Genomic DNA, 72,089 nt, shown 5'->3' on the forward strand with positions numbered 1-72,089 from the left:
CTCCAGTACATCATATGTCTCCTGTGTTTTTGTGAAGCTCTGCAGTTTTTCATTTTCACTGTGGGCCTCAGAGCACAGTAATACACGGCAGAGTCAGACAGCTCTGTCTGCTGTATTGTTAAAGGGATGCTTAGGAGGTTTTGTTGACAGTGGTGTTAAATAGCTGTTTGAATCTGGTGGCATTATCCTTGTAACCAAACACATCCCTTGAAGGATGTACCTTGGAAACTCATTTGGGTATTGTATGTACCAGACAAAGTCAGGATTATTGCTACTAGATCTGTAATGGCAGCCAAGTTCAATTGTTTGCCCCTCAGTATAATTCAGATTGTCGGGAGACTGATTCACCATGTCTTCAGCGATGCAACCTGAAAATAAAGAAAGATTCAAACATGGAGACAAATGAAATAAATCAATTATTAAACAAATAAATAAATACATGAAATATCTTACCAATCCAATGTACTGTAGTCACAATAAACAGAATATTACAGCCATTATATACAGCTGAACAGTGAATTCACCCTCCGGCAATGCTTAACAATGTTCTTTTTACAGAGGACTAAAACTCTTCAAGCCTCTTCCGAGTTTCCTCCTAGATGTGCCGGCATGTCACAGTACTTTCACAGTCAGTGCGCTTGTGACAATGTCACCCCCTGCAGGAAGATGTCAGACTATACTCAGGGATGGACATAATGGGGAATTGTCTTTTCTATTGTATTGTTCAATCAACCTTTATTTAATATAGCGTCTTTCACAAAGCAATTCCTCAAAGCGCTTCACATCACTAAAACAGAAAACACAAGCAGGAAATACAATAAATCACAGTAAATGAAAATACATGCGCAGGAGAATAAATGCACAAATAGATAAAACAGAAGGAAATAAAAGCAAGATCAATAAAACAAGAAGAATGCAATGAAATTAAATGCATAATAAGCAGATAAAAACATATAAATAAAAAAAACAAGATCAGTGACACAATAAAACCATAGACGATAAAAGAAAATCATTTTAAGATATAAAAAAAGATAGAGTCTTATTTTCGAAGCTGCAACAGTTGGTGCTTCCCTTACAGACATGGGCAAATCGTTCCATAATTTAGGGGCCCTGTAACTGAAAGCCCTGCCACCAATACTAGTTTTTAAAATATTTCTAAGATGAAAGAAGGATAATTTATTGTTGTATTTCTTCGTGTTCTAATAAAAAATGTTATCACTTTTTTTTTTTTTAAGTTGAATGATGTTTATTTAATCCACTAGGTGGCAGCAAAGCACCACTGTTTTTTCCTTCCACTCAAACAGAACTGAACAGGAAATCTCTGAAAGGATCTGTTTCAGAATTTCTAAATATGTTTTTGTCACAAAGAAGGCTGCAGTGGGTGACTTCAGACCAGGAACCTGGAAATAAACAACAGAGGTGGAGGTATGACACAGGCCCGGTTTTTGGGATGGAACCGCATTACAGTCTCATCTTTTGATTGGTCCATGTCTGTCACATGAATATGTCGTCACACGAGTGGAAAAGCTTGAAAGCATTTTTAACATTATGATCTCCCCTATCACAAGAGGATTGTAGAACCCTTAAAAGTAATAAGTCCCCAGGTAACGATGGGCTTACGTCTGAACTTTATAAAACATTTTCTAAAGAACTGGCTCCTTTCATTCACAAGCTATTTTTGGGGAGCAATGAGTTTGGTTGTCTTCCGGCCTCAATGACAGAAGGCTTAATTTAATCCCAAAACTGTCAAAAGATACTTTATTTTTAGATAATTGGTGTCCCATTTGTCTTTTGAATAACAACTATAAAATAATGGCTCTAATATTTGCAAAGAAAATTAAGAATGTTCTTAATAATATAATTGACGAATCACAATCTGGTTTTATGAAAAATAGACACATTGCAAAGAATTTTAGATTAGTATTCTATATTCTGGATTACTCTGCTCTTGTATCACTAGGCAGTCTTATTCTTTTCTTTCGATAAAGCTTTCGATACTCTTGAGCATCATTTTATTTTTAAAGCCCTTGATTTATTTGGTTTTGGTGAAGGCTTCATTAAAGCCATTCAAACCCTTTCTAGAAATGGTAATTGCTCCATCAAATTACAACATGGAACCACTCAACAATTCATTGTAAACAGGGGGGTTCCACTGGGCTGCCCTGTTTTCCATACTTGTTGTTATTAGTCATGCAACTATTAGCAATTCACATTATGAAAAGCCAAATAGAAGGAATCTCAATTGCTAATAAAATTATCTTTATTTGTCAATTAGTTGATGACACAACACTTTTCTTAAGAGACAAAATACAAGTGTCAAAAGCTATTGATGCAATACTCCTCTTTACAAAAGCTTCTGGTTTGTTCCTCAATATATAAACAAAAGTGAGCTCCTTCCTGTTAATAAATGTACTTATGGAGATTTATGGCATCCCAGTAAAAGAATGTAAAGTACCTGGGAATTAACATTAATAAAGACGAACTCTCAAGAATCTCCCTAAACTTTATCAGTGTACAACAAAAACTCAATTTATGGCTCCAAAGAAATTTATCATTGAGGGGAAGGTGTTTAGTGACTAAGGCGGATGCTTTATCCAGATTAATCTATGCGGCTCTATCACTTGATGTTTCTGATGAAATATGCAAAAAAATTGATGGAATATTATTTAATTTCCTTTGGTAAAACAAGACCCACTATATATATAAAAAAAAAAAATCTGATTTAATGAGTGATTATAAACCCGGGGGTCTAAACTTTTTAGACTTCTCCTCCCTAATCAAAACCTTTAAAATTAAGTGGATGAAACAATTTTTTAAGAATCCTGCCTCAATTTGGAACTTTATTCCTGCCCATGTCTTTAATAATTTAGGTGGCTTAAATTTCATACTCTTATGTAATTATGATATTAAGAAAATTCCTATAAAACTTTCATACTTCAAATTTCCATAAACAGATTATTTTATGCTGGTCTCTAATTTACAAACATAACTTCTCACCTCATAAATATTTCATTTGGAACAACAGAGATATTAGATACAAAAATAAGTCTTTATTTATTCCCAAATGGTTTGATAAGAATATACTCTTAGTTAGCCAAATTCTCAACGCTGCAGGCCAGCTTTTTATTATGCAGAGTTTCTATCTGAATTTACATTTCCTGTCACAGTTAAGGAATATGCTATTGTTTTTTATGTCATTTCCTGTGCTATGAGAATGCTTTTACAGAGTTCAACCAAAGGTGCTTCTTGTCCTTTGCCCTCTTTAGAACCAAATTATATATTTATAAGACATGATTACCTTCTTCATAACAAAAAGAATAACAATAAGGAGATCAGGTCTCTTATTCAAAGTGATAATATCTCTGTTGCCTCTGCTGTTGCATACTGGAATTGCATTTTTGTAGGTGTTAACTGGGAAGACTACTGGACTCTGTAATAAATATTTATTAACCAACAAGGTTAAGGAGATATGATATAGGATTATCCAAAAGTGTTACCCAGTTAAATACAACCTAAAAAATTAAAACCTGACATTGACCTTAACTGCTCCTTTTGTAAAATTTACTCTGAAACTATGACTAATTTAACAAATATTACAATCAGAGAGAAAGCGAGCGAGAGACCGGGCAGCCTATATTTAAAACTGTGATTACATTAGTTATAAACTAATGTATCCTGTAACAAAACTGCAATTACTGCAATATATATATATATATATATATATATATATATATATATATATATATATATATATATATATATATATATATATATATATATATATATATATTGTGACCAGAGACGTGGGCTGGTCACGAATGGTAAATATGTGGGCCATAGCATATTATGCTATACAGGACCAGGGCACTGGAAAGTGCCGGATTGAGCAGGGAAAGACTACATCTCCCAAGAGACAATGCGGGAGGTGTAGTTAATAGGGCCTACAAAAATGGCAGCCACCAAAGAAACTGCAAGGGCCAGGAGTACATGGGGTTTAATTGAAATATAAACCAGCACAGCTGCAGGTGTTTAAGAGGTATTAGTTTTGTAAGTGGCTGGGCTGGTTGACAATAAAAGCAAATTATCTCCTTTGTTCAGGGTCGAGCTGGGAGAGGCTTATGGTGGTTGCGGTTAGACTTTGTGGAGAAAGGAGAAGTTAAGGAAAAGACAAAAAGAAATACAGAGGAACAGATTTAAAACTGGTAAGTAGCTTAGCTACCCAGTGTATAAGATAGATACAAGAGAGAGAGAGAGAGAGTGAAGTCAGATCTCCTGACGGAGATAGATATTGTTTAGGTTTTGTTTTGTTTGGTACCGTGCTGTTTTATTTCATTTCTGTGGTCCTGTGATTCTATCTTACACCAAAAAAGACAGTAGAAACAGTCCTGCAAGTGGCAGACGTACCGGTGTGGTCACATATATATATATATATATATATATATATATATATATATATATATATATATATATATATATATATATATATATATATATATATGATATTAAAATACATCGCGCAAACGATTACTGATATATGCTATTTGAAAGAAAACAGTACACCACTACAGAAAAAAAAAAAATTCTTACATTCATGCATAACATGATAATTCATATAAAGTAATAAGCCATAGTTTGTTATATTAGTACAGGAAAATACCATATTATATTTTAAATGCAAGGTTATGGAAAGCAGATCTCTCGCTTTCTTTCTCTCTCTGATCGTAATCTTAAACATGTTTGCAAGCTTTTCCACTCGTGTGATGAAATGTTCATGTGACAGACATAGACCAATCAAAAAGTGAGACTGTTATGCGGTTCCATCCCAAAAACCAGGCCTGTGTCATACCTCTGGAGTTTGGAGAAGCTAAGCGAATGGTCTCGCTTAGCATTTAATAATGAATAGACAGACAAAAAATAGAAGGTTGTAAGACAAACAAGACACAGGACATGGCACTCATAGCCAAAACAAAAAAACAAACAAAACAGACAATACAGTCAAAACATGGTGAGCTTCTATTTTAACTATTATTATTATTATTATTACAATTACCTCTGTCTCCAATCCCGTTCTCCACTCATCGAACACACAACCCCGAGTGAGTGAAAACATGCTGCTTTTATGCAGCTGTACCGAGACTTGATGGCTAATCAATCATTCAATTGGAGTCGCGGTGCACCTGCACGTGAATTAATAAAATACAATTCACCATGCTCACATATTATTACATTTTACTTGCACATGAAGTGCTGTGCAATCCTTGTGCCTAAATACAAATATACATTTTAAACACTTGTGTTACACAAACCTGTTTATATCCCAAGTACCAATGACTATACACCAACATTAACACACAACAGATAACACAAAATGCACACAGGGGTGGGCACTTTGCACAAGGGGGGGTATATGTGGGCAAAGCACACATGGCCTCAATGGCCACCTCCCCCCTTAAAATCCCAGAAGTCTCGCTCAGTCCTGGGCCAAGAACAGGGACTTTAAGGGGTTGATGGGTGGCAATGTTGCCAGTAGCCAGGCTGCTACTGGCCATGCTGTCAGCAGATGTGCTGACAGTGGGGTGAATCTGTCCTCCCGCTGTACCACTGGCAGCGGAAATGCTACCAATGGTATGGCTGTAAGTAGACATGATGACAGCTCCCAGACTGACTCCTTCAGCCAGGGGAAGTCCAGCAGCGGAAAAGCTGCTGGGGTTGGTGGTCTCCAGACCTCCCCCAAGATCTCCGGCAGCGAAATTGCTGCGGGGGAAGGTGGTTTCCTGACCTCTCCCTCCTTCATAGCCGGCAGATCCCTCTGGGGGCACTCCAGTCCCACGAACTCCTGCCTACCCAGCAGAGGGAACCTACAGGAACTGCTGAATTTATCCTGAAATCACGTGAATTACTACAATTTAACACAAGTGGAGGCCACTTAACTTGGTGTCTGATTTTCATGGCGATTGGTTAGACCTGAGCTAATTTACATTTATCCAACCAAGCTATTTCTGTTTTTATTTTTAATTAATTTTCTACAAATTTCTAGAATATTTTTTCACTTCAAAGTTATGGGGTAGGATGTGCAGATAAATGAAAAAAAAAACTATTTTAATGCATTTTAATTCCAGGCTATAAGACAACAAAAGGTGAATATTTTGAAAGGAAGTGCAGACTTTCTATATGCACTGTATATATATATATATATATATATATATATATATATATATATATATATATATATGTGTGTGTGTGTGTGTGTGTGTGTGTGTGTGTGTGTGTGTGTGTCAGTAATACGTATTAGGGACAGTGGTGCTGGTTTGTATTCATTGTAATAATAATAATTATCAAGTAAAAAAAGTAAAAATACTGGAACATGTTAACCTTTATGTTCTAGTAAGAATGAGTGTTGAAATTTCTTAAAAGAGGTACCATTGAACAAGTAGATCTAGTTTAACAAACAACATGTCTTAAATGTAACCGCTACGTGACTGAGGTATTGCATCACCACGTTTAATGGCTTCTACGGACACCTTTATCATTAATCACAGTTTTAAGTCAATACCTTTCTTATGATATTCTGGACCAGTCCTGCTTGCAGATTTCCTTCAAATTGGACAGGCTGGTTGGAATGTGTTCTGCTACCTTTCTTTTTAAATCAATCCACAACATTTCAATAAAGTTAAGATCTGCAGACTGAGAAGGTCAATCCAGAACATATATCATCTTCTTCTTTAGAATGAGAAACATTGGCACATTCTTTCTCTCTCATCCTTTCCATTCTTTAAAGAGGTCATTTCAAACACTATCACCATCTGCTTTTCACACTCCCATTATTGCAGAGGTCACCGCTCAGTGTTTCAGAACATCACTGGGAGCTACAGAGAAACTGTTGTGTGAAAATGGGATTGAAAGAAGACAACATAATTCATTCTAAAGCTGCCAGACGCATAACAAGTAATTGTCTTTGTGTGAAAACATCATTTAAAATACAATACTTAGAACTAGGACCACATGTCAGGTAATGATTGAGTTGTAATGTTTGCTCTGGTTTCACACATTAATGGAGTCCCTATTCAAGCATGTATTCATTATATTTCTACAGTTCTTTGTGATTAACCAGACCCTGCTTTCTAATTTAATTTCTCTGAACACAGAAAACGTTTTCAAAGATTTCACAGAAGAAAAAGCATCAAAGTGCAAACAGTTTGCCTGCACTGAAACCACTTCCTTTATAATAGACTCATGCCAATGATAGTGTGTGGAAGCAGTTCAACATGAGTTTCTTTCATCTTTTACCAGGTCATGGGCCTGTGCCAGTTAGTGATGAGAGAGTTTTTGTACAGCGCCCCAATGAGTTTTCACACTGTGCTACCAACAGAGCACAGTGATAGATTGCTGTGTCGCTCAGAGCAAGTTTGGAAATGGTGATTGTAGTAGAAGAGCTGTCTGCTGTAGAAGTGAACCGGCTTTTGGCAAAGTCTGCAGTGTGGGAATAGCTACTCCATGAGCGGGCTCCTTTACGCAGTATGTATTCCGGGGCTCGGTTTGAGTTCTGTCGATACCAGAAGAGGTAAATGTTTTGGCTATCTGCAGTATAAGAGCAACTGAGCATTACTGACTCTCCTTCTGTACCAAAGACTGCTGCCTGCTGAGGACTGATGGAATCACCTCTTGTCAGGGCTGAACATTGAGGAAGAAAATGAAAATCAAAGATAGTCAATAATAAATAATAATATATTTAAACAGAGATACACTTGTCATTGAAGCCAACTCATAACCTCAAAAACAGTTCTTGTGAGACAATATTACTACCCGCTGGTCTAACACAGAACATATTGAAATACTAAAAGAGCCCTAATAAATTAAATGACAATCTTAAAGTAATAGCTGATGAAGGACAGACAGTAGTTAATAATAATAATAATACCTGGCAGTGTAATGAATGTAATGAAGAATCCTCTTAGTTTTGCCATTGTAGTTCACTGTTTGTATGAGGACAGGATTGAAGGTTACTATCTGTGTGAAGATGTTTATTCTGATGCTGGTGCCACTCTGTGCAGGTGGTTACTTGTGGTTTCAGACGTCACATATTTGTAAGCCAATGAGCAAATACTGGAATAAAAGATTTCAGTACAGCTGCTGTGTGTATCGGCTGCAGTCCATGTTGAGTCTCCAGTAAGGCAATGCTATAAGAATCTTGACTTTTACATCATCTGAAGTCATTTTCTTTCTGATCATCTTTTCTCTGTTTTTCTCATTCCTGGGAGACACGCCTCTTTCAGCCATTCCCTAAGAGTTCTGCTATAACATTATATAAAATCCTGAGCAGAGATAATATGCAGTCGAAGAAGCTCTCTGTCCTACCTGAAGATCCTGACTGTTACAAGGTGCTGTGTGGCAGCATAGTTGCTGGGTCTCACATTAACATCAATCAGTCTCCATGTTATTTGTAGAAGTAAACCATCATTGGCAAAGTCTTGATTATCAGCAGAGCTACTCCATGAGCAGGCTTCTTTAAACAGTATGTATTCTGGGGCTCGATTTGAGTTCTGTTGAATGCAGAAGCATTACTGACTCTCCTTCTTTACCAGAGACTGCTGTCTGCTGAGGACTGATGAAACCAGGCTTGCTGTGGCTGAAAATTGAGGATGCAATCGCATATAGAAATAATGCATCTTGCAATGATGAAATTAGCTGCAAGTATTTTAGACTCACACAAGATAAATGGATCAGTTGTGCTTCATACCAAGGATGGAGTTGATCCCTTTCATGACATGGGCTTTATTGAACAAACATTTGTACAGCTTGTCAACATCTCCTGCAGTTCCATAATAATTGCAATACTAATGTATTTAATCAATTCCACTTGCTGTTACAAGAATCACCACAAGCTGCTCAAATGCAGAGTCTGTGGAAATATACTTCAAAGGGAATTAGAATTGGAATAAGGAACTCTGAATTACTGCTGATTTCTTTAAAAACAGAATAGAAAGTTTTAGTCTCTATGTCTATCCACAATGCTACTCTGAATAATCTGGGTAGAGGTATTGTATGTCAAATATTTTGAACCAATCAGTAAACACCTTCATTAGCAGTTACTGTATGCAAGTCAAAGAGGTTTCTATTCTTCATTGAGTGGAGTCCTCCAGTCCACTTTCCCAGAACTCTAAAAACTAACTGCAGTCCTCCCCACATTATAATGTGCACCGCGGTTACCCTTCTAAACAGAAGAGCTGTCACTGGAAATACCATCAGCATTGCAATCACCAGCCTCTCAACACTCCAGGGTTTTTGTATGGGTTGGGTGCTGCTTTGTATCACTGTGCTGGTTCTATTGCACAGTAGTAGATGGCAGAATCAGACACTGAAGGCTATATTGTCAGGGTGCCAGTTTTAGATGAGGTGTCTACTGCTGGTTTATAGTTCCCTGAATCACCTCCATGTGTTCCTGATCTTGTGGCTTGATTTATGTATTGTAAACCCTGGTGAGGCTCTTGTTTGTACCAATGCATTGAATTAAAGCTGCTTGTTGTATATTTACAGTTTATATGGATTGAATCTCCTTCTGAAACTCGCTGTGAATCAGGGCTTTGAGTCACCTGCTCTTCACTGTGTGCACCTGAAACAAAACAATAGAAAATAATGAACACAGATAAATGAGAAACACACAAACAAACTAACAAGCAAGGTGTTGATCATGGCTCCTTCGAAGAACACACCTGATAGAATCAAACAAAGAATGAAACATCTCAGTCTTGTCATATTAGTCCTCTAGAGTACGTCCTGTGCATTTGAAGAAAGAAACAAAAGAGGCTGGATATGAAAGTTTGTCTTCATACTGAACCAGCCTATCCTTGAGATCACGTGAATGAATCCACAGTGAGGTTTGTCACAGCTTTTTTCTGTTCTTCCAAGTATATGTGCTGCAGAAACTTGAGGTAACAAAGCACCCCCCTTGTTCTAGATTCAGCTGTTTATTGTAGTGATAGGGAATCTATAATGTTTTTCAAATAAAATGGCTGATATTAAAATCAAGGACATTATTCTTCATGTCACGAGTATGAGATCATTCTCACAAGACCCTCGTTGTCACAACATAACAACACTCTCATGATTGGCTGTCTTTGCTCCAGTAAGCTTCATTATCACAAGGTTTCATTTACTTGAAGCTACAGTAATATGTTTAATAAATAATCATATTAAACCTATATATAATGTGTTGTTGATAAAGCTTGTATCATGTCTACTATTGGAAGAAATGTTTGTAATATTATTGAGATGAGACACACACATGGTAAGCACAGGCTCTGCAGCCCTGTATATTATGCACAGTGCAGTATATTCTAGATAGTAACTGGGGTTTGAAAACTCTTGATCATGTTTACAATACAAACTAAAAAGTAACATAAAGTCACGTGTGCTGCATACTGTGGATGAATCCTCTCACAAGCCAATGCCAGGAGGCAAGAGTGTGTAGAGTGCTGGAGAGCTTCTTTTTATTCACAATCATGGTGAATCGTCCCAAGGTTTCATTTGTATTGTAAGCAGACAATATTATGCCTGGGTTTGACCATGTGGCTGTTTATACCGCTGCATGCTCTGGTAGTTAGTAACACTGTTATTACAGTTCATTTCAATGGTCTCTCCTTCAGTTGAATAAACATGTGGAGTCGGATGAATCTGTGAATCTCCATAGACAACAGTAAGAAAAAAAAAGAGTAAAGAATTATTCTTGTGTTTCTCAATAATAATGATGTCTCTGTGCTAGCCTCCATTGAGACCATGTTTTCAATGGTGTATCTCCAGTGTGTTTGTGAACATCACTCACCCAGACTAAAGACAAGCAGAAGAAAAGATCCACACATGTTAATCATTCTTGAATTGCTCCATCCAGTGGTAGAAGTGCTTCTGATGGACAGCCTGAGCTGTGTGTAAAGCCATGCTCAATGTTACCTCAGAATGAGGCAGTGATTGGTTGATCTGTCTTAAGCACAGGGAACCATTGGTTTGGTGATATGAAAACCAACAACTCATCAATAGTTAGAACATGTACTGGTTTTATTGTTGTTGTTGTTTAAATAGAACATTGACACTCACTTCCTGTTGAAAGATTTTATCAAAATTTCCTCCAGCACAGGCATTATTAAATGAGTTCCTTGTAAAATATAAATGATGGTGAATGGCATAGTTACCCTTTTTCCCATTCAAATTGTTGTGCAGATATATTTGATCAGCTGCTCTACAATGAAGAAGAAAGAGAAGTGTTCTCTTGATAGAGTAAAGTGCACATGGTGCGCAGGGGAGAGGTTCAATCAGGGGAGGGCAGGCTTCAGTCCTGGCTGTGCCCAGTTGCTCATCTGGTCCAGGGATCCTACAGCGAGCACTGATGGGGCAGGGAGGTATAATCAGGAAGGACTTATTCACTTCATCTCATGACAGTGACTCTGCTGGTTTATGGACTCCCGCTGGGCTGGCCTTTGTATTCCAGAGTCTCACCAGCACAGAGCTCCTGGGTCTACAGAGGGGATGGCTGTGTGAGGAATCATACTGAGACTCTGAAGAAATACAAATAAATTCTGTGTGTAAACACTGCTATCTAGTGGTTCAAATTTGAGTGCATCATTACTGGTCTATGAGTGCAAATTGATATAAATTCATAAGCAAAGAGCCTAAATAGAAGAGGATATAATAGTGATTATTAGTATGATTGCTGGATTTTTGATATAATGTTGATATCATGTTGTATACAATGGATTGAGAAGACGTCAATAAGGTAATTCAGGCAAAATTATGATTGTGAGGGTTGCTTTACATTGGATTGAGAAGACGTCAATAAGGTAATATATATATATATATATTATAATATATATATATATATATATATATATATATATATATATTATATATATATTATTAATATATAAGCAACCCTGACTTTTATTCGTTGGGAGTGTAAAGTATTACAACGGACTTAAATCTATAGATAGATAGATAGATAGATAGATAGATAGATAGATAGATAGATAGATAGATAGATAGATAGATAGATAGATAGATAGATTTGAAACTAGATGCATTATATTGCAAATATTTACCTGTATTCACAATTATTTATATTTGGCTGCATACAGCACATACAGAGTTACATTCTGTGTGTCTGTGTCAGCTGGCAGTAGAGGGTGAGGTGAGTTTTTGTTCAGCTGTGCCGTGGTTCTGAAGCACTGTGAGGCTGCAGTGCACAGTGATATGTCGCCTCATCATCTGCTTCCAGTCTGGAGATTGTCAGGTTGGTAGATTCCTTATCAGCACTTGCTGAGTGTCTCTCTGTGAATAATCCACTCTCAGTCTTCACTGTTCTCGATGTTCCAGCTCCTCTCATCACCATGTATTGAGGAACCCTGTTAGGAAACTGTCTGTACCAGTATAAATATGGTCCATTTGAACTGGTAGAGTAAGTGCACTTCAGAGTTATTGAAGATCCTTCTTCATCAGAGACCTCTGAATGTTCTGATTGAATTGTGTTTCCAAGAATCAGCACTGAAAGAGACAAGAATACAATTCTATCATGGGCAAGTAGATTGTATGAATCCATCTGAGTGTGTCTTTAATGTCTGAGGTTGTTGTTTCTTTCTTTTTTGTTCTATACTTACATGGCAGACATGCTGCAGTTGCCCAGCAGTAGATTTGCCTTTTAAACATGCTGCTTGTCTTTTAATACTCAAGAGTAAGTCTCATCTGGTTAGTGCCGCTTGAAGGCTTCAGTGAAGCTCTTGAGCTGGAAGTGAATCTGAACTGCCAGTAACAGTGATGATGCTGCAGAACAAACATGCTCTGTGCTCACGTGCCGCTCTGAACATGTCACTCATTCAGCTCACATGATTGGAGGGGCAGGCAGGGGTTATGTGGTATAACCAGATAAAGACATAGATACCTGTTAATCAAGAATAGAAAGTAAGGATTGAGATTGTTTTATTCATATTCATTGAATTTATGGAAGCTTTCCAATCCCATTCAGTCCTAAACTAACAGAAAGCACACAAACATCGCTACCAGAGTGGGTTATAAAAGAGAAGGAAGGCCTGAGGGAACTAGCATCACCTAAAATGAACAAATCACCAGGGCCTGATGGAATTCATCCTGGAGTCCTCTGGGAAACCAGACAGTAGATCACTATGTCATATATTTAATAAATCACAGTAAGAAGGAACAAAGGAAGCATGTATAAGTCTAGTCGGGTATGTGTGTGCATGTGGAGAAGGGGGAGGGGGGGGGGCGTGGCATCATTTAAGTTGTCCAGTTTTCTTTTTATTCTGAATTGGCACTAAGGGTGATCTAAGGGTTAATTAAGAGTAATATTGTAAGTTAATTTAACCAATCATCAAGAGTAAAAAAGAACAGAGACAAAGGAGTTTCCGTTTTTAAATTACTCGTCATCACTCTCCCCACATCAAATAGCCTGCAGCTCATCAATGGCATTGTTGGTGTTGAGTTTAACTAGACTTGCACCCACAGCAAATATCATTAGAATTATTGCAGACATTTAGCAGATGTAGCTTATCCATGGTCATTGTTACAGCTTTTAAATACCTGCTCTAAAGACAATAGACTTAGAATTAAAAAATAACAGAGAGCCGTACAGTTACATATAAAACAAACATGACATACATTTTATATATTGCAATTGCACCATTTTGTAGACTTGCTTGCTTGAATTGTTTTCCATGTAAAGAAAGGGAAAGTTATTCAAGCACCTCTCGTCTATTACAGTTGAGCTCTTTGACAGTATCCTGTTTAACTGGGTGTGAACACTTCACTGTGTTTTTGTATTGAGGCACTCACAGTAGGCTGCACAACACAGTAATACATCACAGCATCTGCATCTCAGTGTTACTGATGTGAAGTTCAGTTGAGTGATTATCTCTGTAGAAAACCATTGAGAAACGTCCCTTAGGCTCAGCCGAAATGTACCCGTAAATCAGAACTTCAGGTGACTTACTGGGTCGCTGTAGATACCAGTACATATTCTGAAAGTTTTCATTGCTGTGGTTACATCTCAGGGGAGTCTTCTCTCCTGTGTATGAAAATATAGTGATGGGCTGATTGATTTCAGCAGCCTTTGTGTTACCTAGCAAGAGAAGCGTAGAATAAAATTAAAAAGAAAAAAAAACTGAAAACAGTTCAAAATGTCCCATATGATATACATAAAATACATATTATGGTATTCATAAAATACACCTACATATAAAACACACCAGCTGCATTATTGTCAAAAAGAACATTTGTACAGCTCTTGGTGACATTGCAGACATTCTTCAGTGTGTTGTCCTCTCTAATCTGCACACAGCTTTGTTTTTAAGCAGTGTTGATTCTCCTCTCTGAAGACAGCCTGTGATGAGACACAAACAAATAGACCACAGACCCAGGTGAGCATTATTATAAACCTCTCCAGCTGTGCAAATAGTGCTGTGGAATTACAGGAACACTGCCATCTAGTGTTATAATGGATTCATTGAATTTATCTTTTGAGATCCATGAACTTGCTTGTCTTTTGGTGTAACTCGCAGTTCTGTAAAGGTTTTAGTCCTTCACAAGACCAAAATGGCTTATAGCTTTGGGTTTCAATCCTGGTTCTGGGGACCCCATTTGTCTGCTGGTTTTTGTACCAACTGAGCTATCAATTACTTTATTGGATGCTCAATCAACTAACTATTTGACTTTTTAAATTGTTTTGCTTCTAAAAGTTGGAGATTTCAAATTCTTCATAACATTGTATATGTAACTTGAAATCTGAAAATATTTAAAATAATGACAACGCTCTGATCAGGCAAATTATTATGTTCAATGAAGTAATGAGAGCTCAGTTGAAACAAAAGCCAGCAGACACAGGGGTTCCCCAGGACCAGGAATGAGAATACAGAGTACAAGGCTCCTCTTCAGTGGGATGCTAGTCCATCACAGGCTACCCCCAGCCAATGTCAGTGATTTATACAGGTGGATTGAGCGCAGCACTCAGGGTGCACAACCTTGCTCAAGGATACAACTGTCTGCATTGGGGTCTTGAACCCATGACCCTGTGATAATGGGTCCACAGCCTGAACCACTACTCCTCTCTTTCCTGTGGTTTGGTATCAGCCTCACTAACACCTTTCAGAGACATTCAGCACTAGATTACTCAGTGAAAACTGCAGGTAAAGACAGATCCTCATTCAAGGTTAGTTCAATCTCCATCCATCCATCATTTACCATGTCATCCTTTACAGGGTCAGAGTGAGCCAGAGCCTAACCCAGCAGACACAGTACACAAGGCAGGATTACACCTTGGATGGAATGCCAGCCCATTGCTGGGCACCACACAGACAGGGCAATTTAGAGAGACCAATCAACCTGACCAGCACTTCCTTGGACTGTTGGAGGAAACCGGAGTACCTGGAGAAAACCCACGCAAATAGGGGGAGAACATGCAAACTCCAAACAGACCCCTAGACCAGATTTTGAACCCAGGACCCTGGTGCTATGGAGCAGCAGTGCTAAACACTATTTAGCACTGCCACACTGTGCCGCCCTAATTCAGTCTCAAACAATTAAAAAGAACACAACTCACATACAAAGGAATCTGGTAAACAACATTATATCACAGAGGTGTTCTCATAGCATTCTATTGTAATGGGGACCATTGCTTTCAATTGGATTGGAAATATTGTACTGACATTTACATTGAAGCATGTCTCAGATTTTTATGTATGAGTAATCTATAGATTACAAAAGTCAATTTGTAGTTTAGAAAAAAGTAAACTAAAATAAATAAAAAAAGGTTGTAGTTCAGATCGTGTTCAAGGGACCTATTCTTATGTTGTTTATGAGCTGGAAGAAGTGCTTAAACCAGGTGAGAATAGAGCCCGGAATTAATTACTGAGCACAACAGTGTTCAATAGTTCCTCACATATAGGGCACAGGGCGTAAAGTCGTGACAATGGGTTGCATTCATCAATGCGTAGGTTTTGCATTTTAGAACAGTGCAAGCGATTCATGAAATTTCTCGTCAATCGATTATCTCTGGGAAGGATTTGGGAAAACTCCTGTGAAAATGTGTCATGAAAAAGTTTCCATTAAAATGTACTAAACAATGATGAATCACAGCTGTACTAATTGGCAGAGTTAATGATATGTAAACTAAGAGAAATGTGGGGGGTTTTTAGCAATGAATTTGGAGTTTTGAATACCTTCTGTATTTCTTCTCAACTGACTTGATACTGCAGTCAAAAAATAAAAGAAGCCTTTGATGTATCAAAAACCTTGGGGGAAATCTGTAAGATCTCCTTAATAAAGAATGCTGTGAGTGACAGATTGGTGAATAGAGCTCACTGTGCTGGCCTGTGTGAGAGGTGCGGTGAGCAGGGTCCTGCTCAATCAAGGTATATGCTACATGCAATGCTCTTCCATTCAGCCATTTGTTCCATGTAATCTCTATGATATGGGTAAATAAAGGTTTGTATTGTCGATACTTGAATAATTTCAATGCAGATAAAGTTGACGCTGTCCGCGGTTCTGAATGTGTCAGATACCAAACGCAAATGAAAAGTGTCTCTCAGTTGAATGTATCCATTGCTTATTTGTTGTCATGCTATATTGACTGAGTTTATCAACCAGTTTACAGAACAATGTTTGCTGTTTAATGCGGGTAGTTTCTAAACAACATACACGACAGTGTACAGGGATTTTTTAAGCTTTTTTTTTTTTTTTTTTTTTTTTTTTTAAGACCGAGTTATTATATCTGCTTGGAAAATTTCTAATGAAAAACAAGAACCAAACAACAGATTCAGAGAAAAACAATCTCCTGGCTGCTATAGGAGATCATTGTACTAATTATACTCACAACACAATATTCACTCCACTTTTATTTATTGTGTTCGTCGATTTTAACCTCAAACCTTTGGTTGCACTGCAACTGAAAACAATGTGAAGAATGCATCTGTAGAAGAGAAAGTGTCGACCCGTCCCGTACACAAACCTGCAGCTCGCACAGCATCTATGTTTTCTATTACTTGTGATGGCTCTCGCAAGAAATGTATGTACAGGACTGTATTGTAACTTTAGCAGTGTAGTTCAGCACTGCGTCTCGTATCGAATCGTGAGGTCCTGAGGGGCAGGGCAGGGAGTACCGGACTGTATTGTAACTTTACCAGTGTAGTTCAGCGCTGTGTCTGTAATCGATGGCTGAAGGGCAGGGCAGGGAGTACCGGACTGTATTTTAACTTTACCAGTGTAGTTCAGCGCTGCCTCTCTTATCTAGGGCTGAGTGTTAAGCAGGACAATGATTATTTATTTATTTGTTCATTTATTTTAATAAGATCATAAAGGAAAGTGTCAAACCAAATGCACTTCTGATAAAAAAAAAAATAATCCCATACTTTATGTAATCATCCTAAACAGACATTTTAAATATTTTAATGAACCTCTAATATAACCTTTGAATATAACATATGCAAACGCTCCCCAGCGTGTATAAAATGAACACAAGGCAAAACTCCAACATATCCGTACCTGTGATTAAACGTGAATCGATTCCTTTTATATTGATACAAGCACGTCCTTATTCGACTTCATATTGAAGCGCAGGTATGTGCGCATTGTTTGGTTGTTCACTACATGATGTGTTTGTTGAGTTTCCTGTACAATATAATATTTATTATTGTAGGTTATATTGGTGTTTGCGAAAATCCATTTACTGTTGATAGCTCAGTAAACAAATAAATATAACATGTGGCTTGCTTTTCTGCTAGTCCCATCCATGCCTATTTTGCCGCTACCAGAGGGAATCGACGCTGTGTGTGTGTGTGTGTGGGGGGGGGGGGGGGGGGGGGGGGGGGGGTGTGGGTGTGTGTGTGTGTGCGGGTGTGTGTGTGTGATATGGCAGGACCAACAGCACACTGTAATATGGCTTGTAACTTCTAAACTACAACACTAGCAACAAGCTAAAAAAAAAAAAAATACAATTAATAAACAGTAATAAAAGCGTACATTTATCAAGAAATAAGACATTATTTTATTTAATTTAAGTTATTTTTATCAATATTCCCTGTTATTCGACTGCAGATTTAAACTCCTCTCTCTTAAGTACCTAATAATAACATACTGTACACACACATTGTAACTGATATGTTTAACCCGCACCAGCTGTTTTTCCAGTGAAGGAGTTAATTAGTGCGCTCTAAATGGGCTGTGTTATTGTAGAAGGCAGTAATGTAAAGACAGCACCGTGGTACTCAGCGCACACAAGTACAATGCAGAATCACACAGCTGCGTGTTCACGATTGTTAAACTAGTCATCTTCTGCGATGTGTCCAACTGACTGGAAAACCTGGCTTCAGTTTCATCTGATCGGAGTTCTTCAGCGTAACCTTTCAGGCGATGAAAAAGATATCGAGGAGAGCTGCTTGGAGTCTGCTTGTACCAGAACAGATACTCAGTGCTAGCGCTACTGCTCAGGGAGTAATTACACAATATCCTCACGTCGCTGCTAACTTTCGAGGTAATCGTGTCATTGAGTTGATTAATTTCATCTCCACGACTGCAGTCTGTAAATACAAACAAACAAACAATAATAATAATAATAATAATAATAATAATAATAATAATAATAATAATAATAATAATAATAATAATAATAATAATAATAATAATGCACAATTTAGTAACTGCAGCTGAATCCACGACTGTTATTACAATAAAATACATCTTTACCAAAGGTTAAATAGAAGACTGCAGTGAGGAGACCTGCATACAGCATGGTTATCGCTGTTCATTCAGTTTGAATGAGTTCTCTGTCTCTGTTCTGTTGGTTTCTGCTCAGTACTGAATGCCAGTCTGCAGCCGCACCTCTTAGCGGATCAGTGGGCGTTTCCTCCGTGTGTCGGGATGTTTCTCTGGTGTCCAATCAGAACCCATGAACCCGCGCTGCGCTCTGTCTTCTTCATTACGCAATGAAGCTTCAGAACAAGGTTCTTTCGAGTCATGAGTTGTGTTCCAATACTGTTTAACACAGACAGACAGATCCAAGCAGGGAGCGCATTAGGGTTCCACAGTAACACAGTGGTTTCTGTAGAGCGCTGGAAACGGTTTAAAAAAAACTAAATTCGGGAAAAAATAAGGTCCATATTTTCAAGTCATCTTCAGCACTCGCACTGTGTTCACTTTTTTTTTTTCTTTTTTATATTGACATTCCCAGTATCTCTTAATTTCTTTGATCCTCTGTACAGTGTATTCATTATCACATACATTGCCTGCCTGTACCTCAATACACAGGCTGCATTCACACAGATTGACCGGGGACCTTGCTGTTACTGAGACGGAAGAACACAATGTAACACCGCTTATCTGACATAATTTCTTCATTCTGTGAGCGGGGGTGTCATTCTCATACTGTTTTCATACAGGTAGTGTTGGAAAGCAGCTGCACCAGGAGATATGGCGAGTGGGAGCTGACTGTAAATGAGCGTTGAACACACGATTGTCCTACACCGCCCCCTGGTGGGATTCCCTTGAACTGTCGTTCAGACCTCAGGGTTAAACTGATCATTTCTACTTGGTGCGCGGGAAATGGCAGTGAGTAGGCGGGGCAGGAGAGTCAGAGGAGCGCTGCATTCTGGCACTGCATAGTTCAACTAGAATTATAAAGCTCTATTTCTTGTATTGGCTTTTCTTACTTAATATACATTTTTCATCATTATATATTTGTGTATAATTATAATAATACACGTAATGTGCAAATTAGTAGGCCATGTTTACAAATAAATCTTCAAACTTTAAATAAGGATATTAAGTTACCCATTCAGTTCAGAAGAGAGTGAGATATATGTGTTAATTGAGTGTCTATAACACTCATAGTAAAGATATTCATTGTAACGTTGAAAAGAACAGTTATCAGAAGTTAAAGAAATGCTTTAAACATCTCATTGTGTAACTGTGTTTCCTTTTTTACCAGCAGTGACATCCGCCAGACAGGCTGATAGTTTGCAGTGTGAAAGGAAACCCTTTAAACCTTTGTTTTATTTGATTTTATTTTTTGTCAGCAGTTACAATGGATGGAATTTTAATTAATGTAAATGTGTGCTGTTTGATTTGCATATTAAGAATTATGTTTAACTCAATGCTTTATTAATTTAGTAAAATAGCCTCTTTGTTTGATATGTTGTAAATACGCACCAGTGGTTCTATTCATATGAGGAACACGTTAGTAGCGACATGTTTGCATTACTTCATAGAATTCAATGAGAATAAAAAATGTCTCTTTGAGTATAGTGCAGTGGGGATAGTTACCAGCAGGTGCAGATTCATGTGTGCTGTTTGATGTAGTAGAGAGCAGGGGGATAGTTACCAGCAGGTACAGATTCATGTGTGCTGTATTCTCTAGCAGTTTATACACAGAACAAATGCTTCACTGCAATCTTCACCAGCGAGATTCACTCGGCAGGCAGCAGGCATTGTTTGAAGAGATACGGAGACTCTCACAGTGTGGGACTCAGAGCACAGAAGTACATAGCAGAGTCAGGCAGCAAAGCCACAGTGATATTCAGATGAAATGTCTTCTCTGTCTTGTCAGAAGATGCATAAAAACGATTTTGAAACCTTGGTGGAATGTCCTCCTTCTTAGAATATCTACTAAGAATGAGCTGTGGGGCTTGATTGGGGTCCTGAATGTACCAGAAGAGACCGGGAGCAGTGTTTGCTGCTTCATACGCGCACTGAATAATGGTGCTCTCACTCTGTTTAAGAACAATTGAATATGAAGGCTGAGTCACTGAGTCTGCTTGGGTCATTTTTAAAAGAAAAGACAGAATACAAAATTAATGATTATATGAGATTATGCTTAGAAACTGTTATAAAACATGACATGATTACATACGTATAGATAAAGTGAACTCCCTTCTATAGTGTCAATGATTTGAACTCACTTCACTTTTCCAATAACCATTTGCTACCAATTTCACTGTTTGCTGTTTAATATAAATCTCCGTTTCTGTTTGTCATTTATTACTAAATTCTGCGAATCTAAACTGCATTTAAGTTTAAGTCTTTAAAATAAGAAAGTCCCGTGTTTTTCTTGTACGATATCGTATAATAGACTGACACAAGTGTTTGACAAATTGCATAACCAGTATGTATACATGGACCTACTTATGCTGAAACAACAGCAGCACAGTAAGCCGAGTACGTTCCTGTTCCATTCTCAACACGACAAATCCACCTCTACTGTCTGGTGCAATCTGAAGCTGGAACTGTGAACCATGTGTTTCTATAGAGGCGATGTCATGGAAACCAGTGCCCCTCTCCTACAGGGTGTCGATGCTCTCCTCCATTGCCACTTGGTGGTTTTTCCGTTCATCTGTATCCAGATCTTGTTGAGCTGCACGTTGCAGTTCATATCGTGTACAGGCTGATCTTTAGGGGACCTATTATTATGTTATTTATGCGCTGGAAGAAGCTCTTAAACCAGATGAGAATAGAGCCCTGAATGAATTACTGAGCGCGTCATTGTTCAGTAATACCTCGCATATTCTGCACAGGGCGTGTTGAAGTGACAATGGGCTTCATTCAGTAATGTGTAGGTTATGAGATTTGGGGTGGGTGGGGTTCGTATTTTTTTCGAACCGTGCAAGCGATTCATAATGTTTCGTTTTTCAAAAACCGAGATTCATAAAGTCGTTTTCTCGGCAAACAATTATCTCTGGTAAGGGTTTTGGTGAGTTCGAAACTCCTGTGAAAGGATCACATGGAAAGGTTCCCTTCAAATGTAGTAAAACAAGCTGATGACTCACTTCTAGCTAATAAGCGGCAGCGTTAATGATGTGTAAACCAGAATTGAAAACCTTCTTTATTTCTTAACAGACTTGATATACAGTCAAAAATGTAAAAGAAGAGTTTTCTGTATCATAAACTTCCAGAAAATAGTTGTAAGCCCTCCATTAATAAGGATTGTTGAGACCGACACATTGATGAACAGGGCTCACTGTGCTGACCTGTGTGAGAGGTGCAGTGAGCAGGGTCCTGCTCAATCAAGGTACCTGCTACATGCAATGCTCGTCCATTCAGCCATTTGTTCAATTCAACTTCTGCGATACGGGTAAATAGGTGTTTGTTTTATCGATGCTTGATCAAATTCAATAAGGATAAAGGGCACTGTCCGCGGTCCTGAACTGGTCAGGTACGAAACGCAAATGGAAAATGTCTCTATGGATCTTTTTTTTGTTGTTTTCTTTTTTTTTTTTTTTTTTTTAAGACTGCGTTATTATGTCTGCTTGCGACATTTCTAATTAAATAAAAATAGCAGATTGAGAGGAACACAATCTCGTGGTTGCTATTGGAGACCCTTGTAATAATGATACCCAAAACAGAATATTCTTCGTCGATTTTAACCTCAAACCGCACTGTGTTGTAATTTTAACAGTGTAGAGGGCTGAGGGTTAAGCAGGATAGGGTTGATTTCTGTATTTATTCATTTATTTTAAAAAGAGCAGAAAGAAGGAGTAAGCCAAAGCAACTGCAATGTTGATAAAAGCACGCTGGAGAATTTTATGAAAATATCCCATAAATTTAAACTGACATTTGAAATATTTTTTCTGAGCCTAATATGTTTGTAAATAGAATCGGCTATTGAATAAAACACATGCAAAAGCCCCCCAGCGTGTATAAAATGAACAAAAAGCAAACCTCTTTGAATCCGACATATCCGTAACTGTGATTAAACGTGAATCGATTCCCTTGGTATTGATACAAGCACGTCCTTGTCCGCCTTCATATTGAAGCGCAGGTATGTGCGCATTGTTTGGTTGTTCACTAGATGATGTACTTGTTGAGTTTCCTGTACAATGTAATAAGTATTATTGTAGGTTAGATTTGTGTGTGTGAAAAACCATTTAATTTTGATAGCACAGTAAAGGAATGTAATATTTGACTCACCTTTCTGCCTGTCCCATCCATGCCTATTTTGCCGCTACGGGTTAAAGGGAATCGACACTAGCAACAGGCAAAAAATAAATACAATCAATCAATACAAATTAAATAAATGGTAATAAAAGCATACATTAAGAAATAAGACATTATTTTATTTAATTTAAGTTGTTATTATTATTATTATTATTATTTATTATTATTATTATTATTATTATTATTATTATTATTATTATTATTATTATTATTATCAATATTCCCAGTTATTCGACTGCTGATCTAAACTACTCACTCTCTTAATTACCGAGTAATAACATACTGTACACACACATTGTAACTGAGATGTTTAACCCGCAACAGAACAAATAAAACAGACGTGATGTTGTTTGTGTGTTTTTCCAGTGAAGGAATTCATTAGTGCGCTCTGAATGGGCTGTGTTATTGTAGAAGGCAGTAATGTAAAGACAGCACCGTGGTACTCAGCGCACACAGGTACACTGCAGAATCACACAGCTGTGTGTTCACGATTGTTAAACTAGTCATCTTCTGCGATGTGTCCAACTTACTGGAAAACCTGGCCTCAGTTTCATCTGATCGGAATTCATCAGTGGAACCTTTTATGCGATGAAGCAGATATCGAGGAGAGCTGCCTGGAGTCTGCTTGTACCAGAACAGATTTTCATTGCTAGCGCTACTGCTCAGGGAGTAATTACAGAATATCCTCACGTCGCTGCTAACTTTCGAGTTAATCGTGTCATTGAGTTGATTAATTTCATCACCACGACTGCAGTCTGTAAATACAAACAAACAAACAACAACGTAATAATAATAATAATAATAATAATAATAATAATAATAATAATAATAATAATAATAATAATAATTATTATGCACGATTTAGTAACTGCAGCTGAATCCACGAAACTGTTATTACAATAAAATACATCTTTACCAAAGGTTAGATAGAAGACTGCAGTGAGGAGACCTGCATACAGCATGGTTATCGCTGTTCATTCAGTTTGAATGAGTTCTATGTCTCTGTTCTGTTGGTTTCTGCTCAGTACTGAATGCCAGTCTGCAGCCGCACCTCTTAGCGGATCAGTGTGCGTTTCTTCCGTGTGTAGGGATGTTTCTCTGATGTCCAATCAGAACCCATGAACCCGGGCTGCGCTCTGTCTTCTTCATTACGCAGTGAAGCTCCAGAACGAGGTTCTTTCGTGTCATGAGTTGTGTTCCAATACTGTTTAACACAGACAGACAGATCCAAGCAGGGAGCGCATTGGGTTACACAGTAACACAGTAACACAGTGGATTCTGCAGAGCGCTGGGAATGGTCTAAAAAGAAACTACACTGGGGAAACAAAGGATCATATTTTCAAGTAACCTTAAGCACTCTCACTGTGTTCAGTTTTTTTAATTTTTTAATTTTTTAATTTTTTTATTTTTTTATTGACATGGCCCAATGTCTCTTAATGTATCTGATCCTCTGTACAGTGTATTCATTATCAACACACATTGCCTGCCTGTACCTCAATACACAGGCTGCATTCACACTGATTGTCCGAGGTCCTTGTTACTGAGACGGAAGAACACAATGTAACACCGCTTATCTGACATCATTTCTTCATGCTGTCAGCAGGGGTGTCATTCTCATACTGTTTTCATACAGGTAGAGTTGGAAAGCAGCTGCACCAGGAGACATGGCGAGTGGGAGCTGACTGTGAATGAGCATTGAACAAATTATTGTCCTACACCGCCCCCTGGTGGGATTCCCTTGAACTGTCGTACAGACCTCAGGGTTAAACTGATCGTTTCTACTTCGTGTGAGGGAAATGGCAGTGAGTGGGCGGGGCAGGAGAGTAAGAGCAGCGTTGCATTCTGGTAAGGCATAGTTCAACTAGAATTATAAATCTCTGTTATTTTGTGGGTTTTTCTTGCATAATATTATTTTTTCATCCTTCTTTATTTTTCTATAATTATAATAATACACGTTACGCGGTGTAGGACAATGTAGGGCGGCTGCAGCTTTCCAGGAGCCCGTCCTCCCAAATTACAGCAAGTCAGAGGTCCGCTACCAGATGCGCTCAGGAACGCAGCCCCTCCCATTCTAGGGTACGCCCCCGTAGGATGTCTAGGTGGTGGAACTAACTTCCAAGATGTCTCAGTTTATGGAGGTCATGATGGGACAGCAGTCCATCCTCATGTCCCTAGCTAATGTGGTGCCCTGAGCCCCAGAACAACCAACTGGGTCCGTCGCTAGCCAGCCAGTGGCTCCTTCACAACCTGCACTGGTCGTTCCCCTTCCACTGCAACCTCAAAAGGACTGGGATATTGATGCTGTTTCCAGAGACGCATCTGACATCCTGGAAAGGGACAGTATAGAGGCTGAGGTAGCCTCCCCACTCTCTGAGCACGACAATGAGCTTGAGGTGCTGGATACCGATGACCCTACATGGGCTGTGGTGGAGAGAGCAACCCGCCACTTGGGCATCGAATGGCCTAAGACAGAACTTCCCCGGCGATCACTGTTTGAGTCGCCTTCAGCCCAGTCCCATCAGTCCAGGATGCTCCCAGCATTCCCGGACTTTGTTAAGGAGGTGCAGTCTACTTGGGGGGCCCTGGCCTCTGCTCCTGCGACTTCTTGCAAGGCTTCGGCCTTTACTATGCAGGGCGCAAGTGAAGCTGGGTTAGCGTCCTTCCCACCGGTGGACGCTGCGTTCGCCGCGTTGGTGAAGACGCCAACATTATCGGGGCTTACAAAAAACCCTACATGCCCCAATAAGCAGTGCAGGATCACAGAGGTACACCTGAAGAAAGGGTACTCTGAGGCCACAGAGGCAGAGAGACTATCTAATGTAGCCAGCTTACAGACAGTCTACCAAGCGGCATTCATTAGAGACCTGCCTGAGTGCCCTTCTGCGGCCTTCAGAAGCAAGTTGGGCACGGTCAGTCAGCTCCTGGTGAAGCTGGCCAAGCTCAACGCGCAGGCTCAGGGCAGGAGCATCGTGTCTCTGGTGGTGGACAGAAGTCAGCTTTGGCTCTTGCAGACGAGAGTGCAGGAGCCTGACAAATAGATCCTGCTCTGTTGGACCAGGGGTTCTATTCCAAATACTTCCTGGTGCCCAAAAAGGATGGCGGGTTCTACCCTATTTTAGATCTGCGAGTACTGAACAAATACCTGCAGAGGTTATCGTTCAGGATGCTCACGCACAGGCACATCATCCAGTCAGTCCGACACGGCGACTGGTTAACCACCATGGACCTGACAGATGCGTACTTTCACGTTCCCATCTGCCCGGGTCACAGGAAGTATCTACGTTTCGCATTTCAGAGCAGGGTGTACGAGTTCTGTGTCCTCACATTCGGCCTGTCACAAGCTCCTCGAACCTTTTCCAAATGTATGGATGCCATTCTAGCTCCCTTGCCGGCTCAAGGTGTCCGACTGCTGAACTATCTGGAAGACTGGCTCATCTGCGCGCAGTCGAAGGAGCAGTTGGCACAGCACACAGTGATGGTTACAGACCATTTTCAGTGGCTAGATCTGAAGGTCAATTCAGACAATAGCCGCCTTGTGCCAAGCCAACAGAACGAATTCTTGGGTCTGCATCTGGACTCAGTGTCCATGGAAGCGACCCTGTTGACACAGAGAGTTGCCTCACTGAAGCAATGTCTCTCCCTGTTCAGGTTGAGAGAAACAATCAGCATGGAGCTGTGTCAGCTCATGCTGGGGCTAATGGCTGCCGCTTAGCAAGCCTTACCCTTGGGCTTATTACACCAGAGACCTCTACGGGCCTGGTTCAATGCTTCGTGATGCATCCGCAGAGAGACAAACACCACTGGTTGATGGTATCTCGAACCTGCTTAGGGAGCACTGCGCTGGTGGAAAGTTCCGTCAAACATCCGCCAGGGCATGCGCTTAGGTCCCATCTTCCGAAGGGAGGTTGTCATGACCGATGCTTCCAACCAAGGTTGGGGAGCAGTCTGGAAATGCTCAAGGATCCATGAAGTGTTATCAGGACCCTGGAGGTCAGCCCACATTAATGATCTGGAACTCAGAGCAGTGGACCTCGCACTTTGACACTTCTTGGCAGTGCTTCTAGGCAAGCACGTGTTAGTGCGGTTGGACAACACCACGGTTGTGGCGTATATCAACCGCCAGGGCAGCCTATGGTCCCCTCGCCTTCACTGGATGATAACACGGCTGTTACTATGGGCACAGCCGTGTTTGACCTCTTTGCGCGTGGTTCACCTACCGGGCAGAGTCAATTATGCAGCAGATCTCCTATCCAGAGGAAGCCCTCAGGTGGAAGGGCGTGTTTGGGAATGGTTCGGCATGATGCAAGTAGATCTCTTCGCTTCACGAGAGACCACGCACTGCCCCCTATGGTTCTCAGTGAGGGAACTCAACAGCCCCCTAGGAGTTGATGCACTGGCTCATGAATGGCCGCCAAGGCTCCTATATGCATTTCCACTGATTCCTTAGAGAAGGTCATGGTAGAACAAGCATCAGTGATCCTGGTCACTTCTCGGTGGCCTTGGAGGATATGGTTTCTGAGCCTGGTGCAGTTGCTGCATGGACAACCACGGGAGCTTCCCCTGCGAGCAGACCTATTATCCCAGGCCCAAGGACGGCTTTGGCATCCAAACCCCAAGAATAACCAGTTTATCATCATGGAGCCTTGACGTGCTGCTGGAAGCCCTTACCAAGGCACCATTCGAGCCTCTCCACACCATGGATATGAAGCTTGTGTCTTTTGTGCTATCAATGGTATTAGCCAAACGCATCAGCGAGTTACACGCGCTGTCAGTGCATTCATCTTCTAAGGTCTCCATGCACCCAAATCCAGCCTTTTTACCTAAGGTCATATCCCTGTTTCATTTGAAACAACCAGTCGAGTTGATGGTGTTCCATCCTCCTCCTTTTTCTTCCCCAGAGGAAGACCGGTTACACATGCTCTGCCCCGTGCGGGCATTCAGTTGGTATATTGACCTTACAATGACTGTGAGGCAAACAGAACAATTGTTCATATGCCATGGTTCTAAGACTTTGGGTCAGCCATTGTCTAAACAATGCCTTTCCCATTGGATAGTGGATGCTATTAAATTAGCTTATGAGTCTGCAGGCCTTCCACCACCAGGGCAGTTGAAGGCGCATTCCACTAGGGGTATGGCGACATCCTGGGCCCTCTTTAGAGGGGTGCCGGTGTCTGATATTTGCGCGGCAGCCAGTTGGGCTACACCGCATACTTTTATGAGGTTTTACTGGTTAAACGTACTGGATTCCTCTGCTCAACTATTTGTAGCATCTGTACTACACTCTATGGCACCTCAGGATGCCAATATGGTGTTGACTATTCCACATTAGGACAGGTGTCATTGCGAGCATAGATGCTGAGGCGCAGCTCCGCATATGCGTAGATGTATTGCCTATGCAGTTGCGTTATGATGTAAGTCTGTCCTACTGCCGAGAATCCTCCCTCGCGACGGCTTGGGTACACTGTTCCCATACCTTGATGGTTATTTTCGAATTGAAAGGGAACGATAGGTTGCGGATGCAACCCCGGTTCCCTGAAAGAGAAAATAACCATCAAGCCTCGAGGTCGCTCCGGAAGCCTTCATGGCCTGAAGAGCAAAAGAGGAAGAGAGTCTCCGCGCACTGCATATTGTAAGCTCCCAGGGGGGCGGGCTTACATGTCAGCTCACACACAGGCCTATCGGCAGCTTTGCTATAAAGCTCAGCCAATCCCTACTGCCTGACGGCAATATCCCATACCTTGATGGTTATTTTCTCCTTCAGGGAACAGGGGTTGCATCCGCAACCTATCGTTCTTCTTGTGTCATGACTTGTGTTCCATACTGTTTAACACAGATCGACAGATCCAACAGGGAGTGCATTAGGGTGTATTTAACATATTAAACTACATAAAGGATCACAATTGAAAAATTAACAATAATTCTCTTTTTTTTTCTTTTCTCATGAAAACATTGAGATCAAGTTTATTTTTGTCATGTAAATTTAAACGTTTGTTTGCACTGTTGTATTACTTAAACACATGAAGGTGGGAACACATGCAGGAGGTGGCAATGAGGTTATTGCGTGGCACTTGGTGCAGATTCTCTCGCTGTGGGCTGCAGTGCACAGAAATAAACTGAAGAGTTTGAAAGATCCACTGAACTGATGTTGAGATGAAATGTTTTTCCTGTCTTGTCGTGAGATGCAGAAAGACGCTTTTGCATCTTTGAAGGAAAGTCGCTGTCACTAAGAAAATCACTGTATATTGGTTGTGGAGTTGGGCTGCCAGTTTGAATGCACCAGAACATGAAAGCGTTTGTTGCAGTGTCCTTATAATAACAGGGTAAAGTCGCATTGTCCTCTTCTTTTACTGTGACGGAGGAAGCAGTTTGATTGACAGACTGCTCCTGTGTATTTTCTAAAGAAACAAAAAAGAGAAAGAAAAGAAAGAAGACAGAAAGAACAAAGCACGGTTATTAGTGTCATTATAAACACTGTGTTCAAGTATAGGCTACATTTAATAAATAAGCACACCGGTGAGTGAATTGAATTGATCATGAATACAATGATACCTATTAAACAGCACAGCGGTGTAATAATATGCACAAGCCAGTGCAGTCTTTGTTGTATTGTAGAAGAAAACACCGATCAATGTGTTAACGAGCCTCAGAATATTCTGGTTTTGTTACTTTGAACCAAAGTTCCCACCAAGAGGCAACGCCATCAGAAAGATGGCTGATTATGTATGTATGTATGTATGTATGTATGTATGTATGTATGTATGTATGTATGTATGTATGTATGCATGCATCAACTCCTTTCCCCAAGTTAAATGGCTTTCTGGGTTTTGTCCAACTTAAGATCTTAATAACCCAATTGAACAAATTACCCAACTGAACTAAGTTTTTTCCAATTGATCCATTTGAACACACTTTATCCCTGAAATACTTGCAATTGTCAACTGTAAAGCACATTGAACATAAACAAATAAAATGTCTAGCTGAGGAACATTTTGTAACAAAACATTTGATTTTCCATTATATCCTGAGTCTGCAGTTTACATTTAATATATGAATTAGTCAAGAAATAAGAAAGTTCTGTACCGGTAGTACGTGCATCTCGATGTTGGGTATCATATTTATTTACATCATCGAGTAAAATTTCAATTGTCTAGTCTACTTTTACAACAATTAATGTTTTATTTGTATCTTTGTCGGGTTTGGCACCAAGGCTTCGGTAAGAGTTTGTTGCGGGTGCAAACATTTCTACAACTTTTCTTTCTTAATCTTTGAACAATTATCAAATCATATAGAAGAAAAAACATGTATTATTATTATTATTATTATTATTATTATTATTATTATTATTATTATTATTATTATTATATATGTGTTGTATTCTATAGTGACTGATTTCTCATGGTATGACTTGTCTCCCTTCTCCTCTCTCAGCTTCTTGACTCGTTTTTTTTTTTTTTTTTTTTTTTTTTTTTTAGTTGCAATATGTACCATGGCAAATCCATGTGGAAACATAATTATGCAGAACATATTGAGAGTCGTTGGTAATTTCTGATCATTTTAACATTGTTTTTTGAATTTTTAACAAAATAACATGTTATACAAACAAGTGCCCACATTTTGTTCATGTTTTGATTTATGTATTTATTTATTTGCTAACAGAATGTATGTGTCAGTAAAGTCTAATGTCCAATTAAAGGGCTGTTGTCCTGTCATATGCAAATGCACCAGATCAAGGCTGTTCAGTTCTGTTAACTCCACTCTGTGTTTCTGTAAGGTCCTCTCACAGCTTTCAAACATTGTGCCTCCACTGCACAGTAATTGGTCACAGTCTTCTGCTTGTGAATTGCTCACAATAAAACCCCCAGAGCTCTTCACCTTCTCCAGCGACCCACTGAACTATGAGACTTTCACTGGGTCTGAAAACAAGATCATCACAATATCTGGGCTTTTGCTTGGCCTCTGTCTGTACCATTGAAGACTGCTGAAACCAGAAGCTGTGTAGTTGCAGTGAAGGGTTGCAGTGTCCCCTTCACTCACAGTCAGTGATGGTGGTGTCTGAGATATTTGATCCTGAGATCTCACACCTGCAGAAACAAGTTTAAAAAGAAGAGACAAGTTGAAGATTCAGCTGTGGAATCCCGGTACATTTTGTCTGGTTTCTTTCACATCTCATATGTCAGTAGTATAATAATATTGGTAATGACGTATTACACGCATATTACTTTTATATCAGAATTGAGCAGCATTTCCACATAATGACAAGTCCTAAATACAAATGTACAGAACCTGGTACAGGGGAAATGGACAGTAATAAATCCTCAGATTCTCACAGTGTAAATAAACCAGTGTGTTTATCAGTAGGTATAAGAATCCAGACTCTGTGCTCATGATGGGAACAGATTAAAGCAGCTGTGAAGCAGCTTCTTATTGTGCCAGTGCAGTACAGTAACCCCTCCCACCAGTGTGGAGTGAAGATTCAGAGCTGTGTTTCCCTGCATTATTTACAAATTAATTACTATTTCAATGTGAACTTTAACTCATTGACGTTAAAACAACTGTTTACACATCGCTTTGTGGTGACTGGCAGACAGGAGGATCAAATCTATCATCAGGTTATACTTGATTGATTTTAAAACATATTTAATATTTAACATTCTTTAATATGAGATTAATTTGTTTGTTTAATGATATGATCATTTTGTAATGAGGTCTGTGGTTTCAAATTCATAAGCAACTAAAAAAACAACAACAACAACAACAACAACAACAACAACAAAATAATAATAATAATAATAATAATAATAATAATAATAATAATAATAATAATAAATAAAATAATAATAATAATAATAATAATATAATAATATCAGTAGTTTTCAACCTTTTTAACCCAATGACCCATCTGCAAATGTAAAAAAAAGATAGAATGCAACCCATTTTAACTTTGACTAATGATAAAATGTTACTTCAGAAGTCTTTCATTCTGTTGAATGTGACTCGAAGTCTGTACAGCAGACTAAAGGGAACATGAATAATAATAACAGCGCTGTGGCTCAGAGCAACAAGGATTAGTGCAGAAGTTACTCCTAATGCAGGGTCTGGGGATGCCATGAAATGTTATCATTATATGGTAATAATAATTGTTAAATGTAATCTTCTCAACGGCCAAATTGTAGTGGCCCAACTGAGCATCCCTCACTACCCACTGGTTGAAAACCATTGAAATAAATAAATGCTGAATTTAATAATAAAAAAGGAATAGTAAGCAATAGGAGAAATGACTGGTACCAGCATCTGTATAAGAGGGAAATAGGGCCATTATCTGGATGAAGGACTGCAGGCCTGTTGTATGAGAACTCTTTACAAATATGTGCTTTGTGATTTGTGATTTGCTTTCATATTACAGTATGCTGCAGCCACTTTGCAAATCTAGAAATATTCTGTGCATTGATAAAGAAACAAAAGGCAAAAGAAAACCAGCAATATGCAAATTTTCAAAGAAAGCATTTAAATATAAAAACTAAAGCTCAATTATTGCTCCTTATTAGAACAGCAATGAGAGAAGTATAACCCTGAAGAAAGCCTGCTTCCTCTGTCACTGTACCCCAAAACATCCCCATAGACTAGAAACTAATCTGAAGAAATACAGAGCAGCATAAACACAGAGATAGAGAGCAGCAGAAAACACAGGACATGAGGCAATAATAATACATTTAATCATACAACATCCAGGACTCGTGACTGACTCCACTCCACTCCAGGTTTGAGGACTCGACTACAACTCAAGTTATTAGCAGGGGTTCGAATTTCAAGTTATTTTTTTTTCTGAACTCTGGTGAATGTTTTTTAAAAATCAGATGGAAATGATTATATAATGAAAAAATCATGTGAAATCGGATTATTTTTAAATATATAATTAAGAACAAATATTTGGGTAGAATTGGGTAAAAATGTAATTACCATCACTGGCAACAGCTCTTTCTGTATGCATTGGAGGCATTGTGGTCCAGTGATTAAAGTCCAGGGCTTGTAAATAGAAGGTCACCTGTTCAAATCCCACCTCTGCCACTGACTGACTTGCTGTGTGACCCTCAGCAAGTCACTTTGCCTCTTTGTGCTCCATCCTGCAGATTAAATGTTAAATCAATTTTCTATTGTAAGTGACTGCATATAATGCACAGTTCACAGCCAACCTCTTTAAAGTGCTTTTGTGATGGTGGTCTACTATGAAAGTTGCTATATAAAGATGATTGCATTAAATCATAGAGTGTTGCACATGTGTTTATTCATATACAGGCCTTCCTATTCGGGGAGTTTTCAGGTTTAACCCGAATGCAGAAATAAGCTATTGAGGGGAGAAATTGGGTTTAATCGGGTAAAACCCTAAAATCAGAACCCCTAGTTATTAGTTATATATTTGTAAACACATGATCCAGTACATCATATGTCTCCTGTGTTTTTGTGGAGCTCTGCAGTTGTTCATTGTCACTGTGGGCCTCAGTGCACAGTAATACACGGCAGAGTCAGACAGCTCTGTCTGCTGTATTGTTAAAGGGATGCTTTAGGAGGTTTTGTTGACAGTGGTGTTAAATAGCTGTTTGAATCTGGCGGCATTATCCTTGTAACCAAACACATCCCTTGAAGCATGTACCTTGGAAACTCATTTGGGTATTGTATGTACCAGACAAAGTCAGGAGAATTGCTACTAGATCTGTAATGACAGCCAAGTTCAATTGTTTGCCCCTCCGTAACATTCAGATTGTCGGGAGACTGATTCACCATGTCTTCAGCGATGCAACCTGAAAATAAAAAAAAGATTCAAACATGGACACAAATGAAATAAATCAATTATTAAACAAATAAATAAATACATGAAATATCTTACCAATCCAATGTACTGCAGTCACAATAAACAGAATATTGCAAGCCATTATATACAGCTGAACAGTGAATTCACCCTCCGGCAATGCTTAACAATGTTCTTTTTACAGAGGACTGAAACTCTTCAAGCCTCTCCCGAGTCTCCTCCCAGATGTGCCGGCGTGTCACAGTACTTTCACAGTCAATTCGCTTGTGACAATGTCGCCCCCTACAGGAAGATGTCAGACTATACACGGGAAAGGAGATGAAAGGAATTTTATTTTATATTGTATTGTTCAATCAATCAAGCTTTATTTAATATAGCGCCTTTCACAAAGCAATGCCTCAAAGCGCTTCACATGACTAAAACAGAAAACACAAGCAGGAAAGACAATAAATCACAGTAAATGAAAATACATGCGCAGGAGAATAAATGCATAAATAGATAAAACAGAAGGAAATAAAAGCAAGATCAATAAAACAAGAAGAATGCAATGAAATTAAATGCAAATAATGTAATGCCCTGTAACTGAAAGCTCTTCCACCAATACTAGATTTTAAAATTTTCTAAGATGAAAGAAGGATAATTTATTGTTGTATTGCTTCGTGTTCTAATAAAAATGTTATCACTTTTTTTTTTTTTTTTAAGTTAAATGATGTTTATTTAATCCACTAGGTGGCAGCAAAGCACCACCATTGTTTCCTTCCACTGAAATAGAACTGAACAGGAGATCTCTGAAAGGATCTGTTTCAGAATTTCTAAATATGTTTTTGTCACAAAGACGGCTGCAGTGGGTGACGTCAGACCAGAAACCAGGAACCAGGAAATAAACAACAGAGGTGGAGTTTGGTGAAGCTGAGCAAATGGTCTCGCTCAGCATTTAATAATAAATAGACAGACAAAAAAATAAAAGGCTGTACAGACAAACAAGACACAGGACACGGCACTCATAGCCAAAACAAAAAGACAAACAAAACGGACTATACAGACAAAACACAGTGAGTATCTATTTTAACTATTATTATTATTATTATTATTATTATTATTATTATTATTACAATTACCTTAGTCTCCAATCCCACTCTCCACTCACCGAAAACACAACCCTGAGTCAGTGAAAACATGCTGCTTTTATGCAGCTGTACCGAGACTCGATTGCTAATCAATCATTCAATTGGAGTCGCGGTGCAACTGCATGTGAATTAATAAAGTGCAATTCTCCATGCTCACATATTATTACATTTTATTTGCACGTGAAGTGCTTTGCAATCCTCGTGCCTAAATACAAATATACAATTTAAACACTTGTGTTACACAGACCTGTTTATATCCCATGTACCAATGACTATACACCAACATTAACGCACAACATACAACACAAAATACACACAGGGGTGAGGCTCTTTGCCACATATACCCCTGTGATGGAAACATGAGTTCTGGTGATGAATCTTCCTCCCGACCTGTGAGGGCGCTAAAGAACAAGAGAAGTATCTGGAAGGGCTGGCCTGACAGTTCGTTTCCGGGTCAGGGAAGTGGGTCAGCCTGGAAAGAAGCGCGACTCTGTTGTAAGACCGTATTGATTTGAAAGGTAAACGAGAGGCAGCTGCAAGTAATAAGGCAGCTGCAACCGTTTACCTAGATATCATGCGGGATTACATATAGGGGCCAGGGTAACGCTGATCTTTTCCTTCGTTTGGGTAACGTGAGGAGAGAAGGACTGAGAGAGGAGCTCTCAGAGTGTATTGCGTGTTGTGTGTTGTATTTGTTTATAATTGTCTGTCTTTTTCGCACCACTAGACAGTTAACACACACCTCCAGAGCTGTCGCCACGTAAAGCACTATCAGGAGCATCACTGCACAGAGCACCTGCACGTTTGAATATCACCCAGGACTGGTGACCGTGCCTTTGTTTGTGTGTGAGACTGTACTGTGTTCGCCATCCCCGCACTTTACACATTGTTGTGTACGGCCGGGGATTTATTATTTGACAGTCGCCAGACCTGGAAACAGCACAAATAAACACTTGTTCACTGAATCACTGTTGTGTGTTCATCACTCCTGCATCGCATCTCCGCTACTCCTGTTCCCCTTACCAACCACTTTGCCACATGTGGTGTTAACGGTGGGATTATGGATCGCAACACACTGGCGGAGCTGCTGTGGGTCGGGATATTGTCAGACCCTGCCCTTCACAGTCACCAACCTCTCCCTCCCTCTCCTCCAACACCACCACCACCCTCGTTCCTGGCACCCAGACCTCCCAGACCGCCGACCCCGTTGGGCCCCCTTGCCTCCCCCCCATGGAGACCGAGGTTTGCCCCCAGCTGGGGTAGAGGTGTTGCCCCTGCCCCGTTGCCCTACCAGCAGCGGGACAGATATGTAACCTATGCGCACTCTGTCCCCCCTCTCTGTTTCAGATGCAACCAGCCGGGACACCGTGCCAGGTCCTGCCCCGCTGCCATGGAGTGTGACGTGGCAACGTGCAATTGGGCATCTGAAACAGGTAAGCACGGGGAAAAAGGTCGGGAGGGGCCCTGTCTGATTGACGTTGTTTTGGGAAATGTGAAAACCCACGCGTTAGTGGACACAGGGTGTGAGCAAACCTTGATTAGGACAGCTCTCTTGGGCGGTGTGTCGTGGCGGCCACAAGGTCAGGTGGCCATCTCCTGTATCCATGGAGACACGGCAACATACCCCACATTAAAAGTATACTTATCGGTAGGACCGATAAAACGTCACCTCGTAGTCAGGGTGGCGGAAAGGTTGCCACACCCAGTTATTCTGGGCCGAGACTGGCCAAACTTTAAATAATTAATGCAAATAATGGCAGTCTCAGCCACACACGTAAACGTGGCAGAAAACATTTTCATCGTGAAATGTTTTCCCCTCTTTTCCGTCCTAGAAAAACAAATAAGGAGAGACGGATCGTGAAATTGGAGGTAGCGTCTTTGAGACACGGCTGGGGTCTGGTGGGAGAGTGCTGTAATGGTAACAAACGCAGTCAAAGGGAGTGGGAACGCAGTCTGACCGAGAGAGCGAGGTTACTGGACCGACTAGGGCAGAGGCTAGTCCAGCCCCTCTCGATGTACCGGACCTGTGGTACTCAAGCGCGGACATAGTGTGGGGCCAACATAACGACCCATCACTAGTGCACGCCTGGGGGCAGGTCTGGTCCATGGACGGAAAGGATGTTGATGGCGATGGGGCGCTAGGATATCCACATTTCAGTATCAAGGGGCGATTACTGTATAGGGTAAACCTAGCTGCGGGCACAGGACAGCCTGTAACACAATTATTGGTTCCCCCATCTTGTCGGACAGAGGTCATGAGGTTGGCGCATGATATCCCTTTTGCGGAGCACCTCGGAGCCGAGAAGACGAGGGAACGGATATTGGCTCGATTCTATTGGCTCGGTCTTCATACTGATGTGTCGAGATATGTAGCCACATGCCCAGACTGCCAGCGAGTAGCGCCGGGTCGAGTGCGCCCCGCCCCTTTGGTCCCACTGCCCATTATTTCCACTCCTTTTGAGCGCATTGCAATGGACATACTGGGCCCTTTGCTACCTTCTGACTCCGGGTACACGCATATATTAGTAGTGGTGGATTACGCAACGCGATACCCGGAGGCAGTTCCATTGAGGTCCACTAGTGCAGCTGCAATAGCCACCGAGTTAGCACAGATTATGGCTAGAGTAGGGATCCCCAAGGAGATTTTGACTGATCACGGAACCAATTTTTTGTCCAATACGATACAGCAGGTGTACAAAATATTGAAAATACGTCCCATCAGGACATCCGTTTATCATCCACAATCGGACGGTTTGGTTGAACGCTTTAATCAGACTTTAAAGTCGATGCTGAGGCAATTCGTAACACAGGAGCAGAAGCATTGGGCATCGCTTCTTCCCTACCTACTTTTTGCAGTAAGAGAAGTGCCACAGAGTTCAACGGGGTTCTCCCCCTTTGAGCTCCTGTACAGCCAGCAGCCTCACGGCATTCTCGACCTGCTGAGAGAGGGGTGGGAGGAGCACAAAGGCTTGTCTAAAAATGTAGTGAAGTATGTGCTCCTACTACGAGATCGCCTGGATTTGGTCGGTCGTTTGGCCCAAGACAACCTCAGATCGGCTCAGCACCGACAACAGCAGCATTACAACAAAAATGCACGGATTCGAACCTTTCAACCAGGGGACAAGGTAATGCTGCTACTTCCCTCATCTGAATCGAAACTGTGTGCTAAATGGCAGGGGCCGTATGAGGTGATTCGGGCTATAGGGAAAGTAAATTATGAAATTAGACAGCCCGATCGCCGGAATGAACGTGAAATTTACCATGTTAATTTGTTAAAGCCCTGGCAGGCAAGGGAGGTCTTATTTATAGCCCCAGGCAATATGGAGGATGATTTAGGTCCCTGTCCAGAGACCCCGAGCACCAGAGCGATTGCAATGGGGGAACAATTGGCTCCGGATCAGCAAAGAGAGCTGCGTAAGCTTATTAGGAGTTCAGCGATGTTTTTTCTGATGTGCCCGGCAGGACAAACTTAGTTGAATATGACATGATCTCTCCACCAGGTGTCACAGTGCGAGAGAGACTGTACCATATCCCCGAAAGTCGACGAAGTGGCGTTCACAAAGAGGTATGGGATATGCTCGAGCTTGGGGTGATTTAACCTTCCAGGAGCGAGTGGTGCAGTCCGATCGTCATAGTGGCTAAGAAAGACGGCACCAACCGCTTCTGCGTGGATTTCAGAAAGGTGAACGCTATTGCTAAGTTCGATGCATATCCCATGCCTCGGGTCGACAAACTTTTAGACAGACTGGGAAAAGCAAGGTTTATTTCCACTGTGGACCTGACGAAAGGATACTGGCAAATCCCTTTAACCCGCAGCTCCAGAGAGAAAACCGCATTTTCAACACCAGAAGGGCTGCTCCACTTTAAAACCATGCCGTTTGGGCTACATGGTGCGCCCGCTGCCTTTCAGAGACTGATGGACCAGGTTTTACGCCCACATCATGAATATGCAGCAGCATATATTGATGACGTGGTGATATACAGCTCCAGCTGGAGAGAGCATTTGGCTAGGGTTGCAGCCGTTCTTCAGTCTCTAGGGCAGCCTGGCTGACAGCTAACTTGAGAAAATGTGCGTTTGCCAAAACAGCGACTCAATAGGGATTGGGATTTTTAATGGGGAATGGAAGGGTGAAACCTGTAGTCACCAAAATCCAGGCTTTGGTTGATGCAGCGATCCCCAGAACCAAGACTCAGGTGAGGTCACTACTGGGCTTAGCCAGTTATTAACGCCTCTTCATCCCCGAGTACGCCACAGTGGTTAACCCGTTAGTCGACCTCACAAAAAAGAGTGCTCCAAATTTAATTAAATGGTCAGCTGAGTGTCAGGGCGTTTGATACTATTAAGCATACACTTTGCCAGGCCCCCACTCTTATTACTCCAGATTTCACCAAGAGATTCATCCTCCACACCGACGCATCGGATGTAGGTTTGGGTGCAGTCTTGTCCCAAAAAGTAGCTGGAGTAGAGCACCCGATATTGTAACTAAGTAAAAAAATGTTACCTCGGGAACATAACTATTCCGTAGTCGAAAAAGAGTGTTTGGCCATTAAATGGGCTACTCACTCTTTATGATACTACCTGCTGGGACACTCATTTGATCTGGTCACAGACCACGCCCCACTCAAGTGGTTAAGCACAATGAAGGACAGCAATGCCCGGATAACTCGGTGGTATCTGGCATTGCAGCCCTTCATGTACCACATGGTACACCGTGCGGGGAAAGACCACCAAAATGCGGATTATTTTTCCCAGGAGGGGGGAGTAATGGGGAAGGTAGATTTAGCCGAGTGTTCCTTTGGCTCTACTCTGAGCGGTGGGATATGTGATGGAAACATGAGTTCTGGTGATGAATCTTCCTCCCAACCTGTGAGGGTGCTAAAGAACGAGAGGAGAAGTATCTGGAAGGGGTGGCCTGACAGTTCGTTTCCGGATCAGGGAAGTGGGTCAAAAGAAGCGCGACTCTGTTGTAAGACCATATTGATTTGAAAGGTAAACGAGAGGCAACTGCAAGTAATAACGCAGCTGCAACCGTTTACCTAGATATCATGCGGGATTACATATAGGGGCCAGGGTAACGCTGATCTTTTCCTTTGTTTGGGTAACGTGAGGAGAGAAGAACTGAGAGAGGAGCTCTCAGAGTGTATTGCGTGTTGTTTGTTGTCTTTGTTTGTTTATAATTGTCTGTCTTTTTCGCACCACTAGACAGTTAACACACACCTCCGGAGCTGTCGCCACGTAAAGCACTATCCGGAGCACCACTGCACAGAGCACTTGCACGTTTGAATATCACCCAGGACTGGTGACCATGCCTTTGTTTGTGTGTGAGACTGTACTGTGTTCGCCATCCCCGCGCTTTACACATTGTTGTGTACGGCCGGGGATTTATTATTTGACAGTCGCCAGACCTGGAAACAGCACAAATAAACACTTGTTCACTGAATCACTGTTGTCTGTTCATCACTCCTGCATCGCATTTCTGCTACACCTGTTCCCCTTACCAACCACTTTGCCACAACCCCCCTTGTGCAAAGCACAAAGCCTCAGTGGCCACCTCCCCCCTTAAAATCCCAGAAGTCTCGCTCAGTCCTGGGCCAAGAACAGACATTAAGGGGTTGATGGGCAGCAATGTTACCAGTAGCCAGGCTGTTACTGGCCATGCTGTCAGCAGACGTGCTGACAGTGGGGCGAATCTCTCCTCTCGTTGTACCACTGGCAGCGGAAATGCTGCCAATGTTATGGCTGTCAGTACACATGCTGACAGTTGCCAGACTGACTCCTTCAGCCAGGGCAAGTCCAGCAGCGGAAAAGCTGCTGGGGTTGGTGGTCTCGAGACCTCCCCCAAGATCTCCGGCAGCAAAACTGCTGCGGGGGAAGGTGGTTTCCTGACCTCTCCTTCCTTCATAGCCAGCAGCTCCCTCTGGGGGGACTCCAGTCCCCAGAACTCCTGCAGCGAATTGCTGCATTGAAAGGTGATCTCCTGACCTATCCTCCCTTTTTCATAGCCGGAAGTTCCCTTTGGTGGGACTCCAGCCACACTGACCCCTTCGACCAAGCAGAGCTGATGGCGACCCCAGGCGAAGCAGAGCCGGCAGTCCCAGGAGATGTGGAGCGGCAGGCAACCCCAGGGGATGCAGAGTGGCAGGCAGCCCCAGGCGATGTGGCAGGGCAGGCAACCCAAGGCAATGCGGCGAGACAGGCAACCCCAGGTGATGCCAGGCAGGCATCCTTGGGCGAAGCGAGGCAGGGAATCAGAACAAGCTGGGGTGCAGGTGTTGGCCCTCTTCTCGGCCACTGCAGCTGGGCGGTTCTTCCCCGTGCTTCCCTCAGCAGCCTATGCAAGGACTGCTGAGGACCACCAGCATCTATTCCTGGTCCTTCTGATGAAGGGAAAGGCAGCTCCTGCTCCTCTCCCCCTGATGGTGATGGAGGCAAAGGTAGCTCCAGCTCCTCTCCTCGTATTGTGGGGGAGGTGATACCAGCAGACATTCATCCTCTGCCATGGCCATGACAGGGTCATGATCTGGTGGTCCTCCATCCACACCTTCATTGACCTGGCTGTGTGGCATGGAGCATTGTCACTGCTGGAAAAACCAATCCTCAGATTTGGGGAACATTGTCAGAGCAGAAGGAAACAAGTTTTCTTCCAGGACAACCTTGTACTTGGCTTGATTCATGCCAAAGCTGCCCGATTCCAGCCTTGCTGAAGCACCCCCAGATCATCACCGATCCTCCACCACATTTCACAGTGGGTGCAAGACACTGTGGCTTGTAGGCCTCTCCAGGTCTCCGTCTAACCATTAGACGACCAGGTGTTGGGCAAAGCTGAAAATTGGACTCATCTGGGGGTGCTTCAGCAAGGCTGGAATCGGGCAGATTTATCTTTGTGAAGGGCGCATGAATCAAGCCAAGTACATGTTTGTCCTGGAAGAAAACTTGCTTCCTTCTGCTCTGACAATGTCCCCCAATTGGTTTTTCCAGCAGGACAATGCTCCGTGTGTGTGTGTGTGTGTGTGTGTGTGTGACACTAATATGTATTAGGGGCAATGGTGCCATTTTGTATTCATTGTAATAATAATAATTATCAATCATCCACATATTCTATACATTTGTAGACCTAGGTATTGGCAGCCTATACCTGCAATAAGTAAAAACACTGGAACATGTTAACCTTTAGGTTCTAGTAAGAATGAGTGTTGAAATAGCTTAGAAGAGGTACCATTGAACAAGTAGAGCTAGTTTAACAAACAATATGTCTTAAATGTAACCGCTCTGTGACTGAGGTATTGCATCACCACGTTTAATGCCTGCTATGGACACCTTTACCATTAATCACAGCTTTAAGTCAATTTGGGTCATTTTTACCAGGTATTCAAACCTTTCTTATGATATTCTAGACCAGTCCTGCTTGCAGATTTCCTACAGATTGGACAGGTTGGTTGGATTATGTTCTGCTACCTTTCTTTTTAAATCAGCCCACAGCATTTCAATAAAGTTAAGATCTGCAGACTGAGAAGGTCAATCCAGAACATACATCACCTTCTTCTTTAGAATGAGAAACATTGACACATTCTTTGTCTCTCATCCTTTCCATTCTTTAAAGAGGTCATTTCAAACACTATCACCATCTGCTTTTCACACTCCCATTATTGCAGAGGTCACCGCTCAGTGTTTCATAGCATCACTGGGAGTAACACAGAAACTGTTGTGTGAAAATGGGATTGAAAGAAGACAACATAATTCATTCTAAAGCTGCCAGACGCATAACAAGTAATTGTCTTTGTGTGAAAACATCATTTAAACTACAATACTTAGAACTAGGACTACATGTCAGGTAATGATTGAGTTGTAATGTTTGCTCTGGTTTCACTCATTAAGGGAGTCCCTGTTCGAGCATGTATTCATTATATTTTTGCAGTTCATTGTGGTTAACCAGACCCTGCCTTCTAATTTCATTTCTCTGAACACAGAACATGTTTTCAAAGATTTCACAGAAGGAAAAGCATCAAAGTGCAAACAGTTTGCATGCACTGAAACCACTTCCTTTATAATGGACTCATGCCAATGATAGTGTGTGGAAGCAGTTCAACACAACTTTCTTTCATTTTTTACCAGGTCATGGGCCTGTGCCAGTTAATGCTGACAGAGTTTTTGTACAGTGTCCCAATGAGTTTTCACACTGTGCTATCCTCAGAGCACAGTGATAGATTGCTGTGTCGCTCAGAGCAAGTTTGGAAATGGTGATTGTAGTAGAAGAGCTGTCTGCTGTAGAAGTGAACCGGCTTTTGGCAAAGTCTGCAGTGTGGGAATAGCTACTCCTTGATCTGGCTCCTTTCTGCAGTATGTATTCCAGAGCTTGGTTTGAGTTCTGCCGATACCAGTAGAGGTAAATGTTTTGGCTATCTGCAGTATAAGAGCAGCTGAGCGTTACTGACTCTCCTTCTGTACCAGAGACTGCTGCCTGCTGAGGACTGATGGAATCACCTCTTGTCAGGGCTGAACATTGAGGAAGAAAATTAAAATAAAAGATAGTCAATAATAAATAATAATATATTTAAACAGAGATACACTTGTCATTGAAGCCAATTCATAACCTCAAAAACAGTTCCTGTGAGACAATATTACTATCTGCTGGTCTGACACAGAACATATTGAAATACTAAAAGGGCCCTAATAAATGAAATGACAATCATAAAGTAATAGCTGATGAAGGACAGACAGTAGATAATAATAATAATACCTGGCAGTGTAATGAATGTAATGAAGAATCCTCTTAGTTTTGCCATTGTAGTTCAGTGTTTGTATGAGGACAGGATTGAAGGTTACTATCTGTGTGAAGATGTTTATTCTGATGCTGGTGCCACTGTGCAGGTGGTTACTTGTGGTTTCAGACGTCGCATATTTGTAAGCCAATGAGCAAACTCTTGAATAAAAGATTTCAATGCAGCTGCTGTGTGTATCGGCTGCAGTCCATGTTGAGTCTCCAGTAAGGCAATGCTATAAGAACCTTGACTTTTACATCATCTGAAGTCATTTTCTTTCTGATCATCTTTTCTCTGTGTTTCTCATTCCTGGGAGACACTCCTCCTTTAGCCCTTCCCTGAGAGTTCTGCTATAACATTGTATCAAATCCTGTGCAGAGATAATAGGCAATCGAAGAAGCTCTCTGTCCTACTCAAAGATCCTGACTGTTACAAGGTGCTGAGTGGCAGCATTATTGCTGGTCTCACATTAACATCAATCAGTCTCCATGTTATTTGTAGAAGTAAACCATCATTGGCAAAGTCTTGATTATCAGCAGAGCTACTCCATGAGCAGGCTCCTTTAAACAGTGTCTATTCTGGGGCTTGATGTGAGGTCTGTTGAATCCAGAAGCTTTATTGACTCTCCTTCTTTACCAGAGACTGCTGTCTGCTGAGGACTGATGAATCCAGGCTTGCTGTGGCTGAACATTGAGGAAACAATCGCATATAGAAATAATGCTTCTTGTAATGCTGAAATTAGCTGCCAGTATTTTAGACTCATGCAATGATAAATGTATCAGTTGTGCTTCATACCAAAGATGGAGTTGATCCCTTTCATGACATGGGCTTCATTGAGCAAACATGTGTACAGCTCATCAGTATCTCATGCAGTTCTATAATAATTGCAATACTAATGTATTGAATCAATTCCACTTGCTGTTACAAGAATCACAACGAGCTGCTCTAATGCAAAGTCTGTGGAAATCTACTTCAAAGGGAATTGGAATTGGAATAAGGAACTCTGAATTAGTGTTGATTTCTTTAAGAACAGAATAGAAAGTTTCAGTCTCTGTGTCTATCCACAATGCTACTCTGAATAATCTGGTTAGAGGTATTGTATGGCAAATATTTTTAACCAATCAGCAAACACCTTCATTAGCAGTTACTGTATTCAAGTCAAAGAGGTTTCAATTTTTCACTGAGTGCAGTCCTTCAGCCCACTATCCCAGAACTCTAAAAACTAACTGCAGTCCTCCCCACAGTATAATGTGCACAGCGGTTACCCTTCTACACAGAAGAGCTGTCACTGGAAATACCATCAGCATTGTAATCACCAGCCTCTCTACACTCCAGGGCTTTTGTATGGGTCGGGTGCTGCTTTGTAACACTGAGCTGGTTCTATTGCACAGTAGTAGATGGCAGGATCAGACACTGAAGGCTGTATTGTCAGGGAGCCAGTTTTAGATGAGGTGTATACTTCTGGTTTATATTTCCCTGAATCACCTCCATGTGTTCCTGATCTTGTGGCTTGATTTATGTATTGTAAACCCTGGTGAGGATCTTGTTTGTACCAATGCATTGAATAAAAGCTGCTTGTTGAATATTGACAGTTTATATGGATTGAGTCTCCTTCTGAAACTCGCTGTGAATCAGGGCTTTGAGTCACCTGCTCTTCACTGTGTGCACCTGTAACAAAACAATAGAAAATAATGAACACAGATAAATGAGAAACACACAAACAAACTAACAAGCAAGGTGTTGATCATGGCTCCTTGGAAGAACAAACCTGATAGAATCAAACAAAGAATGAAACATCTCAGTCTTGTCATATTAGTCCTCTAGAGTACATCCTGTGCATTTGAAGAAAGAAACAAAAGAGGATGGATATGAAAGTTTGTCTTCATACTGAACCAGCCTATCCTTGAGATCACGTGAATGAATCCACAGTGAGGTTTGTCACAGCTTTTTTCTGTTCTTCCAAGTATATGTGCTGCAGAAACTTGAGGTAACAAAGCACCCCCCTTGTTCTAGATTCAGCTGTTTATTGTAGTGATAGGGAATCTATAATGTTTTTCAAATAAAATGAATGATATTAAAATCAAGGACATTATTCTTCATGTCACGAGTATGAGATCATTCTCACAAGACCCTCGTTGTCACAGCATAACAACACTCTCATGATTGGCTGTCTTTGCTCCAGTAAGCTTCATTATCACAAGGTTTCATTTACTTGCAGCTACAGTAATATGTTTAATAAATAAGCATCTTAAACCTATATATAATGTGTTGTTGATAAAGCTTGTATCATGTCTACTATTGGAAGAAATGTTTGTAATATTATTGAGATGAGACACACACATGGTAAGCACAGGCTCTGCAGCCCTGTATATTATGCACAGTGCAGTCTATTCTAGATGGTAACTGGGGTTTGAAAACTCTAGATCATGTTTACAATACAAATTAAAAAGTAACATAATGTCACGTGTGCTGCATACTGTGGATGAATCCTCTCTCACAAGCCAATGCCAGGAGGCAAGGTTGCAGTTATAGCCATGGGGTTTGTGAGTTTAGACACAAGCAAGTTAGTGTCGTGTAAGTGCTGTGCTTTTACAATGTCTTGTAGTTGAAAGATGAGTGTAATCCTGTCTCCACTTCTTCTCTCACTGTGCTCTCACTGCACAATAATACACAGCTTCACCATCCAGCAGCTCAACAGCACTGATGGTTAGAGTGGTGGAGAGCTTCTCTTTATTCACAGTCATGGTGAATCATCCCGAGGTTTCATGTGTATTGTAAGCAGACAGTATTATGCCTGGGATTTGACCATGTGGCTGTTTATTGTCGCAAGTAACGTTGAATCAGCTAGGCTGGTCAGTAAAACTGAATCCCTTTGCATGGAGAATCTCAGTAGCTAAGGCTCATGGTTCATCAACTGATTTAGATTCAATTGTATTGTGTCTGCCAACTGATGATGTGAGTAAATAATAAATAATTCTAATTAAAACTATTACCACTTAAACTTAGTGAAGCTAATTGACTGCATGAGACAATCTTTTGTCAAATACTCTGTTAGACATTGGTATATGGAATTAAAACTGACTTATTAACAAAATGATGGAACAACATGAGGTTAAAAGAAACACATACCTTTAATTTAATAAAACATAATCAATTAGAAGATAATGTCACTGTGGAAGGGGTGTGGGTAATTCACTGACAAGGAGACAGACAGGTGTATTTGGGAAACACCACACAGGTGCCCAGTTTTATTTTAGGCCGGCTCTTTTTCTTTCCTTGTATTTTTTTTTTTCTCTCCGGTAGAGGGCACTGTTGACCGTGGGCTGCCTATCAACGATGATAGACAGCACCACGGAAATACCACAGCTGGTACACGACCTGCAAATGCACTCGCAGGTGCTCAAAGAAATAATAATGAAAACAGAAGGCGAAAAGAACAAGGGAAAAATAAAACAGTAATAAAACTACAAATAAAAGGTGCTGCACTCGGCAGCGTTATCCCGGTCGCCGCTACCCGCACGACCCGGATCACCGTCCTACTCTCTCGGCTATCTCGCCTGCTCTTTCACAATACGCCGGGGTCTGCCCAAGGGTTCCCCGCTCTCTCTCTCTGTCTCGCTGATTCCCGGTCCTGAATCAAAGTGTCCGCACCCTTAGCGCGTCTAAGTGGGCAGACCTGAGGAAACAACAGAGCGTTATTTTATAGGACCGACAATCACCCAAGACCCGCCTCTCGGCCATTCAGAGAGGGGGAAAGTCCACACTCACACTTTCCCACCTCCCCGTGTCACTGCCATGACTCACAGGCGGTTGTTGGGCGACTGCCGCCCTCTTCCTGCAGCCCGTGAACACGCCAGCAGAGTCAGCACAGATCTCTCCCTGTTACAGTCACATATTAAGAACATCTCTCATATATAACACATATAAAAAATAGTGTTTTGCATGCACATATAACAGTAGTGTTTTTATATTATATTATAAACCAAGATCCTGGGAACATTGGTTAACTTAACTTTTCAGATAAAGGAGGGGCTCGGAGGAAAACAAGGAATGAGATCATAAGAGTTGAAACAAATGTGAAGTTTTGAATTTATTTGAGTACAAGACACCTATTAATTCTGAAAAGTTAGTCCGGATCTTTTGAAAAACTATTATTTGTAAAATGGATAAGAACTGTCTCACTGATTAATGATTGGATTTAATTGAGGCGTCCCATGTATTCCAATGGGACGAAAAACCTATATAACTCCTAGGTAAATTACAATGGATTACCACACTTATCACAGACAGGGTAAGGTGGTCCATCTTCTGCAAACCAAAACACAACTGAGCTGAATGAACTCAGTTTAATTCCCTGGTGAAGACAGTCCTATTCTTTTATGATCTATATTCAAGTGTAAGCATTAATCAATTATTATTTTATTTCACATGTATTGCATGCATTGTTATGAGGGACTCACGCTATGTTATAGAAATAAGAGAGTGATTTGTTGAATGTGCTGAAATAGACCATTGGGTACTTTAAGTGACATGTTCTTGGCCTGCTTGTTGGCCTTGAATACATACATATATATTGTATTAAAGTGTTAACGTTGATATCTGTTAAGACTCTGGACTGCCCAGTGCGTCTGTCAGCTGGGGATACGAAGTAGCCTGTAACTACTCTATCCAATATTTAACCGTTAATAAACCGAAGGAGTACTGATCATACTCTGATTCGTAAAAAACTTTAAATACATGAGTCTGTCAATTTCTTGGGTTATATTAGTCATCTGGATATATTGCGGGTCCAGTGCGGAACAATACCCCACTAGGAGTAATATCATCTCTGTCCTCCTAATGTCTCCCCTGAGATAAGAGTATATGCTGAGCGATATGGAAAGAGTACGTAAAGAAATCTGAACCCACTGATTTTGTGACATTATATTACTGCATGCTCTGGTAGTTAGTAACACTGTGATTACAGTTCATTTCAATGGTCTTTCCTTAAATTGAATAAACATGTGGAGTCTGATGAATCTTTGAATCTCCATAGACTAGCTCCATACTGTGCTAGCCCCCATTGAGACCATGTTTTCAATGGTGTATCTCCACTGTGTTTGTGAATATCACTCACCCAGACTAAAGACAAGCAGAAGAAAAGATCCCCACATGTTAATCATTCTTGAATTGTTCCATCCAGTGGTAGAAGTGCTTCTGACAGTCAGACAGCCTGAGCTGTGTGTAAAGCCATGCACAATGTCACCTCAGAATGAGGCAGTGATTGGTTGATCTGTCTGAAGCACAGGGAACCACTGGTTTGATGATATGAAAACTAACAATTCATCATCAATAGTTAGAACATATATAGGTTTTATTGTTGTTGTTGTTTAAATAGATCATTGACACTCACTTCCTGTTGAAAGGTTTTATCAAAGTTTCCTCTAGTACCAATATTATTAAATGAGTTCTGTGTAAAATGTAAATGATGGTGTATGGCTCATAGTTACCCCTTTTCCCAATCATATTGTGGTGTGGATATATTTGATCAGCTGCTCTAAAATGAAGAAGAAAGAGAAGTGTTCTCTTGATAGAGTACAGTGCACATAGTGCTCAGGGGAGAGGTTCAGTCAGGGCAGGGCAAGTTTGAGTCCTGGCTGTGCCCAGTTGCTCGTCTGGTCCAGGGATCCTACAGGGAGCACTGATGGGGCAGGGAGGTATAATCAGGAAGGACTTATTCACTTCATCTTATGAGAGTGACTCTGCTGGTTTATGGACTCCCACTGAGCTGGCCTTTGTACTCCAGAGTTTCACCAGCAAAGAGCTCCTGGGTCTACAGAAGGGGTGGTTGTGTGTGGAATCATACTGAGACTCTGAAGAAATACAAATAAAGTCTGTGTGCAAACACTGCCATCTAGTGGTTCAAATTTGAGCGCATCATTACTGGTCTATGAGTGCAAATTTATATAAATTAATATGCAAAGAGCCTAAATAGATACAATAAAGATTATTAGTATGTTTGCTTGATATTTAGTGGGAAAATAAGAAATTAACTAACTTTTGATATCATGTTGTATACAATGGATTGAGAAGACATCAATAAGGTAATTCAGGTAACATTATGAATTGTGAGGGTTGCTTTAATTCACTCAGTTTTTATTTTATATATATATAAACAAAATGTGTTATATTGCAAATATTTACCTGTATTCACAATTACTTATATTTGGCTGCATACAGCACATACAGAGATACATTCTGTGTGTCTGTTTAAGCTGGCAGTAGAGGGTGAGGTGGTGAGTTTTTGTTCAGCTGTGCCGTGGTTCTGAAGCACTGTGAGGCTGCAGTGCACAGTGATACGTTGCTGCATCGCCTGCTTCCAGTCTGGAGATTGTCAGGTTGGTAGATTCCTTATCAGCATTTGCTGAGTGTCTCTCTGTGAATAATCCACTCTCAGTCTTCACTGTTCTCGATGTTCCAGCTCCTCTCATCACCAGGTATTGAGGAGCCCTGTTAGGAAACTGTCTGTACCAGTATAAATATGATCCTGTATCACTGGTTGAGTAAGTGCACTTCAGAGTTATTGATGATCCTTCTTCATCAGAGACCTCTGAATGTTCTGATTGAATTGTGTTTCCAAGAATCAGCACTGAAAGAGACAAGAATACAATTCTATTATGGCAAGTAGATTGTATGCATCCATCTGAGTGTGTCTTTAATGTTTGAGGTTGTTGTTTCTTTCTTCTTGTTCTATACTTACATGGCAGACATGCTGCAGTTGCCCAGCAGTAGATTTGCCTTTTAAACATGCTGCTTGTCTTTTAATACTCAAGAGTAAGTCTCATCTGGTTAGTGCCACTCGAAGGCTTCAGTGAAGCTCCTGTGCTGGAAGTGACTCTGAACTGCCAGTAACAGTGACAATGCTGCAGAACAAACATGCTCTGTGCTCAGGTGCGGCTCTGAACATGTCACTCATTCAGCTCACATGATTGGAGGGGCAGGCAGGGGTTATGTGGTATAACCAGATAAAGACAAAGATACCTGTTAATCAAGAATAGAAAGTAAGTATTGAGATTGCATTATTCATATTCATTTGTATTTATGGAAGCTTTCCAATCCCATTCAGTCCTAAACTAACAAAAAACACACAAACATCGCTACCAGAGTGGGTTATAAAAGAGAAGGAAGTATTGAGGGAACTAGCATCACCTAAAATGAATAAATCACTGGGGCCTGATAGAATTCATCCTGGAGTCCTCTGGGAAACCAGACAGTAGATCATTATGTCATATATTTAATAAATCACAGTAAGAAGGAACAAAGGAAGCATGTATAAGTCTAGTCGGGTAAGGCACGGCCTTTTTTGGTTTTGTTTGTTTGTTTACTATGCTATGTATGTGTGTGCATGTGGAGGGGGGGGGGGGGGGGGGGGGGGGGGGGGGGGGGGGGGGGGGGGGGCGTGTTTAAGTTGTCCCGTTTTCATTTTATTCTGAATTGGCACTAAGGGTGATCTAAGGGTTAATTAAGAGTATTATTGTAAGTTAATTTAACCAATCATCAAGAGTAAAAAAAAGAACAGAGACAAAGGAGTTTACGTTTTTAAATTACTCGTCATCACTCTCCCCACATCAAATAGCCTGCAGCTCATCAATGGCATTGCTGGTGTTGAGTTTAACTAGACTTGCACCCACAGCAAATATCATTAGAATTATTGCAGACATTTAGCAGATGCAGCTTATCCAAGGTCATTGTTACAGCTTTTAAATACCTGCTCTAAAGACAATAGACTTAGAATTAAAAAATAACAGAGAGCCGTACAGTTACATATAAAACAATCATGACATACATTTTATATATTGCAATTGCACCATCTTGTAGACTTGCTTGCTTGAATTGTTTTCCATGTAAAGAAAGGGAAAGCTATTCAAGCACCTCTCTTCTAATACAGATGAGCTCTTTGACAGTATCCTGTTTAACTGGGTGTGAACACTTCACTGTGTTTTTTTATTGAGGCACTCACAGTCTTCTCCACTATGGGCTCCACAGCACAGTAATACATCACAGCATCAGCCATCTTAGTGTTACTGATGTGAAGTTCAGTTGAGTGATTATCTCTGTAGAAAACCATTGAGAAATGTCCCTTAGGCTCAGCGAAATGTACCCGTAAATCAGAACTTCAGGTGCCTTACTGGGTCTCTGTAGATACCAGTACATATTCTGAAAGTTTTCAATGCTGTGGTTACATCTCAGGGCAGTCTTCTCTCCTGTGTATGAAAATATAGTGATGGGCTGATCGATTTCAGCAGCCTTTGTGTTACCTAGCAAGAGAAGCATAGAATAAAATTTAAAAAAAAAATGAAAACAGTTCAAAATGTCCCATATGGTATACATAAAATACATAGTATGGTATTCATAAAATACACCTACATATAAAACACACCAGCTGCATTATTGTCGCAAAGAACATTTGTACAGCTCTTGGTGACATTGCAGGCATTCTTCAATATGCCTCCTCTCTAATCTGCACACAGCTTTGTTTTTAAGCAGTGTTGATTCTCCTCTCTGAAGACAGCCTGTGATGAGACACAAACACATAGACCACAGACCCAGGTGAGCATTATAAACCTCTCCAGCTGTGCAACTAGTGCTGTTGAATTACAGGAACACTGCCATCTAGTGTTAGAATGGATTCATTGAATTTATCTTTTCAGATCCATGAACTTGCTTGTCTTTTGGTGTAACTCGCGGTTCTATAAAAGTTTTAGTCCTTCACAAGACCAAAGTGGCTTATAGCTTTGGGTTTCAATCCTGGATCTGGGGACCCCCTTTGTCTGCTGGTTTTTGTTCCAACTGAGCTCTCAATGACTTTATTAGACGCTCAATCAACTAACTATTTGACTTTTTAAATTGTTTTGCTTCTAAAAGTTGGAGATTTTAAATTCCTCATAACATTGTATATGAAACTTGAAATCTGAAAATCTTTAAAATAATTACAACGCTCTGATCAGGCAAATTATTATGTTCAATGAAGTAATGAGAGTTCAGCTGGAACAAAAGCCAGCAGACACAGGGGGTCCACAGGACCAGGATTGAGAATCACTGGCTTATAAGATGGGAGAGTACAAGGCTCCTCTTCAGTGGGATGCTAGTCCATCACAGGATACCCCCAGCCAATGTCAGTGATTTATACAGGTGGATTGAGTGCAGCACTCAGGGTACACAACCTTGCTCAAGCATACAACTGTCTGCATTGTCTATATTGGGGACTTGAACCCATGACCCTGTGATAACACTATGTAACACAATTTTTGTTCCTGGGTAGTAAGTGTTATTTCCTAATTGCTTATGCCTCAAAAGTATAGAAAATGGCTATTATTCCCCACAAACTTTGCTTTTGTGACCAGGACAGTGATATTTTGAAACTGATCTATTTCCAATGAGAAAACGGGCGAATTTGTGTCTTTTCATTCACATAAAGTCAGAAAAAAACAACATATGAATCCAAATTAACATGTATTATACTAAAGTAATACAAAAATGACTACAAAAGATTTAGAAGTGAGTAGTTTTTCGAGATTTACGATTGTACTGTAAATCACTTTCACGAATCAGCCCCCAAATGTAGTCTCCCATCATGTTCTCGTTATACTGTCCTTGGTAGCGGCTTTCAAAGTCCAGTATTTCTTGATGGAGCGCTCGCCTTGCTCCTCTGAGTTCGCTCCCATGTTCTCCTTGATTTTATCAAGATGAGCATCAAGGATATGGACTTTGAGGGACATCCTACAGCCCATTGTGCCGTAGTTCTTCACCAGAGTCTCAACCAGCTCCACATAGTTTTCGGCCTTGTGATTGCCCAGGAAGCCCCGAACCACTGCGACAAAGCTGTTCCAAGCCGCTTTCTCCTTACTAGTGAGCTTCTTGGGGAATTCATTGCACTCCAGGATCTTCTTTATCTGTGGTCCGACGAAGACATCGGCTTTGACCTTTGCCTCAGACAGCTTAGGGAAGAAGTCTTGAAGGTACTTGAAGGCTGCCGACTCCTTATCTAGAGCTCTGACAAATTGTTTCATAAGGCCCAATTTGATGTGCAGTGGTGGCATCAGCACCTTCCGGTGGTCCACCAGTGGCTCCCACTTGACGTTGTTTCTCCCCACAGAGAACTCGGTCCGCTGTGGCCAGTCCTGCCTGTGGTAGTGCGCCTTGGTGTCCCTGCTGTCCCAAAGGCAAAGATAGCAGGGAAACTTGGTAAAACCACCTTGGAGACCCATCAGGAATACCACCATTTTGAAGTCTCCTATGACCTCCCAGCCGTACTCATCAGCGTCCAGCAAGGTCTTGATGCTGTTGTAATCCTCTTTGAGGTGCACCGAGTGAGCCAGGGGAAGAGACGGGTACTTGTTACCATTATGGAGCAGCATGGCTTTGAGGCTCCTGGATGAGCTGTCAGTGAAGAGGCGCCACTCATTCTGGTTACAGGCAATTCCGATTACCTCGAACAGACTGGTCACATTGTGGCAGAAGCAGAGCCCATCTTGACGGGTGAAGAAGCTGGAAAAAGGTTGGTGACGCTTCCTCTGATCTGCAACTTGCACACTTTCATCCAACAAGTTCCACTGCTTGAACCTAGACGTCAAAAGCTCGGCATTGGACTTGGTGAGACCAAGATCTCTAATCAAGTCGTTGAGGTCTTTTTGGTTGGGTTAGTATAGGTTTCTCTCCTCAGCTCCACCTCTGAAATTGTCATCTGGATCTACAACATCTTCCTCGCTCTCTGACTTGCTGCTCTCTTCTAAAGACAGCTGCTCTCTCTCCGAAGGAGTGGGTACGGGGAGCTCATGGCAGTGTGACACCGGGGAGATGGATGAAGGAAGGTCCGGATACATGATAGCAGGTGCATTCTTGCCAGTCCGATGTTTGGAAGGGTCCACCTTGCAGAAGTAGCAGTTGCTTGAGTGGTCAGTGGGTTCCCGCCAAATTCTTGGGCTAGCGAACTTCATGGCTCTCTTTTCCCCTCTGTACCATCCTACAAAAAACGATTTATTTCACCCATGACTAATGTGTAAGAGATTCTCGCAACATTTTTCATATATGATATATTTTTTCAATAACATTGAAAATTGTAAAACATTTTAAAATTAAAAACTTTTACTTTTACCTTTGAACCCAGGACCCTGGTGCTGTGGGGCAGCAGTGCTAAACACTATGCCACTGTGCCACCCTAATTCAGTCTCTGACAATTAAAAAGAACACAACTCACATACAAAGGAATCTGGTAAACAACATTATATCACAGAGGTGTTCTCATAGCATTCTATTGTAATGGGGACCATTGCTTTCAATTTGATTGGAAATATTGTACTGACATTTACATTGAAGCATGTCTCAGGTTTTTATGTATGAGTAATCTATAGATTATAAAAGTCAATTTGTAGTTTAGAAAAAAGTAAACTAAAATAAATACATTTAAAATAAATTTTTAAAAAAAGTTGGGTGTTTAAGGGACCTATTCTTATGTTGTTTATGAGCTGGAAGAAGCGTTTAAACCAGGTGAGAATAGAGCCCGGAATTAATTACGGAGCGCAACAGTGTTCAATAGTACCTCGCATATACTGCACAGGGCGTGAAGTCGTGACAATGGGTTGCATTCATCAATGTGTAGGTTTTGCGTTTTAGAACAGTGCAAGCGATTCATGAAATTTCTCGTCAATCGATTATCTCTGGGAAGGGTTTAGGAAAACTCCTGTGAAAATATGTCATGAAAAAGTTTCCATTAAAATGTATTAAATAACGATGAATCGCAGCTATACTAATTGGCAGAGTTAATGATATGTAAAATAAGAGAAATGCGTTTTTTTTTTTTTTTTTAGCAATTATTTGGAGTTTTGAAAACCATCTGTATTTCTTCTCAAAGGACTTAATACTGCAGTCAAAAAAGAAAAGAAGGCTTTGATGTATCATAAACCTTCGGGGGAAATCTGTAAGACCTCCTTAATAAGGGATGCTGAGAGTGACAGATTGATGAATAGAGCTCACTGTGCTGACCTGTGTGAGAGGTGCAGTGAGCAGGGTCCTGCTCAATCAAGGTACCTGCTACATGCAATACTTTCCATTCAGCCATTTGTTCAATTCAACTTCTGCGGTAGGGGTAAATAGAGGTTTGTTTTATCGATGCTTGATCAAATTCAATAAGGATAAAGGATACTGTCCGCGGTCCTGAACTGGTCAGGTACGAAACGAAAATGGAAAACGTCTCTATTGATCTTTATTATTATTATTATTATTATTATTATTATTATTATTATTATTATTATTATTATTATTATTATTATTATTATTATTAAGACTGAGTTATTATGTCTGCTTGCGACATTTCCAATTAAATAAAAATAATAAGGAACACAATCTCGTGGTTGCTATTGGAGACCCTTGTAATAATGATACCCAAAACGGAATATTCTTCGTCGATTTTAACCTCAAACCGCACTGTGTTGTAATTTTAACAGTGTAGAGGGCTGAGGGTTAAGCAGGATAGCGATTTCTGTATTTATTCATTTAGTTTAAAAAGAGCAGAAAGAAGGAGTAAGTCAAACCAACTGCAATGTTGATAAAAGCACGCTGGAGAATTTTATGAAAATATCCCATAAATTTAAAATGACATTTGAAATATTTTTTCTGAGACTTATATACGTTTGTAAATAGAATCGGCTATTGAATAAAACGCATGCAAAAGCCTCCCAGCGTGTATAAAATTAACAAAAAGCAAACCTCTTTGAATCCGACATATCCGTAACTGTGATTAAACGTGAATCGATTCCCTTCGTATTGATACAAGCACGTCCTTGTCCGCCTTCATATTGAAGCGCAGGTATGGGCGCATTGTTTGGTTGTTCACTAGATGATGTACTTGTTGAGTTTCCTGTACAATGTAATATGTATTATTGTAGGTTAGATTTGTGTTTGTGAAAAAACATTTACTTTTGATAGCACAGTAAAGGAATATAATATTTGACTCGCCGTTCTGCCTGTCCCATCCATGCCTATTTTGCCGCCACGGGTTAAACGGAATCGACACTGTCTCTGTCTGTCTGTCTGTCTGTGTGTGTGTGTGTGTGTGTGTGTGTGTGTGTGTGTGTGTGTGTGTGTGTGTGTGTTTGTGTGTGTGTGTGATATAGCAGGACCTACAACACTTTGTAATGTGGCTTCTAACTTCTAAATTACAACACTAGCAACAAGCTAAAAATAAATACAATTAATCAATACATTAAATAAATAGTAATAAAAGCGAACATGTATCTTAAGAAATAAGACATTATTTTATTTAAGTTCTTTTTATTTTTATTTTTTTTTTTTTTTTTTATATCAATATTCCCAGTTATTCGACTGCTAATCTAAACTCCTCACTCTCTTAAATACCGAATAATAACATACTGTACACACACATTGTAACTGAGATATTTAAACCGCAACAGCACAAATAAAACAGACATGTGATGTTGTTTGTGTGTTTTTCCAGTGAAGGGGTTCATTAGTGCGCTCTGAATGGGCTGTGTTATTGTAGAAGGCAGTAATGTAAAGACAGCACCGTGGTACTCAGCGCACACAGGTACACTGCAGAATCACACAGCTGCGTGTTCACGATTGTTAAACTAGTCATCTTCTGCGATGTGTCCAACTGACTGGAAAACCTGGCCTCAGTTTCATCTGACCGGAGTTCTTCAGTGTAACCTTTCATGCGATGAAGCAGATATCGAGGAGAGCTGCCTGGAGTCTGCTTGTACCAGAACAGATTCTCTCTGTCAGCGCTACTGCTAAGGGAGTAATTAAGAACATAAGAACATAAGAAAGTTTACAAACGAGAGGAGGCCATTCGGCCCATCTTGCTCGTTTGGTTGTTAGTAGCTTATTGATCCCAAAATCTCATCAAGCAGCTTCTTGAAGGATCCCAGGGTGTCAGCTTCAACAACATTACTGGGGAGTTGATTCCAGACCCTCACAATTCTCTGTGTAAAAAAGTGTCTCCTATTTTCTGTTCTGAATGCCCCTTTTTCTAAACTCCATTTGTGACCCCTGGTCCTTGTTTCTTTTTTCAGGCTGAAAAAGTCCCTTGCGTCCACACTGTCAATACCTTTTAGAATTTTGAATGCTTGAATTAGGTCGCCACGTAGTCTTCTTTGTTCAAGACTGAACAGATTCAATTCTTTTAGCCTGTCTGCATATGACATGCCTTTTAAGCCCGGAATAATTCTGGTCGCTCTTCTTTGCACTCTTTCTAGAGCAGCAATATCTTTTTTATAGCGAGGTGACCAGAACTGCACACAATATTCAAGATGAGGTCTTACAAGTGCATTGTACAGTTTTAACATTACTTCCCTTGATTTAAATTCAACACTTTTCACAATGTATCCGAGTATCTTGTTAGCCTTTTTTATAGCTTCCCCACATTGCCTAGATGAAGACATTTCTGAGTCAACAAAAACTCCTAGGTCTTTTTCATAGATTCCTTCTCCAATTTCAATATCTCCCATATGATATTTATAATGTACATTTTTATTTCCTGCGTGCAGTACCTTACACTTTTCTCTATTAAATGTCATTTGCCATGTGTCTGCCCAGTTCTGAATCTTGTCTAGATCATTTTGAATGACCTTTGCTGCTGCAACAGTGTTTGCCACTCCTCCTACTTTTGTGTCGTCTGCAAATTTAACAAGTTTGCTTACTATACCAGAATCTAAATCATTAATGTAGATTAGGAATAGCAGAGGACCTAATACTGATCCCTGTGGTACACCGCTGGTTACCACACTCCATTCTGAGGTTTTTCCTCTAATCAGTACTTTCTGTTTTCTACATGTTAACCACTCCCTAATCCATGTACATGTGTTTCCTTGAATCCCAACTGCGTTCAGTTTGAGAATTAATCTTTTGTGCGGGACTTTGTCAAAAGCTTTCTGGAAATCTAAATAAACCATGTCATATGCTTTGCAATTATCCATTATCGATGTTGCATCCTCAAAAAAATCAAGCAAGTTAGTTAGGCACGATCTCCCTTTCCTAAAACCATGTTGACTGTCTCCCAGGACCCTGTTACCATATAGGTAATTTTCCATTTTGGATCTTATTATAGTTTCCATAAGTTTGCATATAATAGAAGTCAGGCTTACTGGTCTGTAGTTACCTGGTTCAGTTTTGTTTCCCTTTTTGTGGATCGGTATTACGTTTGCAATTTTCCAGTCTGTCGGTACCACCCCTGTGTCAAGAGACTGCTGCATGATCTTGGTTAGCGGTTTGTAAATTACTTCTTTCATTTCTTTGAGTACTACTGGGAGGATCTCATCCGGCCCAGGGGATTTGTTTATTTTAAGCGCTCCTAGTCCCTTTAACACTTCTGCCTCAGTTATGCTAAAGTTATTTAAAACTGGATAGGAACTGGATGACATGTGGGGCATGTTGTCAGTATCTTCCTTTGTAAAAACTTGTGAAAAGTAATCATTTAACATATTTGCTATTTTTTTTTCTTCCTCTACGATTTTGCCATTTGTATCTCTTAAACATTTAATCTCCTCTTTGAATGTTCTCTTGCTGTTGTAATATTGGAAAAACATTTTGGAATTGGTTTTAGCTCCCTTAGCAATGTTCATTTCTATTTCTCTCTTGGCCTTTCTAACTTCCTTTTTGACTTGCATTTGCAGTTCTGTGTACTCTTTCTGTGTACTTTCTTTTTGGTCCTTTTTTAATGCTCTGTAAAGTGCCTTTTTTCAATATTTTTTTTAATTGATCTATTAAACCATTTTGGCAATTTAGTTTTACATTTAGATTTGTCTACTTTAGGGATATAATTGTTTTGCGCCTCTAGTACTACGTTTTTGAAGAACAACCATCCTTCTTCTGTGGGTGTTTACAGAATATCCTCGTGTCGCTGCTAACTTTCGAGGTAATCGTGTCATTGAGTTGATTAATTTCATCTTCACGACTGCTGTCTGTAAATACAAACAAACAACAACACCGTAATAATAATAATAATAATAATAATAATAATAATAATAATAATAATAATAATAATAATAATAATAATAGTTATGCACGATATAACAACTGCAGCTGAATCCACGAAACTGTTATTACAATAAAATGCATCTTTACCAATGGTTAAATAGAAGACTGCAGTGAGGAGACCTGCATACAGCATGGTTATCGCTGTTCTTTCAGATTGAATGAGTTCTGTCTCTGTTCTGTTGGTTTCTGTTCAGTACTGAATGCCAGTCTGCAGCCGCCCCTCCGAGCGGATCAGTGGGCGTTTCCTCCGTGTGTCGGGATGTTTCTCTGAAGTCCAATCAGAACCCAAGAACCCGCGCTGGGCTCTGTCTTCTTCATTACGCAGTGAAGCTCCAGAACGAGGTTCTTTCGTGTCATGAGTTGTGTTCCAGTACTGTTTAACACAGACGGACAGATCCAAGCAGGGAGCGCATTAGGGTTCCACAGTAACACAGTGGATTCTGCAGAGCGCTGGGAATGGTCTAAAAAGAAAGTAAATTTGGGAAACTAAGGGCTATATTTTCAAGTCATCTTAAGCACTCTCACTGTGATCATTTTTTTGTTTTGTTTTTGTTTACATTAACACATGGCCCAATGTCTCAATGTATTTAATCTTTTGTACAGTGAGGAGCAGGGGTTCTCAAACTTTTAATTACTGGGCCCCCCTTTGGAAATGTTTCAGACTGTGACGACCCCCACCCCACTACGCAGTGCAATATCATATGAAATGACTGTACATCACTGGTCCTCAACCTTTGCTGGCCCAAGGGCAACAACACTGAACAAGTAACGCACCGCGGACAACATCATACTCTGCTCTACCCATCAGCCTTAGAAACATGCATAGAAGACAAGGTTGCTCTCCCTCAGCCTAAGGAAACATTTATGTGTAAAATAAAATACAGGACCTACTTCTCAGACAGTGGCTATTATTCCCCACAAACTTTGCTTTTGTGACCAGGATAGTGATATTTTGAAATTTACCTATTTTCTAGAACATTCCAGATAGATTCAGTGCTGAGTAAACTTGGAGTAACTTCTAGAACTTTCTAGAACTTTCCAGTAATATAAATAGTAGTATAAATACAGGGGCCTTAAGCCCACCAGTTCAGTTTAGTTCCAGCTGCCTAAGTGGATACATATCTGCATTTTTCTGAGATGGCATCAAGAGGCTGCAAGCATCCGGCAGACGCATTTTGCTATGTCTGCGGCCAATTTATCAAGACAAGGGCGAAAAAGTACTCAGTGGAAGCATCTGCTAAGATGTGTGAGGCCTACAAGGCATATTTCAGCATGCCTGTCGGGGATCAAGACAAACCCTGGGAACCTCATTTCACCTGCGAGCACAGCAAAAAAAACTCTGGAAGGTAAGATGGACAATTATTGCTCGGAATTTTATGTTATAAAATTTGTTAATTTTTAAAATTGTAAAAGTTTTTAATTTTAAAATGTTTTACAATTTTCAATGTTATTGAAAAAATATATCATATATGAAAAATGTTGCGAGAATCTCTTACACATTAGTCATGGGTGAAATAAATCGTTTTTTGTAGGATGGTACAGAGGGGAAAAGAGAGCCATGAAGTTCGCTAGCCCAAGAATTTGGCGGGAACCCACTGACCACTCAAGCAACTGCTACTTCTGCAAGGTGGACCCTTCCAAACGTCGGACTGGCAAGAATGCACCTGCTATCATGTATCCGGACCTTCCTTCATCCATCGCCCCGGTGTCACACTGCCATGAGCTCCCCGTACCCACTCCTTCGGAGAGAGAGCAGCTGTCTTTAGAAGAGAGCAGCAAGTCAGAGAGCGAGGAAGATGTTGTAGATCCAGATGACAATTTCAGAGGTGGAGCTGAGGAGAGAAACCTATACTAACCCAACCAAAAAGACCTCAACGACTTGATTAGAGATCTTGGTCTCACCAAGTCCAATGCCGAGCTTTTGACGTCTAGGTTCAAGCAGTGGAACTTGTTGGATGAAAGTGTGCAAGTCTCAGATCAGAGGAAGCGTCACCAACCTTTTTCCAGCTTCTTCACCCGTCAAGATGGGCTCTGCTTCTGCCACAATGTGACCAGTCTGTTCGAGGCAATCGGAATTGCCTGCCTGAGAAGCTGACTGACTACTGAAGCACAATAAATATGAACACTGTCAACACATAATTAATGATTTATATGACTGTCATCCATATTTTTCTCTTAATAAACCATAAATGTAATATATTGAGCAAGAACAGTACAGACCCCAAATGCATCTATATGCGTCATACTATATGCTAACTTACTTGAATTAAACTGGCGGTAAATAAAAAAAGATTTTACTTTTCTACAAATATTAATATATATATTATAAATATATATATATATATTATATATAAATATTATATATATTGTTGGGATATATATATATATATGTAATATGTGATATATTGATATAGATCCTGATATGAAGTGTGCAATGACTTTGTACAGTAGCTACTTCCATTTATAGTACTTCGACACAGGAGAGGGTATTACAAAAAATCCTTCCTCGTTTCACAAACCCTATTGCCAGTTCTAGACTCCCAATCCCTTACCTAAATTAACACTAATAACTCGTCTCGGACACGTTTACTCAACGAAAAAATAAAATAAAATAATCCGCCAGCCCAGTGGATCAAAACAGCAAAACTTTTACATGTTTGTTTGGAAAAACTGAGTAAAGAAATTACTGCGTTTAATTACCAAACCAAAAACAAGCAGAAGCATAACCACTTTTCTAATGTTTTAGTAGTTCTAGTTTTGTTTTGTGTTTTGTTTATTTAATTTTATTTTATTTTATTTTTTTTTTTTTTTTTTTGGGGGGGGGGGGGGGGGGGGTATAGTTGTAGTTTTTCTCAGTTGAACTGGTGGGGATAGGATATCCTACTAAAATTTTAATGACGTGCACGTATATTTGACACGAATCAGTTAGTGCGCTGCGGGCGAGAGTCTCAAAACTTCGAGCGTGCAAAAAAAAAGAAAAACACACACACACACACACACACACACAGACCGAGATCCGTTTTCTATTTATCATTATTATTTTTTAAATATTTTTTGCTTAAATATGATAAGGTATTTGTGGTTTAAACAAACATGGTAAGTTCCTGACAGGGTTTGTAGAAAGCAAATTACTTTTTTAGCAAATATGATTGTTATACAGACGGTTCACTTCCACTCACCTTCCCACCAAACACATTCGTTTCGAAACTTGTCACTCAGACTGCCTGCAGTGTGAGGTGGGCCGGGGGAGGTGATGCTGTTAAGTGCTGTGCGCCTATGGTATATCTCTGGTCGAGTAACAAAACAAAACACAAAAAAAGTTAAATAGCTGACCACTAAAACACGGCGGGAGGGCTGACTTCATAATACATATTTTACTGTAGGGAATAACAGGTGTATATGCGCTGTAATGAAATGCTAGGATTTTAAGGTTAGAACAGTATTTTGTGATCACGCGAACCCCCATGCAATAGCCATGCGACCTCCTTTTGGGTCGGGGCCCCCAGTTTGAGAAACGCGGATATAAACAAATGATTGTCCTACCCCGCCCCCTTGTGGGATTCCCTTGAACTGTCGTTCAGACCTCAGGGTTAAACTGATCATTTCTACTTCGTGTGCGGGACATGGCAGTGAGTGGGCGGGGCAGGAGAGTAAGAGGAGCGCTGCATTCTGGTACTGCAACTAGAATTATAAATCTCTATTATTTTATGGGCTTTTCTTACAAAATATTAACTTTTCGTCATTCTATATTTGTGTCTAATTATAATAATACACGTCATGTGCAAATTAGTAGGCAATGTTTACAAATACATCTTCAAACTTTAAAGAAGGTTATTACATTACCCTTTCAGAACTGAAAAGAGTGAAATGTAGGTGTCAATTGAATTTTTATTACACTCAGTGTGAATATATTCATAAGAACATAAGAACATAAGAAAGTTTACAAACGAGAGGAGGCCATTCGGCCCATCTTGCTCGTTTGGTTGTTAGTAGCTTATTGATCCCAAAATCTCATCAAGCAGCTTCTTGAAGGATCCCAGGGTGTCAGCTTCAACAACATTACTGGGGAGTTGATTCCAGACCCTCACAATTCTCTGTGTAAAAAAGTGTCTCCTATTTTCTGTTCTGAATGCCCCTTTTTCTAAACTCCATTTGTGACCCCTGGTCCTTGTTTCTTTTTTCAGGCTGAAAAAGTCCCTTGGGTCGACACTGTCAATACCTTTTAGAATTTTGAATGCTTGAATTAGGTCGCCACGTAGTCTTCTTTGTTCAAGACTGAACAGATTCAATTATTTTAGCCTGTCTGCATATGACATGCCTTTTAAGCCCGGAATAATTCTGGTCGCTCTTCTTTGCACTCTTTCTAGAGCAGCAACATCTTTTTTATAGCGAGGCGACCAGAACTGAACACAATATTCAAGATGAGGTCTTACTAGTGCATTGTACAGTTTTAACATTACTTCCCTTGATTTAAATTCAACACTTTTCACAATGTATCCGAGCATCTTGTTAGCCTTTTTTATAGCTTCCCCACATTGTCTAGATGAAGACATTTCTGAGTCAACAAAAACTCCTAGGTCTTTTTCATAGATTCCTTCTCCAATTTCAATATCTCCCATATGATATTTATAATGTACATTTTTATTTCCTGCGTGCAGTACCTTACACTTTTCTCTATTAAATGTCATTTGCCATGTGTCTGCCCAGTTCTGAATCTTGTCTAGATCATTTTGAAAGACCTTTGCTGCTGCAGCAGTGTTTGCCACTCCTCCTACTTTTGTGTCGTCTGCAAATTTAACAAGTTTGCTTACTATACCAGAATCTAAATCATTAATGTAGATTAGGAATAGCAGAGGACCTAATACTGATCCCTGTGGTACACCGCTGGTTACCACACTCCATTCTGAGGTTTTTCCTCTAATCAGTACTTTCTGTTTTCTACATGTTAACCACTCCCTAATCCATGTACATGTGTTTCCTTGAATCCCAACTGCGTTCAGTTTGAGAATTAATCTTTTGTGCGGGACTTTGTCAAAAGCTTTCTGGAAATCTAAATAAACCATGTCATATGCTTTGCAATTATCCATTATGGATGTTGCATCCTCAAAAAAATCAAGCAAGTTAGTTAGGCACGATCTCCCTTTCCTAAAACCATGTTGACTGTCTCCCAGTACCCTGTTACCATATAGGTAATTTTCCATTTTGGATCTTATTATAGTTTCCATAAGTTTGCATATAATAGAAGTCAGGCTTACTGGTCTGTAGTTACCTGGTTCAGTTTTGTTTCCCTTTTTGTGGATCGGTATTACGTTTGCAATTTTCCAGTCTGTCGGTACCACCCCTGTGTCAAGAGACTGCTGCATGATCTTGGTTAGCGGTTTGTAAATTACTTCTTTCATTTCTTTGAGTACTACTGGGAGGATCTCATCCGGCCCAGGGGATTTGTTTATTTTAGAGCTCCTAGTCCCTTTAACACTTCTGCCTCAGTTATGCTAAAGTTATTTAAAACTGGACAGGAACTGGATGACATGTGGGGCATGTTGTCAGTATCTTCCTTTGTAAAAACTTGTGAAAAGTAATCATTTAACATATTTGCTAATTTTTTTTCTTCATCTACGATTTTGCCATTTGTATCTCTTAAACATTTAATCTCCTCTTTGAATGTTCTCTTGCTGTTGTAATATTGGAAAAACATTTTGGAATTGGTTTTAGCTCCCTTAGCAATGTTCATTTCTATTTCTCTCTTGGCCTTTCTAACTTCCTTTTTGACTTGCGTTTGCAGTTCTGTGTACTCTTTCTGCGTACTTTCTTTTTGGTCCTTTTTTAATGCTCTGTAAAGTGCCTTTTTTCGCTGAATATTTTTTTTAATTGATCTATTAAACCATTTTGAAAAGAACAGTTATCAGAAGTTAGAGAAACGCTTCAAAGGCCTGATTGTAAATATGCCTCTCTGAGTAGGGTGCAGGGGGATAGTTACCAGCAGGTACAGATTCATGTGTGCTGTTTTCTCTAGTAGAGTGCAGGGCGGCATAGTTACCAGCAGGCGCAGATTTGTGTGTGCTGTATTCTCTAGTAGTTTCTACACAGAACACAGGCTGCACTGCCATCTTCACCAGCGAGATTCACTCGGCAGGCTCCAGGAGGTTTTTGTATGAAGTGGTATAGAGACTCTCACAGTGTGGGACTCAGAGCACAGAAGTATGTGGCAGAGTCAGACAGCACAGCCGCAGTGATATTCAAATGAAAGGTCTTCTCTGTCTTATTAGGAGATGCAGAGAAACGATTTTGAAACCTTGGTGGAAGGTCCTGTGCCTGAGAATATCCACTAAGTATGAGCTGTGAGGCTTGATTGGGGTCCTGAATGTACCAGAAGAGAGTGGGAGCAGTGGTTGTTTCATACTTGCACTAAATAATGGTGCTCTCACTCTGTTCAAGGACAATTGAATTTGAAGGTTGAGTCACTGAGTCTGCTTGGGTCATTTCTAAAAGAAAAGACAGAACAAATTATTAATGATTATATGAGATCATGCTTAGAAACAGTTATATAACATGACATGATAGCATACACCTATAGATAATGTGAACTCCCTTCTATAGTGTCAACTCACTTCACTTTTTCCAATAACCAATTGCTACCAATTTCACTGTTTGCTGTTTAATATAAATCATCGTTTCTGTTTGTCATTTATTACTAAACTCTGTGACTCTAAACTGTATTTAATTTTAAGTCTTTAAAACAAGAATGTCCCGTATTTTACTTGTACGATATCGTATAATAGACTGACACACGTGTTTGACAAATTGCATAACCAGTATGTATACATGGACCTACTTATGCTGAAACAGAACAGCAGCACAGTAACCCAAGTATGTTCTTGTTCCATTCTCAACACGACAAACCTCCCTCTACTGTCTGGTGCAATCTGAAACTGGAACTGTGAATCATGTGTTTCTATAGAGGCGATGTCATGGAAACCAGTGCCCCTCCCCTACACCATGTAGTTACTGTCCTCCATTTCAACCTGGTGGTTGTTCAGTTCATCTGCATTCAGATCATAAGAAATCTGCAATGGCATATACTGAAGCAAAACTATATTACACTCAATGTGAATATATTCAGTATAACGTTGAAAAGAACAGCTATCAAGTTAGAGAAACACTTCCAAGACCTGGTTGTTTTTTCAATGAGATTAAATATGTCTGTCTGAGTAGTGTGCAGGGGGATAGTTACCAGCAGGTACATATTCATGTGTGCTGTTTTCTCTAGTAGAGTGCAGGGGGATAGTTACCAGTAGGTACAGATTCATGTTTGCTGTTTTCTCTAGTAGAGTGCAGGGTGATAGTTACCAGTAGGTACAGATTCATGTGTGCTGTTTTCTCTAGTAGAGTACAGGGGGATAGTTACCAGTAGGTATAGATTAATGTGTGCTGTTTTCTCTAGTAGAGTGCAGGGGGATAGTTACCAGTAGGTACAGATTAAGGTGTGCTGTTTTCTCTAATAGAGTGCAGGGGGATATTTACCAGCTGGTACAGATTCATATGTGCTGTTTTCCAGTGGCAACTGGTGGCCAAAACGTTTGTGTGTTCACACTTCAGATGCAGGTGAGGGTGTGGGGTCCAGGGGGCAGCCTCAGTGATAGAAGCACTGTCCAGTGAATCTGCTTCTTGTTGGAAGCAACACAAAAAGTTTGCTCTGCAATATCTTATCATGGCAAATTTTTAGATTACTTTATGACTAAAGTCAGGAATTTCAGTCATCATGTCTTTTTCAATTGATAACATCAGCATTTATTCATTTGGTTTTCATTTAGCTCAGCATTTATTCATTTGTTTTCATACTGTTTCTCAAGAGCGTTTTTATCTGCTTCAGTCTAATCTCTGCTGTAGTCATCAGGGTGGTAATAACTATCTTCAGTAGTTTTGTAATCTCCAGAAATGTTCTGTCCAAGTTGTTGTATTTCATCAGTTCAAGCATACTTAATGCATTTTCAGCTTGAACTGTTTCCTCTAGTACAATATCCGGCAAACCTACCTGATATTCATGGAAACGGTCACTCTGCAGCAATTTTGCAGAGGCAAGGTTCTTTCTGAAGGCAAACTGTTCCTTTGCATGAGAGATGATGATGTCAAAAATTTGCAAGGCAGCTGTGTCTTAATCTTCTGTGGTATTTGGGCACCTTGGTCTTGTTGGCATTGGCGACAGGTTCTCAGGGAGGCTGCATTCCAGGGATCTATCAGATGCTCGGATGTCCTGAATGCTTTGAACAAATTGAGTTACCGCTTCATTTGCATCAACAGATGTAATATTCCTTGCCTGAAGTTTCCCGTACAAAATATCCACCTTTATCATTATCTTTTCTTCATTTTGCAGTTAGCCACGGAGCTTCGGCAAGCACATATGGATCAGAAAAGGACAGAGACAGATGCCCCTTCTAGCAGTGCTCAGCCTCTGCACCCACACGCAAGAAAAAACAGTGCCGGGTTCCAAAATGCAACAATAACAAAACTTTAGATGTGTGCGTCGGTTGTGGAAGGGCAGTGTGGGTAAATGCTCAGGGAAAGTGAAGAAGTGTGTATTGTGTATGTGGACTGTACAAGTGAGAAAACTGCCAGGTATGTAGGCTAAATCAATATGTTCTGCAAATAGTTTATTGTATTATAATTATTTATGTTTTGAAGTAGTGCATCATATACTGTTTTCGAAAACAAAGACCCTTTGATGTTATTTTTACAAACAAATAAAATGTTTATACAATTTTGTATGTACGCAGACCCTTTACAAAATAGTTACTAGTGAAAGATTTATTTTATTTATGTTTTATTTAAGTTTTTCTTGTTTTGTACTGTTATATATATATATATATATATATATATATATATATATATATATATATATTTTTTTTTTTTTTTTTTTTTGTTTTCCATTTAAATATGGTGTTTATGCTATGCAAATGTTTGATTTGATGTTAATGAATAAATTGTTTGAGTTTTATACTATCGTTTGTCATTCATTATCATATTGCAGCTATTTAAAAAGCTACTGGTTAGAGTGACTGGTTTGGGGCTTCTAGGTAGTTTGAAACTCCCGGGCTTCGAATGTTAAATACTGTGTCCTTCCTCAAGTGTGTTTCCATTGCCGATCAAGCTTTGAAACTAAATCTACCAGCCCAACACACACACCAGGATTGGAAGATGTTGATGATTCATCAAGACCTTGTCAGGCCAATTCAAAAGCTCCACAGAACTTTATTCATTCAATGATGTGTGTAAGTATGTGTCGGTTTTTAGAGACTAATTCATTGTGCTTCATTATGGCATTTTGTTAAGCAATGCTAAACTAGACAGCAATATTCACTGACATATCTAGATGCATTTCACATATCTTATGAACTTTAGAGGAGAGACCAAGTCCTCCTCTTCCATGCTGTACTTGCCCCATGATATCATTGATACGAAGGGCAGCCTTTGCATCTTCCACAGCTTCCTTTGCCCCTCCACTTTCTTCCAGTTTTCAACACAGCTGTTGCCTCCCTCACACATTTGTCGTGTGACTCTACTAATGCCATTTCCAATCAAGCCTTGGCTCACTTAAGCTATTCTGTTAGTATCCCTTTACCATACAGTCCCACTCTGCTGAGGCAGTGTGGAACTCCTAACCATTTCCTGATGTGTAAACTGATTAACGATTCCAGCTTCTCGACTGTTGTCAGGGAAACCTCATAGACAGTGAGTGGCCACAGAAGTCTGGCAGTAGACCAAACTGAAAGCACCAGAGTTTAAGTTTGCCCAGTAAAGCGCTGCTGTCTATGATCTTCAACCCTTCCTCTGCTTGTTGTCTAACTTCTCCCACACAGACTGTGTCCTTTAGGTCCCCATCACATCATCTCCCAAGACTTTTCACAAGCTTCTCAGACACTGTTGGTATTGCCTCACCGTTAATGTAGAATCTCTTATCCACTACTTTACCTTTAATTATAGAGCTGTTCCTTGACTTAGTGGGCTTGAATTGCATTTGTGCCCATTGAATGTTATTGATTAGTTTGCCCAATAACCGATTAGTGCAGGCTACTGTTGTAGTCATTGTTGTCATGTGATTCATGTATGCTCTAATTGATGGCAGTCGCATTCCAGAAGCCAAGCGTTCTCCTCCCACTACCCATTTTGATGCTCTAATAATTACTTCCATTGCCATGGTAAAAGCCAGTGGAGAAATGGTGCATCCTGCCATTATTGCAATTTCTAGACATTGCCATGTAGTAGTGTTTTCTAAAGTTGAAAAACAAAATTGCAAATCGCCGATTAATCTTTCACTAAGTTTGTTATTGTCCTCGGTACACCAAAAAAAATCAAACGCTGCCCAAAGAAGCTCACTAAATCCAGTAATGTCACATGGAGCTCCTTCCTCTCCTTTTTAGCTGTTTGAATTTGCTGCCAGTTCATACTGATGTGCTCTAAGCATCATGGAAAACCTGGAATGCTGGCTTTCTGTACTGATGTGTCAATGAAGCAGTTCTTTAATAGTTGAGCTGACAATCTCTGAGCAACAATGCTGAAGAAAATCTTGCCTTCCACATTTAACAGGGAAATAGGCTGAAAATGACCGATACTTACAGAATCTTTTTTCTTTTGGTATAAAGACCCCACCTGCTCGGTGCTATGCTCTTGGTACAACCTGCTTTTCCCATGCTACTTTCATCATTTTCCACAGAATTTGTAGAACACCACTTGTAGGCACTCTTGTATACACTGTACGGAACTCCATTAGGCCCAGGAGATGATCACCCCCTTGCCTTTTTTACAGCTTGCTCTACTTCTTTCCACTTAAGTGCACAGTCCTCCATTTGGTATTCTGTTGGACTGATAGGTGGGATGTCTGAAGAAATTGACAATGGCTCCTGCTTTTTTGAAAAGACACACATTTGCCCATTTTCCCATTGGAAATAGTGATATTTTGAAATATCACTGTCCTGATTACAAAAACAAAGTTTGTGGGGAATAATAGCCATTTTCTATATTTTTGAGGCATAAGCAATTAGGAAATAACACTTACTACCCAGGAACACGGTGTGATCAATGTGAGGCCCTTGTCCCTGCTTCCTGAAGCATTTCATTCTCCTTGACAAATCTTCAAACTCTTAACCATTGTCACTTTGCTCCAGCCACAGACACAAACTGGAAGCTCCATGTCTTTGCAAACTTAAACTACATTAAAACATGGAGTGCTCATACCTACAAATTGATTAGAGGTTGATATAAAACATTAATGTATAGATATATATGTATATATTATATATATATATATATATATATATATATATATATATATATATATATATATATATATATATATTGGACTTATTTGACTGAGATTTTTCGTTTAGTGAGTAATAACATGAAGATAAATTTATTTATATTTTGATATTTCTGTATAATTGTATGTAATTAATATAAAACTATCCTGTTGTGACAAAACTATTAGTAAAAAATAGGACAACAAAACACCTCTCATTTTTTTATGCTGGGTTGTTTTGTGGATAATATTAATAAGTTATTATTATATTATATTTTATAATAATCAATAATAATAATAATAATAATAATAATAAACATTTCACTGGTATAGCGCTCTTCATGCAAGCACTCTAAGGCACTGTGATAGAGAGAGAAAGAGTCAATGTTGGAAATCTCCCTCCCAACAAGAAAGGACGCCGTGTAAGGACAGCGGTACGCTGCCTCCTAGATGGACCGCGTATTTGCAAGTACCCGGAACGACTCCATTGCAAGCAGCTGCAGGACAGCCCTCTATTGGAGAAACCATGGTGACGGGTTGTTTGCAGGGAGGAGTGTATGGGTACAAAGGGGAAGCAGCTACATCAATACACTGCCTTGCGTTGAAAAGTGAGACTGACGGCCAGTGCTGCATTTATTGTTTTCAGTGTTACGTGTTTGTTTGTTTTTGTTGTTGCAGAGAAGCAGTGAGAGCAAGGGGCTGTAGCCACAGAGCCAGTCCACAACGCACTGAGCACTTCCCTCACCTCTCATCATCAGCATGCACCATGGACCCGAATTGAAGAGCATCCTTTCGTGCATGGGACGTGGGAATACAGTTGTTGTTTATTTTTACTTTTGAGTGTGAACGCTCGCCGTTTACCCCCTGATGCCATTGCTGGTAGAGGGGTGGCTCTATTTTTATGTTATTTATTAAATACACAGACGTTTTGGGTGAAACTCACTATCTGGACTGCCTTTTGTATTCACTACACCACTCGCACTTATCACAGTTTGTGTCAGAGTGGGATTTAGGATGGACGCGGCCACATTGGGAGGGATGTTGGAGGCACAGGAGTGAAGACACCAGGAGGGGATGGCAACCATGATGGAAAGGATGCACG

General features: G+C 40.3%; 1 long non-coding RNA gene across 1 annotated transcript; it reads right to left on the minus strand.

The window, feature by feature from the left end:
• Nucleotides 1–22,274: 22,274 nt before the first annotated feature.
• LOC121299551 lies at nucleotides 22,275–23,989 on the minus strand. The gene is made up of 4 exons (XR_005947428.1): nucleotides 23,891–23,989; nucleotides 23,505–23,729; nucleotides 22,948–23,004; nucleotides 22,275–22,849 (listed from the first exon to the last, which is right to left on the minus strand). It is a non-coding gene; the product is annotated as an uncharacterized LOC121299551 (long non-coding RNA).
• Between the last annotated feature and the right edge of the window lie 48,100 nt (nucleotides 23,990–72,089).

The sequence above is a fragment of the Polyodon spathula genome, chromosome 25, assembly GCF_017654505.1.
Source record: "Polyodon spathula isolate WHYD16114869_AA chromosome 25, ASM1765450v1, whole genome shotgun sequence".
NCBI lineage: Eukaryota > Metazoa > Chordata > Actinopteri > Acipenseriformes > Polyodontidae > Polyodon > Polyodon spathula.